Consider the following 68,574-nt stretch of genomic DNA (forward strand, 5'->3'; position numbering starts at 1 on the left):
TATTAAAAGAATTTATGAAATTCGATAATTTAAAGGATTCAATACAATCATGTTTTAGGAAAGGTTGTGAAAGATGTTTTTGCCCCCCAAAATCCAAGCAGTTGTCACAGTGGCACCATATGCACTTACAGTGTTATAAATTTTATGCTTTACTTATTTACGATGATCATCATGTATCTCAACATTATCACATTTACCGTCCATTTTAGGCACTGTACTCCTCCACCAGTAAGGACAATCTATACATTTATTTAGATATCTACACGGTAGAAATCAATGTTTTAGTACTAAAATGATCATCATTTAAATCAACATTATTTCAATTCCCACCAAGTTTAGGCAAACCATTTCAAAGCAAACCATTTGTCCAAGGGCATCCTATATATAGTGTTAGGAATTAATGCAGTGATGAGCATCCAGACTAATTTCGAACCACATGGTTTTTGTATCCAAAACCATGTGGACCCGCCAGACGCCCCCCTTCCCCTCCCCTCCCCCCTCCCCTTCCCCTTCCCCTTACCCCTTACCATAAAAAGCCAATTCTGGCATTGCCCCAACACCCTCCTGCTCCCAGAATCCCCCACAAAGCAAAACATTTGCCCAAGGGCATTACATAGACTTATTTAGAGGTGTACATTGCTATAAATTAATGTTTTACTAATCTACAGGATGGTCATCATGTATATCTTGTAGGGAAATGTGATAATGTTGATATGATGATCATTATAGCAATGTACATCTCTAATTAAATCTATTTAATACAGATGTGACGTCATCCTTTGAAGTTGGCGTACCATTATTTTCAATAATGTACAGGCAACTTGCCAATCGTATATTATCTATACTAGATGAAATATTGGACTCGCGTGACGTATTTCATTGATAGTGTCTGTATTTTAAGTTGTTTAATGGTCTCAAGCTAACTTAATATATTGAAACAATACTCGACTAACGCCTCGTGCAGTATCAATATATTACTTAATTTGTCACTCTGGACCATTAAACCATACATAATGCCCTTGCATTATCCAAGAGCATCCTATATCCAAGAACATGCTGTAAAATGCTCTTGAACATGATCATATTTCCACCCAGAATCAAAATCTACGTTAAAAAAATGCTCAAGAAAAACTTGGTCTCATAAATTCCCCTCTCGGGTGACGATACTCCCCCTTGAGCCACGGGGCTACTTCTGTTCTGCTCTGACTGGGCCAATAAAGACATACGTCATACAGTGTGCTACAGATGGAGGCGCTACAGCCAACTATTATATCTAACTCCAACTGCCAAGGGTTCTTTTACGTGCATGCCAATATGTACAGTGGACCTTGATTTTAACAGTATTATCTGTTGGTTGTTTTCAAAAACCCAGGAAAGGCATATACAAGAATTTTGACACATCCAGCACAGAAAAGAAGATACAACAAATTTGATTAGTTTTTCTCAGTACAATTTTGATTAGTTTTTCTCAGGACTTAATGTGATTAGTTTTTCTCACGACAAATTTTATATTTCTAAGAAGTGAGACTGTCATGATATAGATATGGTACGATATTCATAAGATAGGCCTATTTAATAACATCACTTAAATGGTCTATCAAAAAGCACCGATTTAATAGGGATCAAATTATACATGGTGAAAAAGTGAAATTATGCCTTTAAGTCGATTATTTTTTCCAGTTTACAGAAATAAAGAAAATACACAAAATAGTAATTTAAATATTTAAAATTGACTTTATTTTACACATCTTAAACATAAAGCACTGATTTGCACCCCAAAAAAAGGACTGAGTTCGAAATACGATTTTCAAACACTCTTGAAGTTATAATGAACTATTTGGACTAAAATACATAATCAATACAGTCAATAAAGAATGATGGTGTGACAATGACAAACAAATTCATTGTGTGGCATTAAAAAAAAAAACGAGACACTTTAAGCAGCACTAAATGGGGTAAATGTTATGTTCATGTAAGTCATTATATTTAGCAGCCTTCTCGTAACTGAGTACTGGTTTGTCGAAAAAAATCCAAAAGATATTCCCAACCTAATTTCATTGACTATCACAACATAACCTATTTTACCTTTGTGTTACTCCTGTGTAGTAATAAGATAACCCTTTGAATATGTACGCTTACAGAATCTACATTACATATTGATTAAAACAATTAAAAGTAAACATGGAAGCATAAAAATACAAAATATACCGGTATAATCTTTGTCTAATGAAATGTGATATTGATGTTAAAGTGACGATGACATGCATCATATCAGTTGTGTTTTATCTCTGAGTAAATGTATGAGGCTAGGGATTTTTTCCATAGTAAAATCCTTCAATCTGATTTCGAGACACACACTGCAAATTTTCAGTCAAAAAGTACAGTTGCAATGAATGTTTTGAATGTTTACACTGTACAGCTATATAAATTCTATGTTTTAAATAATAAAATTGTTTTAAATAATAGAAAATGGTCTTGGTCACTTTTAACACAGGTTCTCTCAATATCTATTTAAAATGGCAGTAACTAATATAGAAAATGTAGTAACAAGTGGGGACTTCTATTAAACATTAATCACTAAGCATACTGAACATATTATTGTCAAGGGGTTACACAACTGAGCACTTTAAGGCAACATTTAACACATATAGAATTGCATATGGTGGCATAATAATAAAGACAAACAAAACTAGCAAGAATTACAGAATACATGACCATAACAAATCAGAATATGATGATACATTGTTGATCAGTTTAATGAAAACAGCAATGGGTCATTATCAAAAAATGGAGGAGAAAATTCTCAATACAAGAGTTATCTCCCCTTTTCACATGTTTGCTCTATCCAATTCTTGTATTTTGTTCAAAGGCCTTGACATACAGCTTGACAGTACAAAAAGAGTCTCTGTCAAAGTGACTAAAACTAAAAGGGTGTGAACTAGGTTCTTGTAATAAAAATTTGACCTTACACTCACATTATATCACCAAACAACAGAATGGTTCAATTCACTTAAAGCAAAATGGGTAAAACTCTTATATTTTAAGTCAAAAGATGTCAAGAATGGATTGATGATAATGGCTTAACGAAGACTTGCACAACATTCATTAGATATTTAAAAACAAATGTAACATGGTATAATAGGTTTTTGACAATAATTAACATCAATAAGTAAATTATAATAATGTACAATCTTTAAATATCAACACCTCTATAATCATTTAGCTTGAAAAGGCTATGATTCTATGGGGAGCTATACATGCACAAAGTGATATCTATGTTGAATAAAACACATGTATGCAGTATGAGTCTGCCACTATGGTGTGCTGACAATTGGGTCATCTATATCATACAAGAATTATACTGAATTATGAATAAAACAGAGTATTAAAAATACAGAGACAATGTTATCACAATATTAATCAGCTAAATTAATAATAATTAATAGACATTTGTAAAGCCATTCACAGAATAATACCTAGTTTTGTTGGTACACTTTTGATGTCAAATACAGAAATAGCCTTAAAAATCTTGATTAATTCAAAATATTTGCTGATTTTATGTTAGCATTTTATGTTTTATTTATCATTTCTTTTTCTTATTCTTTATAGGATCAACATTTTGACATATTTTGTAGTCAAAAAGCACCAAGTAAAGCCTGATCAACATGTTCTTATAGTACATAACCATTGTGCAATTCATGACAATAAATTAACATAATAAAATATGGCTACATTAGTACATGATAAAAACATGGATATAATATAAATAATACATCAACAGTGTTTAAAGTATTCAAATAACCGAGATTAAAATATCTGATCTTAATTAATACAAGTGCAAATGAATCTTTTCTTGTGAAACTATCCCGAATAGAAGAATCAAATTTTAATATTCACCTACTAGTTTATGTCATCTACGTCAACTGTTTTTTTCTAATAAAATTATACAAGCTGTGTCTGAGAAATGGATTATATAATTTAAACTGCTGATCTAATTATTTAGTTATTATTTGACTATAACATGATTTTCACAAGAATTTAAGCAGAATAATTTTGCATATTTTAGGTTTAGTCAATAGTCTTTTCTGAGAAACATCAATAGATTTACTTTGAAATAATTAATCTTAACTTATTTACACACTATGATACAATGTACAAATATCTTTATATATTATATATTTATGTATATATGGCATCTAATATATTTCATAGTTTAAACTGAACAATGAACACATTAAAGCATCATTATGCAAACGTCTTTAGTTGGGTTCATGAAACAAAACCGTCTTTCCTTTTATCTGATTTGATGTGTTACTTCCAAAAATAAGAAACTTTAACTTTCCTTTTCAAAATTGTACCTCTATTATCAATGATCTAAACTAATGACACAAAAATGGGAGGCTATCCATTCAAACTAACACATCAGATCTAGTCAAATCAATAATTCGTTCTATCACATAAAATCAGATAGTGTGTTTTTTAAGTGAATAGTGACAAATTAATACGTAAATTTCTCATATAGGAATTCAACAAATTAAATTTGAGCACACAAGTTAAAAAATACTTATTAACGCAAACCTCACAACATAGCCATATGAATATATTCGTATTCTTTTTATTGTCACTTTCATTGTTTATCTTGTGACCTAATCTTTAAAATTCAATGAATTTTATGCATATACATTAATGAATTCAAATGAATCCAATGTTCCCTGACATTTAACAGAATTTTTTATGAAGATGAGGAATCAGCAATTGGAATGTCATCTAATCTACAACTATTAATGGTTCATCAAAGGGATGATAACTTGGGCCAATTTATGGTTAGACATTTAATTCTTATTGGATGAAAAATAGAGTATTTTCAGACCTGAAGAGAAAAAGAGTGTGATTAATTACAGTCTTTTGTTCAATATACATCATTCCCTATTCTATATATATATATATATATATACAACCGCAATATTCACAGTAATTCATTTTCCCTTGAATCTGTTCATCTGGCTTCAAGTATGATCTATATTTACCACTAGTTCAAGTACATAACATATTTTTATGAAAATCTAGACAATAACCAAATAATTGATCTTCCGTTAAGATTCTAAATATGTATTGTTCGATATCACATATTGACCACAAGTTTCATACATTAAATTTTTTTTTTTTTAAATTTTGCCCCAGAAATAGAAAAAATACTTTCAACAATAAAGTGAGAAAGTGACGGCTTAAAATCTAAATGAATTATTGTGCAATGTGTTTGTCACACTTAGCGGACACTGACCTTAAGTATATGTGTACACCAGTTGTTTTACAACTCGTTAATCATGATTGAATAAAATATTAATGATATAAATATACACAACTAATTTCTCTTTCTACACATGACTATGGTAAAATACTAACGAGACTGAGACAAAATGTCAACAAAAAAAGGATATAACTGTACAAATTATATACATCAAATTGTTTAAAATTACAGCATGGTATCGGTATCAAGTATTTAAATAACATCTCTTTTCGTATAAACACAATTTACTTGGCTGAAATTTTTTAACAAGTATCAAAAGCAATGCATACTAAGCAAGCCTCTTTTCTAAATGTTTAATTCTGGATAAATTTCCATTAGAAAAGGAAGTATTTTCTCAATATTGTATTGCAATTAAAATAAATAAAATATCAGCCAAGAAATAAACATGTACAATAGTGCTAAATAGATCAGGAACGTTATATGTCACATAAAAAAATCAAAGTCCATTAATCGATGTGCAATTGTCCAAGGAACAAGCATGTCAATTTTCATGTTGATCATACCTGAATTGGCGGCCCCTTAGGCTATTTTCGAAGATGAGTAGCACTTGAGAAACCAGTTCCTGATTCAATAAACTATCGGAGGCCTGAAAAGGTGGCTGTTTATTTTACATTGATAACAGATTATTATTCAGAACTTTGAAATTCACTAAGCGACCAATGTACATTTTCCTCAATTAATACATAATTCTTATCAAATTATGAGCCATTTATAAAGGCTCTTATAGACTTTGTCTTACCACAATTACTTCAAAAATCAAAACATAATTTGACATAAAAATTACTTCAAAAATAATTTCTATGGCCAATTAGATAGAAAATATTTCACTTAATCATCCTTAGAAATAATTTATCATATTTGCAAAATGTTATTCATCATGAAAAATAAAATAAATTTGACCAGAAAATCACCTCAGAAATAATTTCTGAAGATGGTTAGATGTTTAAGCATCAATAAACATGAAAAACAATTTCAATCCCAGAGATAACTTTACCATTCGTTTATCTCTGGTAAAACTTGCCAGCCATTAATCAGCGTGAAACTTGTTCCTAAACTCTGCCCCCAGTGGCTACTGATTGGCAGGATTTGTTAGAATGATATGCTGCTGCTTTCTCGACAATAAGGCATCGATTCGTTGCATGAGTTACATATTAATGATCCTTGGAACATTTTCCACATCTTGCCATCAAAAGTTCATTCGAAAAAAGCCGATTTGATGATTTACTGGGGACTATTTTTAGTGCACAATGTGAGTGATTCGGCTAAATAAGTGAACTTTCTGAAGAAACGCGAGTTTGAACCGCCATCTTGGATCTTTGTGAAGCGACCGACGGAAGGATACATCACATGACATTCAAAATGGCTGGCAAGTTTTACCAGAGATAAACAAAAAAGGGTGAACTTATCTTTGGGATCGAGATTGCATGAAAAAGGGTGAAATTTTCAAATGAGTATATATGACACTGATATCTATTAAAAAGACTACTTGAACTCTACTATTAAATAGTTAATATGAAATAATGTGACATGAATCGGATTATTTCCATATGCAAAATGATCTGAATAAATGTTTACAACACTCAATTTAGCACTCTCAAATTTTGGAATAAAACATGATCCTTTTTCAATTGTAAAATCATCAAATTGTCAAGAACTGACCAAATATAACAAACTATTTGAAACAAAAAGATTTTTTCTTTAACCAACCGTTTTGGTTTTTGTCTTTGCTTAAAATCAGAAACATTTTTCAAGAAGTTATTGTGAAAATAAAAGTGACACAAAGTCAAAAAAGGTTTCTTTTTTGGATCAAAAAATGTAAAATAAACAAAAATAATGAATGACCAGTCAAGCCTAATTCTTTTTATACATATATATAATTAAATATAAATAAATATTATAGGCCATTTTGCTCAGATATTTTCAGCATTTTATTTATATATTCTCTGGTGGTTTTCAATTTACACATTGATGACACAAAATATAATTAGAAATGCCAAATATATATATATATTTTTTCAAAGAAAATGATGATAACAGTCAAACCTTTACACTGAGCCCTATATCTGCTCTTATTTTATCTAAGCAAACTGGCCCTTCATTTAAAAAAAAAAAAAAAATCTATCATTAAAATATATTTGTTCCTAATTGAGAATTGATTCAGGTAAGAGTTTGATAAATTTGATTCTATTTTAAGTTTATTCCATATATTTGGAGAGAAAATCAAGAAACCGTTTTGCATATTGTTCTGGTTTCACTGTAGATATTTCTGCTCCAGCTCCATGTTTCACTGTTTTTGCAGCCTGTGCTGTTCGTTTCTTCATACCATATTTGGTAAGTATGTCAATCATAGCCATAAAATAAACCTCACGCCTTGGACAACCTTCGTAAAAAAACCAAAAAAACATTCATTATTTAATACTCTAAAATATTAAAGATGCATTATGTTAGATTTAGACAAAAGGCTGGCCGTTCTTTCTATAATAGTTCAAAAATAATAATGAAAAATCAATATGACTGAAGATAGTCTTGCTAAATTTAAAAACTTGCAGGTGTTTTAATCCATTTAAATTTCAGCCATCAAATGTTCTAGCGAAATGATTATTGGCTTGTCATGTGAATAAATGTCTAAATAATAATTTATATAACTCTTGAAGCCAAAATAAAGACCTGCAACAGGCAGATATAGTTCTTACAGGGCTAAAAATATTCTAATATTAACGTTATTTTTCATATTAAAACAACTTTTTGCGGTAGTATTCTCCTTTAAGAATAGTGGTTTTTATCTACAAGACGTGGACATGTAATCATGCAACACAGGTGTTCGATTAACAAGATTTCCGCTGCTCTATCACTATGATGCATTTGGTTAAATCATCCTAGTATTAGCTATAAGCTATCAGTTGAAATCAGAATTCCTATAACATTTTTTCAGCCAATCAGACAGCCTCAACACAATTTTCTTGGCTAAATGGTCATACACGGAAAATACATATAAAAGTACCTTCTTTTAAAAGGCAATAACTCATCTTGATAAGATTCTCGATTATGAATAGACAAAAGTCCCTATCAAAAAAGTTGAAAAACAGTAATCTCCCAACTGTATCAAAGGAGAAATTACAAGACACTGAATAGTCCAAGCTATAAAAAGAACTTACTTTCTGAACTTTTATAAGCATATTTTTCTAACTTTGCATCAAGTTCTCCATTAAAGGGAAGCGGAGTGGTTGGTTGTGGGCTGTCAGGTGGTGTGATTGCCAAACCATAGCCATCGTTAAGGTCGTCTACATCTTCATCTTCTTCTTCTATATCATCCTGATCCACACTTCCTGCAAAATCTTCCTGTTGTATTTGTTTTTCTTGCTGTTCTTGTTCAGCTATGTCAGCATCATGGATGCCCACAATTAAACTATAGTCCATTAAATGAAGATTGGATAAAAACTAAAAATACAAAATGAAAGTTAAAACTGAATCAATAATTTTATAGTAACTTCTAATTAATTTACGACACAAACTAGGTCATTTGGGGACTAACATATGGTTCAATTTTATTTCAATAATTCGCTCGACCTTAGGGGTCTTTAGCAGTGGGAGGAAAACGGAAGAATCCGAGAAAACGCACGAGGTTGGACAGGCGACCCTACTCCTTGTCAAGTACAACCGGGGAAACGAAACCACACCAGTTGACTCAATGACAGACCTTATGATACAACGTGCATGCGCTAACCATTAGGTCATCCAACCCCCCAGAATGATAAATAAGTTTCTTGAGTTATCCAAAGCAGCATGCAATAACATGACAGCGGTTAAATAATAATATATTAAATTGTAGATGATTTATTTCCCGTAATCAATCAATTGTTCATTTTTACATTTTTTTTTTTACTAAAACATTTACTGGAATGACACCTTGGAAATTGAGAAAACCTTTTTCCCAATGAAACAATAAAAGCCATAAATAAATGGGTAATAAAATTGGCGAAAACTCTTTCAAATTCCCACTAGACCATTATCTACTGTTTGCACAAGAGATTGACCTTGCATTCTAATATCTTTGTTGATCTATAAAAGTAAAGATCTATTATGTAAGATTGAGGTATAAGAGTTGGGCGTTCTTGCTATATCAGTTCAAAAATAGATATGATAAATGAATATATTTAAAATTTCCCTCAAATTACTTTATTCTGAGCAAAGTAATCAGTGTTTGAAGATGTAGCGTAGATTGCTGATTATCATAGCACAGGAACTGGACAACCAAGACTAAGTCTAGATTATCCAATTTTCAATTAAATTATTAAATGGTGATTGTGTTTCAATCCATTTAATTCTTGACCATATGAATGATGTTCTAAGAGAGTTGAATATATGCTTGTGATATGAATAAATGTCTAAATAATAGTTTATACAACATTTGAATCCACAATAAAGACCTGCAATAGACATATTAAGTTCTTACATAATGTATCTTTAATGAAATATTTCCAGATGGCATTAATGTTAAGGTAGACACTTATTACAAAAGTTCAAATGTAGTCAATATAAATATCTCTGCTCTAGAATTGCATCTAAAATCAACCTATTTCTTTTGTTAATTTCGCGTTGGATATGCATCAGGTACACATCTATTTCGACACCTATATATAATGATATAATGACATGTCATCAAACACAAAAAACTTCTTTAAAGTTTTGGCCTCATGTCCTATAAATAGCCATCCCAACCAGCAGATACTTTTCCATTTTATAATGTAATACCACATTTAACATATTAAATATCGTGATCCAATAAAAGCCCTTCTGTTGTTTTGCTTGGTGCAGTAATAAGCAACTTTTACCTTTTTAGGCCTATAAGTTAGTTTGAACTTGATTTCAAAATTCATTAACAGTTTTAATTATTGATTGATAATAATTTTCAGTTGTTGGGTAACTTTTTGTGGCTCCATACCCCAGGATTTTTTTTTGTACTAATGCTATCTCAAATATTTCATTAGAATTCTTTGTAATAAGCATCCTGGATTTCAAATAGAATTTTTAAAGATAAGGGAGTTACTGGGTTCGAAAACAGTTGTTCAAATGGTAGGATTCTACCATATTTTAAACAAACATTTAAAAAATACAAACCTCAGAATCTTTTTGTAAAATAGACATAATTTTTTCTTTTGCTTCTGGTCCGACATGGATCTTAAAACCATCATTTACAAAATCATTGTCTTTAAATGTAGGTAATTCTTTTAACTAGAAAAAAAAAGTTTGGGAAGATATATAAATTTGTTCCATTCAGTGTCATACTGTCATACAGTGTGCTACGAGGGAAATATTACCCAGACAGCAGCGTTATGGCCTACTCTTATTTCAAATTCCAACTGTCAAGTGCTCTTTTACGTAAACGCCAATGTGTACACAGGACCTAGGTTTACCATCCCATACAAATGACTAGACACTGTCCCTGCCAGGCCCTCCATTCTGCACCTCTGACATGGGGGAATCATGTCAGAAAATCCAGACAAACTTTCTCAGCCAATAACGGGTGAGAATCGAGACCTCCTGGCTAGCGAGCCATTGTCATATTCACTGAATCAACGAGGTTCCCTTACGATATAATAATTACTTTTTCTACTCTGTATCAACTGTATGTGAATCCACAAAGAAAGTCGTTAAGATTGTTGAAATACTGCTTTTAGATTTCTGGAGCACAAGCTACGGTAATTACTAAATCGATATAACCTACCTTTTCCTTATCATTAGCCTGTCTATCAACAGTTGAACCCTAAAAATAAATATTAAAAGTTTGGGGGACTCTTCAAACATTTCAGATCATAAGGATTACAAATTTTTTGGTGAGGGTTGAAAATCTATCCATTTTCAGATTTCAATAAAATTTATTACCGTATTAAATGATAACAGTAGAATGGAATAGTCTGAAGCATCACAGAATTAATGGTTATAAATTGCTGTAATTTTGAAGAAAAAAAACCCTGTAATTATTTTTAAGGTTGATGGAACTCAACATAAAATCTATATCATAATTTCGGGTCTTACAATAATTTGCCCCGTGTGCCGTGAGAGTTCAATAGAATAGGTTGTTTAAAGAAATTAGGTTACATGATATACCTGACATCACAAAACTATGCAGTACAGGATTTCAAACAGCAAATATGGCTTCTTGACTTACCTTTAAATCATATTTTTTGTGAATAGCTAGTCTGGGACTGAACACATTTCTCATAACCACCATATAGGTCTCCACATCATTTACTGTTAAACGATACATACCAAGATACTGTGGTAGTAATGTATTAGCATTATTCTCTACAACATACTGAAACAGTAAAACATACAAATACATAATATTACCTTTCATTGGGGTGGGGGGGGTAGTATGGCCAATGAACTTGACTGGAATTTATCAAGAATTTTGATTCTTTAATTCAAATTATCATCAATTCTGATATTCTTAAAATAAATGATCTTTTATAGCTTTTTAATATACTAAGAAAACACAGATTGATAAATGATAATGTGCATTAATGAATCATGTTTCACAGACAATGTGGTTACAAATTTTTCCCAGCAGTAACAACACTACGCATGATTTACTAAATACAGGGAATTCATTTCATTTCATTGCAGTGTGAAAGCAATAACTACTAAGTTTCATACTGCATTCTCAAACTAATCTGAAAGACTGGACATTTGAGAACATGCATACATGTACAAAAGCTATATATAAATGTTGTACACATTTTTGTTAAGCTGGGAATCGTCATACGTAGGTTGAGAGTGTAGTTGAATATACAATGTACCAAATGTATGAAGGGTTGCTCGATAAATTTTCAAACATGGATGAAAATCAAGAACATGGGCTAAAAATCATTTTTTAATCATTTGGCCTAGACTTGCATAAATTTAAGTCACCGATGTCCAGAACTTAAGTTGAAATGTGATTCAATATAGTATAAATACATTCCTTTCAATAAAATACAACATCAAAATGTGTTGAATGTTTTATACCCCAGGCCTTTGTGTATGAAATGACTATTTACCTGATGATATTGTTTAAGTATATGATGCATCTGTTCTACTTCTTCACTAACTAGTGTTTTAATAAAATAACTTTTATCTGTTGACACCAACATTCTGGCTCCACTACGGCCAGGAGAATCTACATCAGCAGGTTGTTTAGTTAAAGAATTCTACAAATAGATCATTTTTATTGTTTCCATAAAATTAATATCAATCTAACGTTTTGTGCAAAATATTTAATAAGCCTAATAGGAACATCCAACTTATTGTCGGCTCCTCAGATTTGACTCCCAACATGCCAGGGTGGGCTTTTTCTCGGGTATCTTTAATATGTTTTAATTAAATATTTCATATATTAGGTTACTGATTTCGTTCGTTCATAGGGCTTAATATCTGATTCCACTGAGGGTAATATCACAGACAGGGGCAACATAGTTGTCAGGATATGTAATGAGAAAAGACTTGGTCGGTCTAGGGACATCTAAGACATCTATGCATGAAAGGTCAGTGTTGTATAATTTCATAGATTATTCTATATATCATGGGGGGGGTTGGGTGGCCGAATGGTTAGCACGTGCGTGCTGTATCATAAAGCCTGTCATTGAGTCAACTGGCGTGGTTTCGAATCCCGGTTGTATGTGAAAAGGAGTAGGGTCGCCTGTCCAACTTCGTGGGTTTTCTCCGGGTCCTCCGGTTTACTCCCACTGCTAAAGACCCCTACGCACAAGCGAATTATTAAAATTAAATTAAACCATGTTAGTCCTGAAATGACTTAGTTTGTGTCGAGTTGACGTTAAACCCCATTCCTCTCTCTATATATATATCATGGAACCTGTCTTGATAGAACACTTTCACACTGGATTTCCGAAAAGTTCTTCCTATCTGTTCTCTTTCATTTAAAGTTTTGAACACTGCCTACTGTACAGCTTGAAACCGCCAGAATAAAGAAGCCTAAAACAAACTATATTATTGGTTTAAATTCCAGGACAAAATAAAAGTATATTATCATAACCTAGTGGGAGATGAATGTACTTACCATATATTCCATATCATCAATTCCAAATCTTTCACGTAAATTCTTAAACACCAGAGGACAATATTCTTTCACTTTAAAATGACTTGGCATGCTATCTCTGTTAGAATACAAATTTGACTAACTTTAAGTAAAGACAAAGGGCAGAAAATTTAAATATAAGGTCATACAAAAAAAATATTCTGTTTCTCAGACAATCCTTACCAGACAGATATCTGATGATGGTATTTATTTTTGTGTTTTTATTTTGTCAAAGGATCACCACTGGGCTAAGTATCTGATTCCAAGGCACTACATTTATATCTGACTATATCTGATGTTGTTTATAGGAATATATGAGAATATCATTTATGATTGTCAGTAACATTTATCAGAGAAAGTGATGGAGGATTACCTGAGAACCAAAATATTTTTCTTTTTCATATGACCTAATATTTATATACTAAATACATGTAATATATCTATTTCAGTTAGAAAATAGATATATTTCAAGAAAGCCAAAATTGAGAAAAAAAAGTTGGTGGCTATTGCTCTGATAACTACCATTAACTACTACTAGCTTAATCTTCATTAGCACCGTTACACCAGGCAGTCAACAAAGGTTGTCGCTTATTTTTACTTTTGTCAGTAATGAAACATTTACAATACACTCAAATCGGATTAAAAGTACATGTACTAACAACTCATGCCCGTCTTCATTAGCCCAGTATAGGAGCAGAACCGTAGGACGTTAAACCCCATTTTATTTCATTTCATAAAGTAATTATCAGAAATCATCACAATTAGTACATACAAATCATTTAATATCATGGATTTAGCTGTTCAAGTTATCAAAAATCACTGAAAATCAATATACTTGTTTGTCTCAGGACCTTAACCCTTAACCGGTCATTGTCGACTATAGTCACCACAACGTTATACAGCTAAGTGGTCATGATCGACTAAAGTCGACCACAGCAAGAACCTTTTTGATAAGCCCCATTTGAGTATTTAGTTTCGTATTTAATTGATATGGTCACGCATGCGTGTCAGGCAGGAACTTGTCTTGTCAAGGGCATTGAGAAAAACATGTCTTTGTTCAACATTTTTTGACGAAAAATGCAATTTAACGATGTCGGGAACGTTAAAGACGCTCGAAGTGGTTGAAATACTTATGAAAGATTCCAACTCGGATGATATTGATGACACCGATTCTGAAGACGATATTTCTGATGAAAAGGACTTAAAATGATTGGCAAATTATAGATCAACTTATCCCCTTCAACTTTTTTATTGGTGTCAAGAGTCTATCACTTATAATTATTCGACAGTAGTCGATTGAAATAGGCATACAAAATATTTGACGCCAGCCTTTATTTAGCCTGACCACTTGACGTCATGACGTCAAAATGATGTCGACCGGTTAAGGGTTAAACTCTATGTATAATACATTTAAAGTCAATAGAACGATAATTTTGGCATGTAGCTGCAAGATATTTCGAAGTAATCAAAGGCCATAACTTTGGCAGTAATTATCATAAATCATTGAAAATCATGACCTTAAACCTGGTGTATAAATTTAAAATTAACCAGATGATAACTATGTTAACTTTGGTCTAGAGCATCCAAAAGATTTTTCAAAATGGTCAAGCACCAGGGCCATAACTCAGGTAGTAATTATCGGAAATCCTTGTAATTCAACAAGCTTCTTTGTCTCATGACCGTATACATTGAGTATAAATTTAAAGTCAATTGGATATCAACGTTAGCCCACAGGTCGTCAACAAGATTTTTCAAAATAATTATTCTGGCAGTAATTATCATAAATCATTGAAAATCAATAAGCCTTTTCCTCTCATGAACTTAAACACTGTGTATAAATTAAAGTCAATCGGATATCATCTAGCAATTGTGGACGCAATTATGAAAATGAATATTACTGTATTCTTCGGTACATTAGACGCATAATTTTTACCAATTATTTTAATGTCATTTCAATATAATTGAATTAAAGCTAGATAAGGCTTAATATTGGAAAGAATTATAATGGTAAAGCTGTTCAGTTTTCCACACTTACTGGGCACCTAAATCCTGAGATTATATTTTTCAAATTCCTAAAACACCTGACAACGTCAGTATGCACCTCATATGTGCCTAATGTACCAAAATATACTGTATTATATGACTTTTTAAACAAAGACAGCTCACAATGGCAAGCAAGAAGAACTGCACCACAAAAAAGAATAAATGATAAGAACACAGCCCGATTGTTTGTATATTTTAAATATGTAAGAGCCTTAGGTTTTTGTGGTGTGATATTACAGTGTATACTAATAGTACTACTATACTTACTTGTTAAACATGTGATTGTCAACTCTGATTTTACTGTAAGACTTGAAATCATCGGGCATCAACATTACCTTCTGATTAACATGATCTAATTCGTTGATCTACAAAAAATATAATATATTTATAATATGGATATATATGTATTTTGCCAATAGATGCTTATCTGAGTTCAGACTGTGCCCAAAAACTCTCAAAAGTTATATCTGGGGAAAAGACATTTGTCTAGAAATGCAGTAATTTTACAAATTCTTTTTTCAAACTGAATTTTCCCTTTTTTTCAAATGCACTTTTGGCTCCATTCAAACAACTATCCATCATGCCAGCCAATCCAACAAACTCTACAATTTAAAAACCTTGTGGGTTTTATCCAGGTCCTCCAGTTTCCTTCCACTGCTAAAGACCCCTACGCGCCAGCGAATTATTGAAATAACCTAGTTTGTGTTGAGAGGACGTTAAACTCTCTCTCTCTACAATATAAATGTACATATCCATATGCAATTTTAATTGATTTATTTTTCATTCAAGATACAAATATTGCAGAATTGTACATCACTTTAAACAAATTTAATTCTGTCTCTTTAAAATATCGTTCATAAAAGTAAGACATTCTAAACCCCATTCCATTTCTTAAAAAAAAAATAAAATGTCAGTTTCATTCACAAACATCGTTTTCGTGATTGATCAATACACATATAAAAATTGATTTATTGTAAGTCTAAAATTAGTCACTTCCTGATATAGCTTTGATTTGTGATTGACATTTTATACATACACATCACTTCAAAGCCTTTTAACCTAGATAGTCATAAACTAAATATCATACAGTTACAAAATAATAGGATATGTTGTATAAACCACTATAAAAATACCCTGGAACAAAACATATCAAAAATAATATTTGGTTAATAATTCATTTATAGGGTAAATAACTCAAATGATATTTCTATTTTAGCCCTAAAGCTCTGGTCGACTACTACACGATATAATTTACAGTTAAGTCAACATAATTAACTAATTGGTAACGATTTACAACTGACTTAATAGGCAGACACTCTTCAATCCCCATGGCATTTTCTTGTTATGAGTTACACCGCTTTATTACGGTAGACAAATCAATATACTCCAAAAATTAAATCATATATTGCTTAATTTACTGACCACATCATAGACAATTTAACAAAGAATTAGACATAGCCTATGTACATGAAACCTTTAATCTCTTAGCAGGCAGCGTAATAAAGACATAAATATGTATGTATGCACTTTGAATTATACATAAAATATACAACTTAAAATAATCTTTTTTTCTGTTTTCGATAAAATGTGTATACTAAATATGCACTAAACATGTTATTACCTTGTGTCCTGGAGGTACATTAATCATCACTGTTAGACAAGTTTATTCAAATAATCAATAGCATTTAAGATACAACTCCTAAAGCTGATGACTATTTGTATCAGTGTTTGTACATTATGGGAATATGTGGTGATTGGAGACAACATCAACCTCGAGACGACCAATGCCAATGCTTAGTGGTTGTACATACATTACATAGCTGAGTATATAGGGACTGTGATATCCCAAATTACAGAAATTGGTCTCACATAATGTAATAAGACAGAATAGATAACAATTCACAGCCAAATATTATATATCTCACCTACATGTATGTCCAATGCTATAATTACATATTATCAGATATTATTAACTGATACATTCCAAACAGAGTCCCAAGTGTGCACACATGCAATTTAATCATTTATGGAATGTCATTACATGTATGTATTTTGAAACAAATTTGTTTCTTGTAATATACATGTAAGTAGATTTATGTTATTCAAAAATAGAAAACAGTATACTGTCTGCATGAGTAACAACAAAAAGATACAATTTGATATTTACTGAGTTATTATGTATATCTAATGTTCCTTAAGCCAGGCGCAGACAAGCAACTTTTTCGAGCAACTTTCAGGCAACAGTGAAATCGCTGGTCGTTGAAAGAAAAAATCGCTTGTCTGCGCCAACGGGCAACAATAGTTGCCTGCTGTTGCTCCGAGTTGCTTCTCATTGCCAAATATCAAACATGTTTGATATTCGACAACAGAAAATCGCTCGTCGCCGAGAAATTGTTCATCTGTTGCTTCAAAATTGCTCGTCTGCGGCGGTAGGTGACAACAGGCAACTGGTTAACTGTCCAATCAGCGAGCGCTCTACTGTCATGTGATACGTCAAGATGGAACAGCTAACAACATTAACATGGTCCGTGGAGATGGAAGACATGTTGGTGGAAATGTGGGCTGAGCGGCCAGTCAGCGCACACGGGAGACCTCGAGTTGCCAATTACTCGGAGTTGCCAGTAGTTGCCTATTGCAGCAACAAGCGACGAAAAGTTGACCGTCTGCGCCAAGCTTAATCGGTGTTTAAAATTTGTTAATAAAAGTTTGAAGTCACCAGGACAGATTATTCACAACAACCAGTACACCATGTGTTAAAATCAGTACTATTATTATCTTTTCCATCAACTAGTATTCACAGATCTATGAAAGTCTGTCCTGAACTGAACTACTTGAACAATGTGGGTCTAATCACCTTTATCTTTCAACATGTACATTGTATAACATACAGTGTAAACATAATAATTTATAAAGACATTCGCCCCCACACTTTACAATTATGATAACCTAATTTTAGTACAATAAAGTATAGAGGGCCATAAAAAACCACTTTTAATATTCTGCTCCATTGTGTCAAGTCATATTTTTACATCTTAATGTTGAATGACAAACTAGAAATATAACTGGTCGAGAATGTGGTGTTTAATGTACAATATTCCAGAACGTTTACAAGGCATTCAACTTTCAAACCATACAATTAGACCAAAAAAATTGACCTGTCTTTAACAATAAGCAAATTCAAAAGGCTCTCCTCCATAGCAGGTTACGGAAAACTATTTGGAGAAAATGATATTTTTGTTTCCTCAAATTCAGAAAATGAGTTTTCAGTTCTCGGCTTTTATTATTCATTTCAAGCACTATTTCCTGCACATACTATATCTGCTGGCAATCTTTTGTAAGTGCTCACAGAAACAATTAGACTTAAGTAAAACAAGTGTTGAGATAACATTTGATGTCCAATGTCTTATGGTATATGTACCATATTTCAGTTGTTACTATTAATATCAATTAGGACTTGGTTACCAAAACTATTGACACTCAAAATTACCAGGTGTGATACATGTACTTGAACAAAGAAGACATGTACTAACTGGTCTGGAAATAACAATATGTCAGACACTATTTAACTAGAACCTCTGGTATTTTGAACTATGTGCCAGAAATGTACTAAAAAATACCAATAAAGACACAAATCTGTGCCAGAGGGATTGTGTCTGACAAAGCCTGAATTTGTGCCTGACAATGTCTGTGACAGACAGGTGCCTTATTTCCTGGCTTGTGCAAAATGGGATGGTTATTAATATTATACAACACCTACATGTACTGTCTGAAAAAACATAAATTTTTAACAGATTTCTTCGGTTATGAACAAACAAAGATTTTAACAACCATCTTTTGCAATCAAGACCCTAAACATGTTTTCGAGTGTATCGTCAATTTGATATCATTCTTTCAATCCAATAATAACCGTTCCATAACATCTATTGTGTGGCAGCCCTGAAAGTGAAATTTGGGTATGTAATCCTAAAAAACCTGCAAGACCTCTTCAAGATTTGAAAGTTTTGACCGTACTGTGATATGGTGCAATATTTGATTGTTTATAATATAATGTAAATATATTCCTTATCATCAACTATCTTTTAATTTATTGTAAATAATACTTAATATAACACACCATAACCCCATAATTGTAAATATCCTGTATAATCATACATTCAATCTATCGTGTTATATATCATATTAAAGATATTCATGGCTAAAATTTAAGGGACGTATAACGAATGTAATTGTTTTTGTGCCACATTGTTTAAAAAAAAATTATCCATCTGACTCTCTGATCAAAAATATGATTTAAAAAAAATATTTCAATATTTAAAGCTATAAACTTTGCAGAGATTTTACTAGAATGTAAAAGGTGGTAACGAAATAAAGGAATACAGGCAGTTGTGTGTGTGAAGGCCCAAACCCAATACCGAACTGATAAATTGAGTATAAAATTTATAACTACCATGAGTAGATTTAATTGAAATTAATGAAGATGTCTGACATAGAAGATTTAATAATGAATATTGGAAGCTCTGCTTATTAATAAAGTCATTCACATGGTCATAGTGCATTAATATTATATACATGAGCCATGTAAGCTTTAATAAATGTCATTTTGCACTTTAAAACGTATCAAATGTCTACATCAAGTTAGTAAAGTGAAAACAAAACACCTTACATGTATGTACATGTATCTAGAGAAATCAGATATTACATCTTCAACTTGATGAAATCGAATACTTTTATGTCAAATTGACATGACTCAATTTTGCAAGTGAAAACAAGTAAACTGATTTATCAAGAGGCAATTTGTGTGACTGTACTTTGAAACAATCCATACAGTATGATGGAGTGGTTTATTTTTCATATTCAATGGGGTGGAGCTAGATAGGATTTTTTTGTTACACATAGATTTGTCTATAATGCCTTTTACTTTCCGCACAAATAATTAGACTAATAGCGTCTTGTTCTATGATGATATTTATTTACTTTTTATTTGGGGGTCTTACGGAAATACGTACTTCTCAATTCGGGTGTAATATTACTATAATCAGATTATTTGCAATCTAGGAGGTTAATATAGTTCGAACAATGATGAAGTTTCTATGCGGAATACAGAATCTAAAACTCTACTGGACATCACCCATACATGTATTTACCACAAATGTGGCATAGTGTCAGACATTAAAAGAATATTCCATCTACTTTGGCTGGCGTTTAGTAATTGAACATATTAACACCAGGTACATGTACAATTTTATAGATACACAATTACTGAGTCTAATACTACATGTACATTGTAAGCGACTTTCGACGAGGAGACTTGATAAAGGCGAGAGGATCCTTGTCGAAACGTCGCCGAGTGTGAAACACAGTTATTGTGTATCCATAAAATTGTACATGTACCTTGTGTTAATGTTCCATCTGTATTGCTGATTTCTATCAAATTCCTTGATCACTTTCAGTTTACCCTACTCTGTACATGTATGCTTACCCAAGGACAATATGTAAACCTACATGTACATGTACTACAAATAGTGTCAAAAGTTGACTATTTTGTACACCTTGCATGTACTAGAAAATTAGAAACTTTAATGAAAGGTACCAGTGTGAAGATGGTAACAGTATTAACAGGGAGTTGCCAATGGTGGCTATGTTAAATCTATAGGATTACATAGAGCATGTCATTAACTTAACAATCACCATAGAATGAGTCATGACAGAATTCAATAGATAGCTTTTATCTTGTTAAGTATACCGGGTACTAACAACAGAGTATAGTTCAACAGGTAAATAATCTATTTCAATACCACTGCTGCATGTAAGAAAATGTATGTTGTAGATCTTCATATTACATCAAGCTACATGTATATATTTTCAGATTGAACATAAAACAAATCAAAGACTATTAGTTTGACATTTGACATATGTATAGCCCACATACGCTCCCTAGAGCAAGTTTACATGCATTATTGAAAAGATGTACTGTGCACTTTCAGCATTTACTCAAACACTGAATCAGAATCCAATTATCCATTTTAAAGTAGCTACATGTACATGTAAGTTTCTAACTCAATATCATCCAAAGTCTTTGACATTGAAAACACAAATTATTTGTCAATTTTAAATCAACATTGATGTTGTGATTTTACCGGGAAAAGATGGGTTTCAAGGCTTTCCCGTGAAAGAATCGCGATCGCACTCCTGGACGCACCTGGATGTAAGTCGAGGTGCACTTTTTACAGCTCACCTCAATGTCTAAATTGACTCCACCCAAAGAAAATAATCAGGAAAAATATACTGGTGTAACAAAAATACCGTCAATATCGACAATCAACTTGCTTATCGGCTACAATAACAGTCATACCGTAATCTGAGTAATGAGCACATTTAACAGTAATTTTGATAATTCGGTAAAAACACAAAACAAGCTTGCTGGTTATTCATTACAGGTCCAATAAGTTTCCTTTGTAATAATAAGCCACGTGGCAAATGATGACATCTCGCTCGGCATGGATTGTGAATCTTGGGATTAGTGCCTCGTCTTCGACACTCGATCCGTACGAATTCCAGGTACATGTACATGTAGATATTAAAATAATAATTGGATAATACATTTTATGGTTTCACTGGCCTGTTGTTCGTTAAATTTAAATAGTCATTGAATAATCCCTGATAGAACACTGATGATATCTGTTTATCTATCAAATAAACGAAGACGGTAATTTATTCAGGAATGTTACTGACTTGAACTTCAAGTCACATCTTAGCCTATTCAGAATACGACATTCTCCATAAATAACCAAAAATTATTTTTTATTGAAATCTGGTTATATCAAACGCAAGAGCTAAATCTGTCTATTGCAGGTCTTTCTTTAGGCCTGAAATGTTATCTAAATTATTAATTAGACATTAATTAACTTATCCAGACCATAATCAACTCTAGATGGCATCGCTAGCCTGCGATATTAAGTGGATTGTGAGCCGATTTACTGCATAACTTTCCTTCTCGATTAAACGATTAAATGGATAACCGAGACTATGCTGTTTATCGTACTGACTTTAGTAATGATGGCCGAGGCTAGGCAGAAATTTCATTCGCTTAGTTCTCGGTTCATAGTGGATCAATTTGAATGAAATTTTCAGCAAATTGCCTTTACGTTATCTAGTTTTTAATTATCATAGTGAGAACTGCCAACTCGTTATCGAATCTCCCATAATGTATCTTTAAAGTTAATGTAAGCTTCCAATTACCCTATTTCCTACCGGGATCTTATTTGACCCAATTCTGGTCGGTTGGTTTAAAAATGGATTAAAATCCCTGTTCTTATCACAAATGCTAAAAAAGCTCTCCTCAAGAGATTCAAGAGCGCTTTCTCAGGAGAGCGAGTTACCCTTCTTTCAATTTCAAGAGAGCTATTTTTGACTCCCCTGGAATTTATTCATGTGAAGGTCCGGGTTTCTGATAAATATTTACGACAAAATAAACATTTACCATTGATACACAAATCGTGTACTATAATCAGTGACCGCCCTAGACATTCGCCAATTCGCCAATGGCGACAATTATTTTTATTGGCGAATAAAGTGGTGATACTGGCAAAAAATTTGGCGAATGAATTTTAGAGAGTGTTATTTCGTAAATCTGCTAATATTAAACTTTAAATCGTCTCGTTCAACGCTTCTTTCGATCGACTCGATGGAGTGTCTATTGTTAGTACATTAATTACTCTAGTCTCAATCTTACAAGTCGCAAATCAGTCAATGTTACGCATTAAAAAACGACCGAAAGATCGAGTCTCGAGACTATAAAAAACCAATAAGCCCCTTTTGTGTGGCACTGCGTTGTTTACATTCGCTTTACTATAAGTTTTCTTTACTTACGCAGCAAATAAATGAAACGCACAATAATGACAACTAATACTAGTAAACCCAAAATAAGGATATATTCCTTTTTCCTTCCTACGACTACTGTTAGTCCAGAATCTACTTCCGTGAGTGAGAGTGTCATCTCGGACGCAAGTCCTTCGTTGGCTTCATCAACATGTGGACAAAAATTAGACCTTTAACCGAGACCGTCGAGCTAACCCTCAATGACCTCATGTTTATAAAAATGGATGGACCGGAAAGCATAAATTTTGAATTTGTCAGAGCATTTGATCAGTGGTGTCTTAAAAAGAATCGTCGTGTCTTTTCTGTTATGACGATGGAGTAAATTAAATCATGTGACTGTGAAGTACGTCCTATAAACATTTTTTTGTTATCTGCATTCATTCTCTCAATAATGTGAACTTTTGCATGGACAAGGAGAAAAAATAATATTCTTGTGTACATATATAAGTACATATCAAACATTTATTTTCATTTTTAATTAACAAAAATATGAATAAAAATGATATAAAATATTTGGCTAAAACTTTCTGAATTGGCTAATAAAATTTTGATTTGGCTAAAAATTTGGCTAAAGGTTTTAAGAGTCTAGGGCGGTCAGTGGTATAATGTACATGTATTTCAGATCCATTTGTTAAAAGGGACTCAAAGAACGAGGCTAGACATATTCCACAAGTCATTCATTCAACTTTCTGAATTGGCTAATAAAATTTTGATTTGGCTAAAAATTTGGCTAAAGGTTTTAAGAGTCTAGGGCGGTCAGTGGTATAATGTACATGTATTTCAGATCCATTTGTTAAAAGGGACTCAAAGAACGAGGCTAGACATATTCCACAAGTCATTCAAATGCGGAGGCCATATTCTTATATAGAGGGCATGCGCAAAAAATACTATCGGTGTAGAGAGACAGAAATGGGGTTTAACGTCCACTCGACACAAACTAGGTCATTTCGGGACTAACATATGGTTTAATTTTATTTCAATAATTCGCTTGCGCATAGGGGTCTTTAGCAGTGGGAGGTAACTGAAGGACCAGGAGAAAACCCACGAGGTTGAACAGGCGACCCTATTCCTTGTCACGTACAACCGGGGATTCGAGACCATGCCAGTCGACTCAATGACAGACTTTATGATACAGCGCGCGCACACTAACCATTCAGCCATCCAACCCCCCTATCGGTGTAGATATCACCTCGGTAGAAGCGGACGTTAAACAAAGCTATTTCACACACTGGAATAACCAGATGCTAGAGATTGCCATTCTATTGAGACTTCTGGCATACATGTATTTTGCCACATACATTTGTACATGTAACTGATTAGAAATTACAGTAAAAACAGAAATGATTGAATGTAAATTAGTTTATATAGGTTAATATTACATTATTATATGCGGTGCAACCCATTTGTGTGAATTTCTAGGTCCCAAATATTAGCAATTTAGCTCCTTTAAGCTTGGTGCAAACAGGACATTTGCTGATTTTGAAAAATTGAAATGAAAAACTACAATCTACTAATACCGGTAATTGGTTTCCAGTCATAAATACATACATCTGTACATACAACATGAGGAAACAAATTCTTTTTGAAACAATATAAAATAGTGACATGATGTAATCCTGTGAACACACAAAACTGGGAGGGAATGACACTGACTTTTGCTCTCAAGTTTTTTTTATTAGAGTATTTAGAGCCATCATGATATATTCAAGCAGAAGTACCTAAACATTGAAGCAAGTTTGGTGAGAATTTTGGTTCTATCAAACAAAAGGTGGTATGACTCCGACCACCGTTTCATATCAGAAAAGGTAGATACATGTAATTACATGTAAGTATAATGTATGTATACTATTCACATAATCAGTCATATTTAGGCTTTGCATTGCAGTAAACAAAAAGCGTCCTAAGACAAAACAAAGTTGTAAAAACATATGTTTTATATAAATGTATATACCTGTAAAATAAATAAACTATTCAAAATAAACTGTGCTTTGTGTTAAACTCTGAATTTATCGAAATCATTGCAATATATTTCAGAATTGAAATACTTTTTGTCAATTAAGACAATTATCACAGTCCTACACAAATTATAAAACATGGGCATTGTAAACCGGACCATTCTACATTGCACATGTATGTAATATTTTACAAGTTTCTTCCAATTTATTTTAATCTATAATTACTACTTCAAATTTGACATGCTAGTCTAAATTAAAGGGAAATTATGGAGGATTACATGTAGATAATGAACTGGCAGTTCTCACTGTAATAGTTAAAAACTAGACAATGTAACGGGAATATGCTGAAAATTTCAGTCAAATTGCTCCACTCTGAACTGAGATATTAGCGAATGAATTTTAGGTCTAGCCTCGATCACCATTACTAAAGTCGGTACGATACAAAAAACAGTCTTGATTATCCATTTTTGCATTTAATCATCGAAGAGCGTTGAGCAGGAGATCAGATTCAAATCCAGTGAAAACCGAACATAAGATGACATCAAGTGTTGATTAAGGTCTTTTCATGTTAATAAATCTATAATTAATAGTTTATATAGCATTTCAGAACTAAAGAAAGACCTGCAAAAGTCAGATTTAGCTCTTGCATAATATATGTTTAGCAATCAATCATCTATTCAATTTGTGTCAGTCACTAAAAAAAATCACAGCAGTTGAAGAATGGCTGCGATATTAGTATAATATAAAATATAGGCTTGATTGAATAACAGTTGATCGCATGGAGAATCAAATCAAAAATGTGTGGAGATCAGTCAGTAGTCAAGACTCAGATACCGTACTAAGAAGATACATGTACTTCTACATGTAGGTTATTACTCCGACTAGTTTGACCAGACTTGCAGGGAACGATAATGAAAGCCTGATAAGGAGCATTACTAAGAGCCTGATACATGTAAGGAGCGTGGAGGATAGAGCGCTTTTACTTGAGAGCCGTTAGGAACCTTGAGAGCCCTGTTAGGAGCGTGATCCGAGAGCCCAACAAGTGTTGGACGGAGGTGGTATACACGTACAGAATAATAAACTGCTTTTTTGGCTACTCCCACACCTCTACATACATACTAGTAGTGAACCCGCAACAGAACTATTGGATAGAGCCGGACTCACTCTACCACAGTAATCAGCTCTATCCTCATCCGAGGTGTTGTGTAAAGGTTGATAATGTGTGACGTAGATAATTAAGAATAACTATATGTTGTGGAACACCAAAACTACACCTTTTAAACATTCTTCTTCAAGCAACGCTATTTTATTCAGTTACTTAATATAAGAATGAACAAATGATGCAGCACATGCATTTGGTGTCATTTTGCTATACAAATAAAATACGACGCATAGAATCATTGACGATTGTATCATGTAAACAGCCTTCAGATATGTTGCATCCAACGGTTGTATGAAAGGCTTTAAGGCAATAATACGTGGTTGGTATTCTAACAACAGGTAGGCTACCGTACCAACCAAATGTTTGGTGCTACACATGTACAATGTAGTACATAAATTGTCTTTTATTTTAATTTACTATGTTCAGAAGAAAGTGGATGGTAAGCTAAATAGAGAGTTTGGTAATATCATCTGATCTCTAGTTTACAATTAGGCCTAGCACAGGATAAATTGTGTTTTGTAATTTTGACAATAGATTGCAGGGTATACTTACAATCACAGAAACAGTCAATCGTCTGCATCAGCTTCAATTATGTAGCCTAGTCAAGTCACTAAGACATAAACAGATTTTGACAAACGGTGGATTTTTCCTCCACATTTCAAAGTTTTGTGATCAAAGTCAACGTCTGACAATCTAAATTTTTAAAATTTTACCAATAAATGAAGCGAAACAATAATGTACTATCCCATCATATACTCACCGTGTGATTTATCCCCCACATAAACACACTGAGCAGCGGTTCATTAGCTCGGAAAAGCTTCAATTTTGGAGCCACTGCTTTGACTTTGAGCTTCTTCCTCTTTGTAGTCGACATCATTACATATATTGCACTATTCAGATATAAAAGCTATAACTCTAAGCTGAAAGGAAATGTTAGTTGTCACAAAAAACATTGAAATGTCTCATGATTTACTCCACTTGTTTTGGAAAAGCCATAAGCCCTTCCTCCAAATATGGCGTCTATAACAAATTTATCCCACAATGCAGCTCATTTTCCACCTATTACCACGGGAGACAACTCTTTTTAAAAGGCAACTTCGACGCCTTTGATGGTATATTTAGTAATTGAACATATTAACACGAGGTACAATTTTATGTATACACTGAGTTTAATACTAAGTGACGTTTCGACGAGGATACTCTGTATATATTTTCTTACTATTCACATACCTGTATCGCTTGCTTGATAAAGACGAGTGTCCTCGTCGAAACGTCGCTAATTAGTATTAAACCCAGTAATTGTGTACCGTATCCATAAAATTGTAGGCCTACCTTGTGTTAACATCGACACCCTTTAATATTCACTATGATTTATACAAAGATAAGCGTGTCTATTATTTGCTGAATTTTGATGCTATATGATTAGATTATCTGTCAAGCCCTGGATTAATCATTGATAAAAAAAAGCACGTGCTTTAAGTGTCTGAAGAAGCGCCGTCATGTGTAAGCGAGAGTCGTGGGTGGGGTGATATCTTCCACGATAAGACCTTAAACAATCAACCCTGCCATTTATAGTGTAAATGTTAGAATCAATTTATAATTTTTAGCTATCGATTTTTTCACAAAGGGAAACACAAAGCATGTTTATAAATAGGGCTTTATAGGCATAGACGTGTAAAAATCACCACTTGGATCTTCCATATTTTATTTTCAAGACATTGTAAAATTCTGATGAACAATAAAACCATTACATATTTGATTCAACTTTGACCGTAATGAAAATGCAATTGCCGCAACTCAATTTTTGGCGGCCTTTCGCCATAGACGTATATAAATAGGCGAGATATTTCTATATTTGTACGCTTTCGCCTTTAGCGGTATCTGTTGCCTATCCACCCCTATAATTTGAGACCTACTTGAAAAACACTCAAGGGGTAATCTAAATCGCTGGGCTTAACTAAGGGAGCGCTTGTTATTTCTTGATTTGGGAACATTGAGGGGTATAAACGTACAACAGACTGTGCGCCATTAAACGACGGAAAAAGAAGTTGGCAGAAGATAATCCAAGAATTTACTTAGGCTTCAATATGTAAGTAATGACAAACACATTCCGAAATTGGTCCCTCCCTCAATCAAGTTACATGACAAACATGGCTTCTAAAATAGAGTTTTTATTTCTTTGAGTATTTCCCCGCGAATACAATGTTTTGAGGGGGATTTGAATCAAATCTTTGATAGATTAGTTTGAATATGTTTTTAGAACAAATATGTCATCAAATCATGCACCCAATTTTTACGCGGAAAGGCATCTTTAAATTTAGTTAAAGATGCATAACGTAAGAGCTAAATCTGCCCAATGTTGGCCGTTATTTTGGCTTCAAATATTATATAAACTATTATTTAGAAATTTATTAACATGACAAGCCCATAGTCAACTCTAAAGACCATCAGATTGTAGATATTTCAATGAATTAGATAAATTGGATAATCGAGACATTCTCTTTTGTACTGTACCGTGGCTACGATAATAAACAATCTATGCTTCATCTCTTAACATTTATAACTTCGCTCTAAATAAAGTAATTCGAATGAAATTTTCAATATTCATTTTACATTATCTATTTTTGAACTATTACAACAAGAACGACCACCTCTTTATCGAAATCTTCCATAATGCACTTAAAGGCTCAATACCATTCTTGTTGTAACTGAATAATATGTCCCAATTTTTATTCTGGTCAACAAATTGTACTATTTTAGAATATTTCATTTAATTCATGATACAAATTTCATCTTAACACACCTTATTTAACAATTTTGAAAAATTCAACATAATGGTTTGAAACGTCTAACGTAAACCTTTTCAAATGAAACTTCGATTTAAAAATATTTTCGAACCCTCTGGACAAGTAAAATAGGATGTAATGGATAATTTACACAACAGGTAGGACACTTAAGCATCTAGTACTTAGATAGAGATATTATTTATTTTCTGGAGCTTTCAAGCCAGCAAGAGTGTTATTGTCCCTTTAATGTTCCACCATTAACACAATGCATCTATGCAGTATTACTTGATATTTTTGTCTTTCTTGCTCGCTTTTTGTCTATTTTTCTTCAAAATGGTTCGGAGCAGTAGTAATCAAATCCTTTGTTTGAACTTTCCACACTTGCTTGACAATCTGTGGATTCGCGTGTAGCCCAAAGCGTATCTGTTACAGAAATGGAATGAAATTGGATGGGACTCTATCTGCACCAATCGGGATAAACAAGCCATGTGCCGGTCATGTAGTATGCTGTTGGGAAAATTGTTCTGACAGCATCGTTTCGACCTATTCTTTTTTGATTTTCATCTCTTAAGGGCTCTTATACGTGTACACCAACATGTGCAAGGGATCTCGAATTTTGGTCCTATCCGAACGACTAGACGCTGGTCATGAGAACTTTTTCACAGAACAAAACTGGTGAATTTTGTATGGAAATCTCTTAAACATACTTTCTTTTCCCAAGCAAAGAAATACAAGAGTTATTACTCTTATACGTGTACACCAACAAGAAATACAAGAGTTATTACTAGCCTTGACAATGAAACCTGTCTGCAATTCATGGAAACGCCAAATAGGACGGCGTTTCAAAGGAGCCCATTTTGAGTGCACCCTAGTGATGTAAATCTAATGGCACCAATGGGGCTAGTCTTCGTCGAATTCCAACTGTACACGGAACCTTGGTTGTTCGTACCATACGAAGGATTGGAAGCTGTACCTTGCCAGGCCCCCCGCCCTTCACTACTGATGAGGAAATCCCAGACCAAAACGGAGACAACTTACAAGTGAGCGAGTTTCTTTAATTCACTGTGTTACATGGCTCACCGTTGTGATGGCTTTATTCGTACATATTTATAGAAATATATATACAAGGACCTAATCAGATAGGGGTGGCAACCACGACAACCCAGGCCGCTGTCATTACTGACTTTCAAATTTGACAAAAATACTTATTAAACAGGAATAAAAACAACTCATTTTTGACAACAGCTTCACAGTGTATGCTGATGGAGTGTTTTAAGTTTTTTAAATGGAGTTATTTCCCTTCCCACACAGGCAAATACTTATAACTTCGTATACAGGTAGTAGCATATTGCCCCCACTCACGAATTTTGAGGCGATTGATAGATTTGATGCCAGTTATGGGTTCTTTACAAAAGAATCCCAAAAGTGGAAATGTTGGTAGTTTTTGTTTTCAAGATTATTTAAAAGCTGAAATTGAAACTGGCACACGTAATGGTCGAAGAACTGAACTACACAACACGTAAATTGTCTAAATTATAAGGGGCGGATACAAGATTAGTAAAATTTACACGACAGGGTTTTCAAAATTTGTGTCAATTAGGAGACCTTTCACCAGGACACGTGGAATTTATATAGAGGACGGGGAGAGGGACCAAGGGCGGGTGGGGTTGGTGTGCTGCGCAATAGACGGCCACATTTCAATCGGGGCGTGTAAAATAAATAAACTAACAGGTTTCCAGACTGGTCAAATACGATGGTCCCTATCTTCATGCGGATGCGAATGAAAGAACTAAGGTAAACAACCGGAATCGGTGACCTAGATAAATGAGTCACGTAGGAGATTGGCTGAGCTGCTTCCAACCATAGAAACAAGCAGCGAGTACCCGAGTATACATGTCAACGTTCTGTACTATTGCAATAATAAAATAAAACCAAGTACGAACAATCCAAACCATAAGACAGAATTTTAAGTCCTAAAAAACGTTATAGGCAAAATAGTGTATTCAAGCAAAATAGTGTAATCAGCAAATGGACTGCTCCTCGTGTACAAAATTCACGACAAACAGTGGTAACAGGTGTCCGGAAGAGAAAGATATGTTAGCCATCATCACATTCCACAAGGCAATGCCAGGGTTACCCAAACTCACAGGGATAATTACATAAAACAGGACTTGCTTTTCGTTCAACAAAATCTTTTTATTTTAGCACGTTCAACAAAATCTTTTTATTTTAGCACGTTCAACAAAATCTTTTTATTTTAGCCAGTATCACATGTAATGATGTATTAAAATATTGCACCCTGAGATTTCTAGTATTCTTCACCTTCCTCCTCGTCTTCAGCATCTGCAGAATCAATACCAACCTCTTCGTAATCTTTCTCCAGAGCAGCCAAATCTTCCCTAGCCTCAGAGAATTCACCCTCTTCCATACCTTCACCAACATACCAGTGAACGAAAGCTCTCTTGGCGTACATCAGATCAAATTTATGATCCAGACGAGCCCAGGCCTCGGCAATAGCGGTGGTGTTACTCAACATACAAACAGCTCTCTGTACCTTAGCTAAATCACCTCCTGGTACAACAGTTGGTGGTTGGTAGTTGATACCGACTTTGAAACCAGTTGGACACCAATCAACAAATTGGATGCTTCTCTTGGTCTTGATGGTCGCAATGGCAGCATTGACATCCTTTGGAACAACATCTCCTCGGTACAACATACAACAGGCCATGTACTTTCCGTGACGAGGATCACATTTGACCATCTGGTTGGCTGGTTCAAAACAGGCATTGGTGATTTCAGCTACTGAGAGTTGTTCATGGTAGGCTTTCTCAGCTGAGATGACTGGAGCATAGGTAGCAAGAGGGAAATGGATACGTGGGTAGGGTACCAAGTTAGTCTGGAACTCAGTCAAGTCGACGTTTAGGGCACCATCGAATCGAAGAGAGGCAGTGATAGAGCTGACAATCTGCCCAATAAGTCGGTTCAGGTTTGTATAACTTGGCCTATCAATATCTAAGTTACGACGACAGATATCATAGATAGCCTCATTATCAACCATAAAAGCGCAATCGGAATGTTCCAGGGTGGTGTGGGTGGTGAGGATAGAGTTGTAGGGTTCAACCACGGCAGTGGAAATTTGAGGAGCTGGATAAACAGCAAATTCTAATTTGGATTTTTTGCCATAATCAACGCTTAATCGTTCCATAAGGAGAGATGAGAATCCGGAACCGGTCCCTCCACCAAAACTGTGGAAGATGAGGAAGCCCTGGAGACCTGTACATTGATCAGCATTTTTCCGGATTCTATCTAGTACTACGTCGACGATTTCTTTACCAATAGTGTAATGACCCCTAGCATAGTTATTGGCGGCATCTTCTTTACCAGTGATGAGTTGTTCAGGATGGAAGAGTTGACGGTATGTACCAGTTCGTACCTCATCTGGAATATAATATATAACCAATAAAGAAACTATAAGACAAAAATAGTGACTGTAGAGGGGGGAACAAATAACTGCCCTACACATATTGCTTTACAGTTTAAGGAAACGAACAGAATGATTCTCGGTGAACAATCTTAAAAGATTAAGTCAACAGGCAACGAAACACCCGTGCATACGCTAAGTTTTCCCAGCAGCTCAAGGCCTTTCGAAGTTTCATTTTTCATGGGTAATGGGATCATTTAAAAGACACTTAACCTGATCCGAAATAACTAAAATTTGACCAACTCCTAGTTCCTTATTGAGCTAATATAAACAGAACGTGTACCGGTAATAAGAGGTTAGCTGTTCCGAGTTATTGGACATCAATAGGCGTCTTTGCCCCATGAACATAAACCCTACCAAGCACTGTCAATTGATATTAAATTAAGCCACTTGAGCCCGTCAAAGTTTTTTCTAAGTGATCAAGGGCCATAACTGACAGTAAATACTGGAAAGCCTTCAGTTTCCATAAGCACCAGTCAGTTCCCAAGTTCAATACAGCGACGGTTTAGATATGGAATTCGTATTAGAAAAAGATGACGCATCCTTTTTATTTTTCATTTTGCGGGAATCACCGAAGTGTGACAATTATAATGCTATATACAATTTTTAACATACATACCGACTACAGTGGGTTCCAAATCGACAAAAACAGCTCTTGGTACATGTTTACCAGCTCCGGTCTCAGCAAAGAAGGTATTGAAGGAATCATCTCCACCTCCAATAGTCTTATCTGATGGCATCTGACCATCGGGTTGGATACCATGTTCTAAACAGTACAATTCCCAACAGGCGTTGCCCATCTGAACACCAGCCTGGCCGACATGGATAGAGATACATTCACGCTGAAAAATACAAATTAGCAAATAAGAAACATGACTCAACTCAATGTTAGTAGCCTCCTTAACTATATTCTAGCACTTAAGATTGACTGATTGTCACTACGATATGTTAATTTCCCACACGAAAACAAATATAGTTCAGGGTTATAGTTCAGAGCGATTGTATTTGATCGTACAGTGAATGAAATAAATTGTAAAAATATATTAATAAAAGCTCAGATGTAGATAATAAACCTGGATGTGAAGATTATCATCCCCGTAAAACGAACACACGTGTTCATTATGGCATGCATCTGGCCTTTAAACAGGAAATAACTTAACATGTTTATTTGTACATGTCAGAATTATAACAATGAGCACTGGGAGCTACCGACAGAAAAGTGGCCATAAGGTCAGTTTAAATTCATATTTTTATATCCGACTAATTGTAGTATTTAGTAATGATGGAAAACTATAAAGATGATCTAATCTTGTTCGGTTACAATTGGAATTAAATATTTAGAATTTAAAAATAAGCGGTAGTAAATACAAATAGTGTATGGTATTTGAAAATCCCGGGGTTTCTTTTAATTATTCAAATTACTGACTGATGGTATGACTAGTTTGTGCAGCTTAACCCGTGTTTTTAAAGACAAGACTGGTTGCTGCAATTCTAGTGTACAACACTCGTTCTTCTCCAACGACAAGAAGGTGTGTAGTTATTTTGAGACTGGGCGATGGACAAAAAGATGAAAGGGCTGTTTATTTTATGATTAGTTATTTATGTCTGGAAAAACAAGATTTATGAGTGATAGGGTAGATAAATGTCAGTATAATGTCATGACTAATCATTTAACCATAGTCACCCGCACTAAGAGTATTCTGACGTAGATGTAGAAGATAGTATATACAACAGCTCAATGACTACCTCTAATGTCCTTGTTGTTTTCCTACTTGGCTGCTAAATAATCAAGCTACATTGTTATGATCGACAACTTGTAAATGTTCCCCAAAACGAAACGGCATTTTTGTAATTCAGATCACTTTTTAATGTACTTCTGTTCCCTTTAACAGGACCTAAGGAAATTGGAGAAAATACCGAATTCGATAGTTTAACTTTGACGAAATTGGACTTGAAGCACGTTAAGGAATTAAGAAACGGTCTATTATATTTATTTAGTCATACCAATAATCCCCGACCTTTTTTTATGAGTTCACGTGAAGATTTGTCAGTGCTTAGGCCACAAGGGGTGGTTAAAATCAATCAAGGAGACGTCATAAATCAACGTCATTATATATATAGTAAAGCTTTCAATCCGATCTTACATTAATAAGCTTGAGGGTTGTTGGATGAATTAGGATTGTTTGGTTTGAACGAAATTAAAGACTCCTAAATATGCGCTATAAATGACTCAACAGGGTGTGGAAACGAAGACCTGTACATCTCGCAAAACCTTCAATACTAGATTCCGGTTAAGCTTTGTGTCCATTATGACGTCCTGAAAAACTTATTACTCGTATTCGTTTAGAAACCTGTAAATAGTCACGATAATAAGGCAAACTTAATTAAAACATGGCCGATGGCATGTTCGTATGCGATATGTGAATGGCGTCTGTGTATAGTTAGTTTAGTACCAACAGGTGGTACGAGTAAAGAATGCGTATACAGTATAGATCGTGGTGGTTATATTAGTTTTATCAGCAGCAAGCGGGTTATTTGACTGACTGTGGTATTTAGGTTAGTGACATACAGTATATGCTATTGTACAGATGTATGTACTTGTATAGGGTAGATATATGGTAGAGTTATTTGGCTTTGAAATGGGACTTTTTGACATAATGCTAAGAATTAACAAGTTTCAACCAGATCCAGGAGACTCTACAATGCATTATTGTCCAGGAGTCAAAGCTGACCAATTTTTTGTTTTAACACTTATACAACCGAGGTATCTAATATGACCATTGATTAGGGTGGTGTACAGATTTTTAAGTCTAGTCTCGCAAGCTAAAGTCTTCAAATTAAAATTTTGAATACGCTTTAAACGGTTGAGAAATAGTTTAAGCCAACCAAACAAGCCTTCGCATTCTTGAAGTACACACGGCAAAATTTATTTAAATTGGGATTTTCGTCTAAACGTCTTAGAAGACGGTGAACTAGAGTGTCGTTTAAAATCCACATTTTAACCGGTTGGTTCTGGATCGTAATTTAAATATTGACTTTAACTGCACAACGAGGAAAGTCGTGTCTGGGGTAGTTTAACCTTTGGTATATATATTAGGGAAGGAAGTGAAAATAGACCGGCTTTACAATATGAATCACGTTGCCACGCTCTAATACTGTATCAGGAAATCTACAATATCAGGACTGACATTACCAGAATAACAACCTATTGATGTGATACGTTATAACATTAAACAAGTTCAACTTAACTTCACACCCTCATCTACTACTTAAGTCTTGTGTCTTATTTAAGGTTCAAACACACATTCAAACAAGACCATGTCTGGCTACAATTTAAAGCCACCACGACTAATTAAAAGGCCCCACGGTCCACACTCACATAATCAAGTAATGTTATTTATTATGGTTACCACGAAACCCTATTGAACACCGGGGCCATCTGGTCTTAACACAACCCATAATTGAGACACAGAAGACCAACTTGTCAGCGATATTAATTATGGAATTAACAATTCAATGGAGTTATTGATGGTGATAGTAAGCAGTTTATATACCAAATTGAAATATTTAACCCAAAGTTATCTTGTGTCATCAATAGGAAAGGAGCCAATTTGTCCGGGAGAGTAGGATGTCAATAAGATGTTTGGAGAGTTGCCAAAATTCCTATTGCCAACGTTTAACATAATGAACGATATTACTATTATTATTATTATAGCGCGAATATTATATAATTCATGAGAATATTTTCAAACGGACGATTAAACTTATAATTAGGACTATTTAGCATTTTTTATAACCCAATAACAATTTAGTAAGGATAACAATGACGTTTTAAAAGTTGTTAGTCACACACTCCACGTCAGCTTTTCATCGCGCGCGCTTTGCCAGTCCGCCATTTTTAAAGAACAACCACTTGTTAATTAAGGTCACATGTCAACATTTTCAGAAGACGAATAACTTTCAGGAATAACGACAATCCTCGATTTAAATTGACCCAAACGGTCTGTATATCAACATTTGGTGTAGACTAAATTCTAAAATCGAGCTAAAGTACAACTGACATTCCACCACGGTTTAAAAGAATGATGGCGCAACCACGTGACTAACCGGTTAGATAACAGGTGGTTGAAACAATGAATTATACTATCATCATTTTTTTATTTTAAAACACGGAGGACGAAAATGAAGAAGTCGATATGAAAAGATGAAGTTCATATTACCATCTTGAAGATGTGACATAATTGAGGGTTTTATGACAAACCATGTTGCTGAAGATGGAGGACACGCCCTTTGAAGATGAGCTATTTTGTCGCATACGCAGTCTAAACGTTTACAAATAACATAATATAAAACAAGTTGTTAGGATTTATAAATAATGAAATGAAAAACTTACCATGATTGATGAATTTACGTTTTTAGCAGACGAATATTCGAGGAAAGTATAAAGAGCTTTGCACGAATCTCACACAGACGATAATGTGTCCAGTGAGCCTCTCGCAGCAGTAAATGGCGGTAGATGTTCAACACAGTCGGTATATTATGTTGACCTTGTGACGTGTTACCAAGGCAATGCTTTTATTGGTGGAAAAATATAACAATCATCAAATCATCGTGAAGAGAACACGAGCAGTCCAGTAGTTAGCTGACAGCTATGGATATCTGATCATTATTTGTTTAACTCGCGCATGTTTCAAGCAAGTGGTCGCCGATATACTAGCTATTTTAAGAGCGAACCTAATGGGGGTGGGGGAGACCATGGGATCAGAGCACGGGGTCAGAGCACTTCCGACTCCAAGTATTCCTTTCTACCCACGTATGTAAATAAACTAAACTAAACGGAAACAAAATAATGAATTTATTTGACTAATTAGAATGGTCAGTGGAAATTGGAAACTGGAACTATTGACGACTATAACTTTGTAGCTACTTTTGTATTGGAGACTATTTTATTTATCCATTTTTGAAATCTCTTCCTTGATTATAGGCTATAATCTGACAAGAACACTTTGAGGAATTAAATTTTTACAGATGCTCATTCTGCGAAGTAAGCTCTCTAAAGTCATGGATACGAATTCTGACACCGATGGACTAGTTAAGGTAACGTGAACCATAAAGTATTTTGGGGGGTGGGGTAAGGGTTTTGAACATTTTCAATGTGCAGTAAAGCCCAATCTGATTAAAATACAGGTCCTATTTCGTTTCGTTTTTTATAGGTAAAGTTTTTGTTTTACTTGTCTTTACAACACTAGGATCTGGAAGAGTTGTTATATAACAGGCGTTCTAGTTGATGTGAGGAATTAGCCAATGAAACGGTCTGTTACAGCGAGTTCTTGGCGTGCTCTGCACGGACCTGTGCGTAAACCCCCAGAAACGTCAACGCTTAATGTCTGACGTCATAGGTCAAAAGCCGCTCGTATGACCACTGACGCGACCTCCCAGTCTGCATGTAGTGTAGGCCATCGAATAGTATAAAAAAAACGAAACGAAATATAGATCTGTATTTTAATCTGATTGAGTAAAACCTGGCATCAATCGTGAAATATAGCAACGTCACCAATTTTGACAGAGCCCCTTTAAGCAGTATTATAATGTTGAAATGAAATGGAATGGGGTTTAATGACCTACTTTTCTCCACCAACCGGGGCTAATGAAGATTACATATGTCATTCAGTGTGCTACGAGGTAAATTTCTTTTTACGTGCACCCAGCGTGCTCGCGAGACCTAGGTTTACGCCCCATCCGAACGACTAGAAGCTGTTCCTATCCCCCCCCCCCCACACACACACACAAACATACATGCACACACAAACATCACCACTGACTGAAATTTCCGAGGAAGTAAATTGGCCAACACCTGGATCGCGCCTTGCTCACTGAACCACCGTGAGCTGGGGAAAACCACAAGATAGGACCGTACACATAATTTTCAGGATGCGCGTTAGGCCGAGGGAGTGGACGGGGGCATGAAATTATCAAACAATAATTTTATCTCTGATACTATATTGTGTACATAGATGTAATTAACAACGCTATTTTAATTCTGGGGAATCAAGGATGCGACCTAAAAGAATATGTCCGCCAAAATAGTCTGACACTATAAATCCTGTTATTAAATCAAACGTTGTGTGAAATACAGGTGATGTTAGTGGCAGACAAATCCTGATAGCAGCCATTCTTACACGGTATATTTAATCATCTTTCTGCCTTCGAATAGTGTTTTCTTTGAAACATTATCGCCTGATATTATGGATTTTAAAAGCATTACAAACATCCTTGTGGTTTCCAATATACCAATACGAAAACAAAATTCCCATTGGATGTGGATGGGGCAGCGTAGCGAGTGTCAAAACTGGTTTCCGGCGAAATATTTAAACTAAGGAACAAAAATCCCCCCTTCACTTCTCCGGTTCCAACGGCCCTGCAATATCAGGAAACACCATTTTTATTTGTAGATCTCGAAGTTAGCTATGTGTCATATCTGGGTCCATAACTGTCTTGTTAAAAATCTTTCGTGGAATCTAACTTTATAACAACAAAGACCCCAGTATGTCGCAAGTATCTGATCAAACTCATGATTAAGAATGACGACTTATTTATTAATTACGTCTAATGTATAGTGCAACGGGAAGTCCTCAATGGATGCATTCTTCCACCATAAATCCAAACCGGACAGAAAATCAAAATTCGAATCCTCAATTCAAGACCCCAAAAATTAACATCGGCATCCACAGGGAGATTAAAAGAGGGCGAGGTGACAAGTGGGGCAAATATTGGGTTGAGGGATCTAATTTAGATTTGGAAATATGAAGATTGTCATCAAATCCCAACGAAATCTTCAGAATTAACACAGTGCAATGGGGTTCGTAAATTGATCGACTTTTGGCTCAAGGTTTCTCATATACATGTAGTCTATTACTTTTGACCGTCTTTAAAAGGGACTGGGTTGGAATCCTACCTTGATTGAAGCTTGAAACTTCTATTCCAATACAGTGGCGGCGCCAGCCGTTGGTGATTGGAGGGGCAAAGCTGGGGCAAAGTCCAAGGTTAAGGGGGCAAAGGCACGAGCTTTGAAAAACAGGTTGCCGGAAATGCAGCCTGGCAGTATTTCAGGCAGTGATCGATGAGGTAAAGTGTCAAACGAACGGACTTGCGAATCACGACGAAGCCCACTCACGAGCGTCAAAGTAGGGAGTTATCCCCCAGAAAATTAAAAAAAATAGACTGCCGGAAATGCTGTCTTACAGTATTCTGTCAGGCACCGATCATCGAGATATATAGATCTGCCCAGATACCGTTCGTCGCCTGATCACTAGTTTATATCCGACTAGAGAACAAAATGTCAAACGAACGGACTTGGGGACCTCGCCAAGAAAATTTTGAAAAATAGACTGTCGGAAATGCTCTACAACATGCAAGTTTATGACTGAGTGGGGATGTGGGATTTATTTACCGTAGAAGGTATTGATTACCGAAACGTATCACAAATACTTTTTTTTATTTTCTAAAATTATTGTGGGGGCAAACAGAGGGCAGACCAGATTAATGGAGGGCAAATGCCCCCCCCCCCCTGGCGCCGCCACTGTTCCAATACCAAACAAAATGTTCCATATTTCTATTTTATTTACTAGTAACTTATTTTAGTCGACCAGAAGATATCTCCGAATGCACCAAATTGAATCTATTTTTCTAAAGTGTTTATACCAACCCCCCCACCCCCAAATCTTAAGCCGACCATGGACTATTTTGAGACAAATTGTGGATGTTTTTATTAACCATGTCCATGCATACAATGCTAATAGAATAACATTGCCCGCACACCGATCTTTCCACCTACTTTCCTTCAAATCTAATCTGCCAGTATTCTTTATCTTACACACCAATGTATGGGTGGACCTCGGATTTGTCATTTACGGTTGGAAGATTATAGCTAACCTGAGAAAGGTCAAATCTGACTTAAGCCCGAGTTTGCATACGCCAGATAACCATAACATTGTAAAGTTTGGATTTTCGCAATGTTGATTACCAAAATGAATGGGATTCCATCGCTTATTTGGAAAAATACAGTTTTAATAAACACAGAAAAGAGGCCAATTAATATCAATAAAAATTGTTTAATTATGTACATAGACTGAAGATAGGGTGTATGCTTTCAACAGAACGTGATAGACAAGGTAAGAAGAGTAGAAACAAAATACTATTCAAGTCAAACTGTTTAATAATGCACAACTTGTAATACTCATAACTAGATTCTAAAGTCTTAAAACCGGATTATCTGGAATCTAATATTCATCCCCTTCCCCTTCGTCTGCTTCCTCATCAGCTCCATCAATACCAACTTCTTCATAATCCTTCTCCAGGGCAGCCAAATCTTCTCTAGCCTCAGAGAACTCACCTTCTTCCATACCTTCACCAACATACCAGTGAACGAAAGCTCTCTTTGCGTACATCAGATCAAATTTATGATCCAGACGTGCCCAGGCCTCGGCAATAGCGGTGGTGTTACTCAACATACAAACAGCTCTCTGCACCTTGGCTAAATCACCTCCTGGTACAACAGTTGGTGGTTGGTAGTTGATACCGACTTTGAAACCTGTTGGACACCAGTCTACGAACTGGATGGTTCTCTTGGTCTTGATGGTAGCGATTGCAGCATTGACATCCTTTGGGACAACATCTCCTCGGTACAACATACAACAGGCCATGTATTTTCCGTGACGAGGATCACATTTTACCATCTGGTTTGCTGGTTCAAAACAAGCGTTGGTGATCTCCATTACAGATAATTGTTCATGGTAGGCTTTCTCGGCTGAGATGACTGGAGCATAGGTCGCCAGGGGGAAATGGATACGTGGGTAGGGTACCAAGTTAGTCTGGAACTCAGTTAAGTCGACGTTGAGGGCACCATCGAATCGGAGAGAGGCAGTGATGGAGCTGACAATCTGTCCAATAAGTCGGTTCAAGTTGGTGTAGGTTGGGCGCTCAATATCCATGTTACGACGACAGATGTCATAAATTGCTTCATTATCAACCATAAAAGCACAATCGGAATGTTCCAGGGTGGTGTGGGTGGTGAGGATAGAGTTGTAGGGTTCAACCACAGCAGTGGAAATCTGTGGTGCTGGGTAGACCGCAAACTCTAGTTTAGATTTCTTCCCATAATCAACACTCAATCTTTCCATAAGGAGAGATGAGAATCCAGAACCGGTTCCTCCACCAAAACTGTGGAATATAAGGAAGCCCTGAAGACCTGTACATTGATCAGCCGTTTTCCTGATTCTATCAAGAACCAAGTCGACAATTTCTTTACCAATAGTGTAATGACCCCTGGCGTAGTTATTAGCGGCATCTTCTTTACCAGTGATGAGCTGTTCAGGATGGAAGAGTTGACGGTATGTACCAGTTCTTACCTCGTCTGCAACATAAATTAAAGAGGCATTATGTAAGATTTAGATAAAAAGCTGACCGTTCTCGCTATAATATTTCAAAAATAGATGATGCAAAATGAAGATATTGAACATTTCATTCAAATTACTTTATTTTAATGGTTGTAGTTTTGACAAAATGTGTACATTGATTGTAACCATCGCACTGGTCATTCGTGTCTTAGCTTCGCCTCTCCATTACGAGAATCCAGTACCTTCCCTCGCAATTCCCGGTGTTTTTTTAGGAAGCGCCAAAAGAGTAAATTAAGAAAACGTGGCACATTCTTCGTTGTTAAAGAAACAGTCGATATTTTATTTTCTGTTATCCCGCTTCTTCTCCAGTGGGGATCATATTAAATCGGTGATATGAGAATCACGTGCAGACATGGTTAAGCTGAGTTTTATGCTCGATATATGCTCGAACAGTGCCAGGAAGGAACACCTTACCGTAAAAATCTTATAAAAGAAAACTCACCAACTACAGTTGGTTCTAAATCAACAAAGACGGCTCTTGGTACATGTTTACCAGCACCAGTCTCACTGAAGAAAGTATTGAAGGAATCATCTCCACCTCCAATAGTTTTATCTGATGGCATCTGACCATCGGGTTGGATACCATGTTCTAAACAGTACAATTCCCAACAGGCATTGCCCATCTGTACACCAGCCTGGCCGACATGGATAGAGATACATTCACGCTGAAAATAGAAGGAAAATAACATGAAACTAGTATTTTGGCATCAGAGGGACAACATTTTAAAGCTTTTACGGTAAATCACATACGTGTTGGAAACTAGTTTGTTTGCAGGAGACACATTTTAGAGCGAAAGATTATAATGTTTGAAACATCCGAATAATATATAGGTTTTTACATAGATGTACTGTTACGTTTCTATAACTAATGCACTGATATCGATTATTCTTGAACACTTGTCTGGGTCAAAGCTAACGATAGTCCAGTTTTCCTGTTAACACGCCGAAAGATAGTTTAGAAAATCTCTAAACAAGAAGCCAACGGGCAACAATCGGGCATCGATTAAACGTACTAATGGTAAAATTATAAATGCCAATGCACGATTGGAACATTATGTAAGATGTAACATTTAGAATTTTCGAAAAAACTTTTAATAAATAGTAAATTTCAACCACTTTTAGCCGGCATACATACGAAACCACCTCTCCTGTCAATTTGTAGCATGCATATTTGAAGGAAACTGAATAACTGTCGATAAAATGTGTTTAAAATAAGATTCGTTTACCTCAGAAAAGGCAAACTTAGAAATTTTCTCCTAATCTACATGTTTTGGGGTTTTTTTTAGAATGAATGTCTCTACAAGAGATAATTAGTGGTAAATCTGGCTAATTAGCATGATTTGTGGAAATTACTCGATAACAACAGCTAATGGGAGCTTAATTTATGGTACAATTAGGTATCATTAGCTGAATTAATCATATTTTGGTAACACACAGACATAATGTATCCGTACTATAAATTACAATAATATGTACGAGTTTTGTCATTAACTACATATTCAATCTATCATATCCAAACCTAGGCGTCAAATGAAAATGTCCATGTAACTATGTTTGGAGTTTGAGTTGATTTAAATTTCCATATATTTTCTTTCGGATTTGATATATTTTGATTGCTCATATGAATAGATGCATTGCTTTGAATATATTGGGAACTAGTCGGTTTGAGTGCTATACAGATTTCGCTTTACACTCCGTATGTTTTTATCAGTACGCACAGAATCTGCGCAAGGGTGGGCACACACACACACACACACATCTCGTATGACGGGGGATTTGAGTCAAAAGTCAGTGCTATGTTGTTAGTGCTATTACATGTCCAATGTTGCAAATGTTGAATGTAATGTGTAAATTGGACTAAGTCAAAAGTAAATAATCCTGTAATACTGACAAATACATCGTGTAAAATGACATCTACTTTTTGTCATTAAACATTTCACAAGCCGAAGTCCATCTACCCAGAACTTTAAACACTGAACTCTGACATCTTCGCATTTAACACTCGCCCTATGTATTGTACCCTTCGACATATGTCTTGTGTATCGTAACACAGAACAAGTAATGAAATTAGCCAGTATGCAAATTAGTTCACACGGTACCTATTTTTAATCACGCGAGATCTAAGCTGTATGACTGTATCTTTTTGGTGCTGTCATCTTTTGCATTATAATGCTATCCTGTTTATAAATTATATATAATACCCATCCATGGGCCATTGTTCATTCTTCTCCTTTTATTTGTTGAGCTATTATATTTTAAATTATGTATACTTCTCATGGAGGGCAGGGTGGTTGTCGTGGCAACTTTCTATGTCCATATTGCTCATGGACTGTCGCACACGTTCACACAAAACCCTGGCGACTTCAGAGTAAAATTCTTCGTAGGAAAGTCTATGAATTCTACGAACAATCTCTTGTGTTATATGTGGAAGCCGAGATATTTTATTTTTCTTTCTTTATTTAGGAAATCAACACCCGGTTGCAGGTCTCATGCCGGGGGAAATTCCCTGCTTGAAAATTATGTTTTCTTCACGCGAGATGTCACGTGATTAAAAATAGGTACCGTCTGAACATATTTGCATACTGGCTAATTTCATGTCGTGAGTTCTGTGTTACGATGTAAAAGTGAAATGTTGAACGGTACAATATATAGTGCGCGTGTCATATGAGAAGATGTGAGAGTTCAGTGTTTAAATATCTGGGTAGATGGAGTTAGGCGTGTTGTGGAAATTTTGAAATGTCTAATGTGAAATGTTTAATGACAAAACGTAGATGTCAATTTACACGATGTATTTGTCAGTATTACAATATTTTGTTAAATTTAACGTCCTCCAATTTACACATTACATTCAACATTTGCAACATTGTAGATGTAAAAGCACTAACAACATATGTAGCACTATCGTCGTTGCGACATTGTTTTTAAATTTATAGACAAGGAATAGAGAAATAAAATGGCTTTATATTTCATTAATTAATATCTTTGGCAAGATGGTAGGTTCCCACATATGTAGAATTGCACTAAGTCAACTTAGTCTGTAATTAACATATTGTTATATAAAAAAGAGCTCTTTAACCAAAATATGTCAATTATTTACCACCAGAATTACACGTGAGTGGAATTATTTTAATTGCATCATTTGATTTAAAGTAACCAATCATTTTGTTAATTACACAAGTTCAGGGCCATGATCACGCTTTATAGTGCATGATATTTATATACCTTTAAAAGAAACCGTGGAACCCTGTAAGTCAGACTTGCATTAGATTCCAGAGATCGAGGGTACATCTGAGTTCCTAGACAGCCGAGAGGCTGGATAGGGTGGAGAAGTGGTTTTAGCTATATAGTATTGTAATTTGTGCTATGCTTGTATACCTGTATTCAGTTATATGCTATATAAAATGTAGAAGCAAACTGTCGCATTGTTATTCCTGGTAAGACAACGTCTTAAGAAACTGTAAGAAGTAAATACACAACGTGAAGCAGAAGTAAAGACAGCTAGAGACAAATTCTAGACGATTACAAGGCTACAGAAATATGTAGTAAGAAAAGATGCATGGGTCGTACGTAGGATGTGGCGATCGGTTCCCTTAAATCTGCTCTCCACGTCAGACAGAAGGCTCATGGTGCTACATATAGCACTGACTTTTGACTCAAATCCCCCGTCATAATCTCGGACCATCGCTTTCTTTCGAGTTACTATTTTTCTAGCGTGATTTTTTCCCTTTTTCTGTAACTGTACCTAGACGTGTATCTAGGAAAGGCTTCTTAGATCTTTATGAATGTCGATTAACATCAAGTATAACACGATTCATTTGATTACTGTAACAATAATATTCGCTCATTTTTCAAACCTACGCAATAACTGCTATGTTTATATATTGGTATGTTATGTTCAGTTTTAATGAAATCAGAAAATATTCGTAAGTATCACGTGAAATGTTAATCCTCCGAGGAATAGAAGAACATTCTTGTGAATAGCTCGTGATGTATGGGCACTCGGCTCGCTAGCTAACAGACAATCAGGAATAATATTCAAATAACCAAATCACATATTGGATATTACTTTGAATGATGACATAAACAATACTGTCATTATTACAGCACGAATTGAAATGAAATGGGGTTTAACGTCATACTGTTCTGCTCCTACTGAGATAATGAAGAAGGGATATTACAACATGAATTGACATACAATATAATTGGGGTTAACGTCCTACTTTTCTGAGCCAGGCAGTATGCTATGGAGGAAATTCTGCCACCCACTCTTTAATCACATTCCAAATGTTAAGGTTATTTTTTTCTCGAATGCTAGCTTTAACGTCGGTTTTTGTCCCACCCTAATGAAACACGGATTGAATCCCTTTAGTCGAGTGGTCCAATTCCGGTATGTGGCAATGACTAGGGGTTCCCGCTTAAACTAGTTGCCGCTCTCTCTCTCGGGAGAATAATTTCTTCTGAATGCTGAAGTATAAAGCTGTAGTCGTTCCTGTCAATGGACATCTTATATAACCACAACGTTACAGGTTTATGTCACACTTCTAGAAAGACGGATTCCTGTCAATTGGGTAAATGAATAGTTTTATTGTGGATAATTTGGGAATTTGGTGACTAGTTCAGGGAGCGGTAAATGCCATTTTCGATAGATTTTAAACAGAATAATTATCTCCCATAATGTAAGTAACCACGAGCCCCCCCCCCCCCCCCCGCCTAACTACACAACTCACACCCACTAGCCACAGCCACTATGTGTCACAGCCATGTTTGTATTATACATTCCCAAAGCCCCTTATGAATGCATGAATATCATGTTGTATAATGAGGAAATATATCTCGTAAAAGATTCTAGAACAAATATGTACACTAATGTACACAGAACGTGGCCAGATGAGTCATGCCAGATTATCGATCCAATGACCACGTTTAGTCAAAAATAGCAACATCATAATTCCAACATTCTATCAGCCCGCTTGTTAGGCTACTGGTTTTAAGAGGTAGAAATGGGGCTTAACATCCACTAGACACAAACTAGGTCTCTTCGGGACTAACATGTTACAATTTCATTAGCGTGGAGAGGCGGGGGGGGGGGGCGAAGTTAGGCAGGCGACACTAATCCTTGTTATTTGGGCTCGAAACCACACAACTAGGCTCAAGGATGTGTTATAGTATAGTTAAAATATGACACATTAGTCACCGGGAAAAAGAAATGATTAATTGATTTTATGATTTCATAAGTAAGTATGATTCATCTATAGATAGGTGACAGATGTGATGATAAATTATAATAACCACAGATGTTGTCATTTATGGATCTACAGACTATTGTTGGTTTTATAGCCAAACATATATAATCCACTCAGTTTTATAGCATATTTTTATTCATTGAAAATCGATAATAAATGCAAATTTTTACAGATCTGCGAGTGGTTTGCGGACACGGAGTTTTAAATTGGTGCATTAGATATGTTTAATTTAATTTGACTATTTTGTCGTATATTGAATAATTAATTGTTTTCCCGATAGAGCCTACCCGTCAATATCCCGGGCTCTAAACGGTCAAACAAGTTGTTCGTAAATGAAGTTTTCAATATCTAGTACTGGCCTATCTTAAAGGGACAATAACACTCTTGCTGGCTTGAAAGATCCAGAAAATAAATAATATCTCTATCTAAGTACTAGATGTTTAAGTGTCCTACCTGTTGTGTAAATTATCCATTACATCCTATTTTACTTGTGCAGAGGGTTCGAAAATATTTTTAAATCGAAGTTTCATTTGAAAAGGTTTACGTTAGACGTTTCAAACCATTATGTTGAATTTTTCAAAAATTTTAAATAAGGTGTGTTAAGATGAAATTTGTATCATCAATTAATTGAAATATTCTAAAATAGTACAATTTGTTGACCAGAATAAAGATTGGGACATATTATTCAGTTACAACAAGAGTGGTATAATTGAGCCTTTAAAATGGTATCTTTAAAGATCATGCAATGTTTTAGACAATACAGTAAAGTAGCTTCTTGAACTTCCCAGCATCATTTTAATCAGTTTGTATCATTATTATTAACCAGCTGCTGCTCACGACCAAAGAAATATTTTTTATAACATTTTATGGGATATAATAAACTCGCGAACCTTTAAGCTGAACACAATCAGGGCGGGGGTCTTATTATCTTCCGTTTTAAATTTAAAAATAACATGTTATGTTCTGTCTAATTGTATACAACGAAACACGAATTTAAAGTTCGTTCAATCAAAAGTGGAGTGGTGTGTGATGCATGTCAGATGTCAAAATGTCGCACCCATAACAAAAAATATCGTTAGAATTGATCGATTTGATGTTTTTTGGCGTTGTTTTCTAAATAAAAAATATACTGTTGATTGTGTCTTAAACAGTGGGAAAATTACATCAGTGATAATATCAGATGTCAACATGACGCACCCCAAAATATAATCATAATTTATGTTAAAATTGATCGATTTGAATGATTTGGGCCCTAATTTAAAGAAATTTATTTATTTTCATCATTTTTATTATAGTTGGTGCCGGTGGTGTTTTATCCATTTCTTCACATTCAAGATAACTTCTGTTGAACTTGTTAAATTTGTACCGTTAACTTGGTAAACGCAGTTGGATTTTCACTATAAAAAAATCTGTTAATATGATTTACATGAGATAAAAAGATAAAAACAGTCTTTTCCGGTGCCGTTATTATACGTATTTTTAAGATACGGTGGTTGGCCTACTTTCTGCGACTTGCTCAGTTTTATTTATTAGACCTTTTACGCGCCAATTCTATTCTGCGATCTATGCATGATATTCTATGTTTTCGTGATAATGGAACAAACTTCAATTTTCTGGTAATTATCATAGGGCGTTATCTGTTCTTGAAATTTTAAAGGGCTGATTTTGACCAAAATTAACGCCCACTTGCTGAGAGAATATGTAATAAAGTTTGTTCAGTACATTCAGCATGAGTACATATATGTATATACTTATATAGTAATAAAATGTTACTAGGTAAATGGCAATATGAATAACCAACCACCAACCACAATTTTACTTGGACTTAAAAACCCATAAATTTGTAGGAGCAACGAACAATTACTGTGGAATAAACAACACCGGCAAGCAAGCAAGGTGGCTCATGGGTCAGGATGTCCCGGGTTCTAACCCGTGAAGTACCTATATACATGGTTTCCCCTTTCACATTTTCATTAGCCCAGTTGCTGTAGAAAAGTAGTAAGTTAAACCCAATATTATTAGATTTTTAAATTCGTATAACACTTACATATTTAGAAAACTGAATGAGATTCTAGTCGTGTGCGGAATTTATCATAATATATCAAAAGGAGACAAAATGAGAGCTAGAACTGATCGATATCACACCATTTCAAATAAATCGACGGAATTAATTATTCATTCTTCATTAGCTAACTGTGAGTAATTGAAGATTCGTTCTCATTTTTATCCAGATTCCTGGAATTCCACAGCTTACATTTAAAATATTTTTTGAAAAACGAAAGAAAGAGAATCTCCGAAGAGATATTTCACCATCGAGTGAGAATTATTTAGCCAAGTGATAGGTTCAATAAATTAGAACTAAATGACAAAATCGAACGTTTAATATATAATAAAGAAATGAATATTTTAACAATTAAATTTCAAATATTTGCACAGAAATAAAATCGAGACATACTTAAAACATCGAACAGTATAAATATTAATGTAGCTCTTCAGTGGTTAAAACCAGCAAAGACAATCGAACAATAAAAAGAACCGCGAACATATACAGCAAACAAAAACCAGCCGACCGTTTTGCCCGGTATCTTAATGTGAATACAACAAGAGACATTTAAACGTCACTTTAAAAGTAAAACACCTGTTGTGCAAATTTGAATTTTAAACTAAAACGAAAGAATTTATAGACGAAATGAAACTATTCTAGAACAAAAGGAAAAGACAAACTCACCATTTTAGATGATTATGTTTGTAGAAGAATTGTATTGAAATTGGTATTGATGAAAAGTTGTTGAATTCGACCACCTCAGTACGACCGTTGATGCGTCGCGTGAGCTGTACAGAAGACTAATGATGAAAATAGGTCATAACCTAGCCTTTTTGTCGTTTGCCGCGAGATGATTTGGTGGTTGTCATGGAAACGTTCAATCTATTGGACGGAGTGGGATAACGATTATCGATGTCTGACAACTACCCCGTGTGGAAAAACGACATCATGGGATACGCGGAAGGGTGTGTCCGAGATGAAACAAAACATGGATAGTGTGATGCATACAAGCATGACACATCTATAAGTATAAGGTCTATAATAAAATGTGGAAAATGTCCATAGCTGTATCGGTTTAATTATAATTGCCTTTAACTAAACAAGCAAACAGAATTGGAGCTGTACCGGTTTTATAATTGCCTTTAACTAAACAAGCAAACAGAATTGGAGTTTAAAAGGGCAGTGGGGGTGTCAATTTTGCAGATATTTTACTACTGATTTCAGCAAAAACCGTAATAGCGAACCCAATGGAACCCATTGCAAATGTTCAGCGGTACCACGGGTATCATGAATAGACAATGCCAGACAATTTCAGTGGTGAGTTGCGCCCCCACCCCCTAAAAAAAGAATAAAACCCATTAATAAGAACGAGTCCTCCAACGACAAGCTAGATAATCTCAGAAGCGAACCCCGCAATGAAACCCACTACAAAGTAGTCAGCACCACCGAGGTATCATGAATAATGAATGCCAGATATTTTCAGCGCTGGGTACATTCATTATTTGCCAACAAAAAGGCCCCGCGCACGCCCTCGAAAGTAATCTGGATGAGCTCAGAACCCATTAAAATCCACTGGGAAAATGAGCACCACCTCAGATATCAGGAATGAACAATGCCAGACGTGTTCAGTGGTTACCCCCACTCCAGACACCCTAAAACAGCCTTTTGACACTATAATATCGTCCTTCTATTGGATTATTGTTTTCCGGAGATTAGGAAAAGACAATAATTCAATGGAAGAAAAGATGTCTGTGGCTGAGGTCAAATTTTAATTAAAATTAGACAACATGGAAACAACCAAGCAAACATATTTCTGATGCATCACTTAAAACATAAGCTTTATTTCAAAGCAAGGATGCCCTGCAGATGCAAATTGCATTGCAAGGCGTTTCAATAAAGTAACCCTTTGTAATATCCTTTTGCTCCATTAGTAAGTGCAGGAGGACCGCACTATATGGTAAACCGAACCCACAAGACACATATAGACATTGCAAGAAATAAACAAATATCAGGTTAGTTCAGCACTGAAATTGTCTGGCATCCCAAAAGGGGGGGGGGGGGTGTGCGTGTGTGCGAGGGGGGGCTGGTTTGGTGATTATGCCGGGGTTAATCCATTCCTGATACTTGGTGTGATGTTCAACATTTTATAATGGGATTTATTGTGTTCGTTACTGAACTGTTCTAGCATTAGGCTACCCATTGATGATTCCTCTGATGGCTTGCGTTGGGTTCTCTCCTGAACTCATCCTGCTTACTTTCTGTGCATCAATATTATAAGGCCTTGAGTGGGTATATAGGCTACCCCACCACTAAATGTTTGAGAGAGAGAGAGAGAGAGAGAGGGAGGGGGGGAGAAATGGGGTTTAACGTCCACTCGACACAAACTAGCTCATTTCGGGACTAACATGGTTTAATTTTATTTTAACAATTCGCTTTCTGATACAACGCACACGTGCTAACCATTCGGCCATCCACCACCACCCCCACCACTAAAAGTTTGAAGGGATTTCGGGGACTTTGTTTCAAAAGATTCGCTTCCCGGCTGATCCTGTTCATCGTAGACTATCCACCTTCTCGCGGGCTTAAGGTTTTCGTCAATGGGGATGTCACTGCCCGCTGAATATATATAGGAAGGGTTCGTGTCCTCTCGTGACCTCAATGCTTCATTCCAAATTTGAAAAAAAAAATCCGTTAAATAAAAAAAATTGATGTTTAAAAACTAACCAGGGTCACTCAAACTGTCACGCTTTGATCAGATAGGCCTAAGTAGGGAGTAAGCCCCATCCCTAACACAACCTCAACCCCAACCTTTTATGGTCTTCGTTGGTCCGCTTGGTGCAGAAAAGTAGGATGTTTTAAACCTTATATAATTCACGGAGTTAAATCCCATGCATTTCATTTCAAACTGTCATCACTGTCACGTGTTATTCCCAGCATCCAATCGAATACAGTGGTTGTAACGATTATGACGATGGGGTATATAAACGCTGGTCGCGTGCTAACTTCATACAAGCCATATATATCTCACGGAAGCTACATCACACAGCTCAAGTGAGATTTCTACCTACTAACAATTTTGTTTAATTTTGTTAATTCAACTAAATACTTCCAAAATGGTAAGTAAAATAATTTTTCGTTATTTGGTCAAATATTTTCTTTTACTTTATAGATTACTGGCGAAAGTTAGGGAGATGACATAGTTCTATCTTACTGCGTAAATAACCATACAAGTTGACCGGCGCAATCCGGTTAAGGTTGCTGCTTTTATCCGCCCATTGGCTCAGTGAGGTAGACGTGGATGGCTCGCTAGCCTGGAGTCGCTCCCGTTGTTGGCTGAGAAAGTTCTTCGGGATTTTCTGGTGTCATTCCCCATGTCAGTGATGATGGACGGAGGACCTTATAAGGACAGCTGTCTGGTCGTTCAGGTGGGACGAAAAACCGGTCCCGTGTACAATTAGCGTGCACATAAAAGATCCCTTGGCAGTTGGAATTCGATATAAGAACTTGGCCATAGTGCCACTGTCTGGGCAAAATTCCCCTTATCATATCACTTTAATTCAGTTTGGAGGATAAAACAGTACAGTAGGACATTAAACCCCAATGCCATTCCATTTTACAGCCCACATTGAAATGTTGTCGAAAACTGTCGCGCCTCATCAAAATATGCTGGTGGGTGCTCTAGATTAATCCAAGTACTGTAAAATGATCCGCTTTAATATTTTGATTTTGTAACATCTATCATCTTAAGTCATTTATCTGTACTGCACACATTTAACTTACATATCCAGTCCATTTAGTTTACACAAAACCAGTTTTATATGTGGTGGTAAATTGTCATTGTCGTCGCCCTTGTCATTCGTTCCGTCGATGCTCTAGTCAGTCCGTCGACTTTATTCATACACAGTGTTTAAGGTCATGAGACAAAGAAGCCTCTAGCTAGAGGCTAAAGTTAATATCCAACTGACTTTAAATTCATACATTGTTTCAGGTCATGAGGCGAAGGACGCCTTTTGATTTTCAACGATTTATGATAATTACTGAGCTATAGCCCTTGATCACTTTGAAATATCTTGTGGACGCTCTAGAGGCAAAAGTTAATATCCGGTGGACTTTATATTTATACTAATAATACACAGTGTTTAATTAAGGTCATGAGACGAAGAGGCCTAAAGATTTTCAACAATTTCTGATGAATACTGCCGGAGTTATAGCCCTTGATAATAACTGTTTTGTATACTAAACGTCAGCATAGGTCAGAACTAGACGCCAAATGGCAAATGGGTTGTTCCTCGAAATCAGATTTTAGTGTGTTGTAAATCATAATGTTTTCATTTACATGTATGACAAAAGAAAAAAAATATTCGACAACCCTTGTTGACTTCTTGGGCAACTTGGCCGCTGTGGGCATTTTCGTTGCCTGGCAACCTATCTTTACAATCCATTTTACGAGATTTCACAAGTTTGAAGCAAAGACAAAGTAATGAACAGTAAATAACCTATTTACTAGATCTACTATCTAGGTCAAATTCAAATTTTGAGCATGATTCCACACGAAAAACGAAATTTATTTCTTTTTCTTTTATTTTTAACTTTAATTCATTTATCTTATTTTGCTCATCTAAGTCACCCTAAAAAATGTATGTTTTGATTCTTTTTCTCATAATGTCATAATATACAGAGGTCAAACCATCCCAACATTGTAAATGTTTAATTGCACAGCTTTTGTTTGTCAGTGAGCTTCATTGTTCAGTAACAGTAATGGATAATTGAAAAAGCAAGGAGGGGCAAAGGAAATTTACCAAATGATAACTTGCACTTCTTAAGTAGGCTACTGGTAATAATTACTGGACTGCAGTGGCTGAAATGCGTGATTTTTTTTTTCTGCTGACCGTGTATTCATTTTCCATCTACAAAAAATGTAAATTGAAAATCATGTAGCCTATCCAGAGTGGAAGATTCCGCTTTCATGGTTTTCTGAATGTCGGGAGCCCCGTTTCCTCAATTTTAAGCTCATTTATTAAAGAGGTAATTTTTTTCAGTGGGTGTGGTATTTGAGAGAAATTTTTGTATGCCGGAGGAGAGTACTAGCTCCAGTTTCTGAAGGCTTTAAGTAGTGATCGGTGTCTTGTACGAGGTAGGGTATGCATACTCTTTGCTAAATTCAAGTGATGGTGAGATAAAGTAAGCTTATAAGTGGATGATTTTTAAGTTTGAAAAATTATGTTTTATTTCAAGAGCTACCATACAGTAGACTTGTTATTGATATTTTTCAGTGACAGCCAGTTTAATAAGTTGGGAAGTGTGTTTTTATATGTTAATTTGTATTTTTCAGCGTGAATGTATCTCTGTCCATGTCGGCCAGGCGGGTGTGCAGATGGGAAATGCCTGTTGGGAATTGTACTGTTTAGAACATGGTATCCAACCCGACGGTCAGATGCCATCAGATAAAACTATTGGCGGTGGAGATGATTCCTTCAACACTTTCTTCAGTGAGACTGGTGGGGGTAAACACGTACCAAGATCAGTCTTTATTGATTTAGAACCAACTGTAATTGGTGAGTTTAATATATTATAATTTCCTACTTGTAAATCTACAAAAGAAAATATTTTTACAATGTTAAAGATATATTCCTTTTGCCATGATTGGGTCAACTATTCTAACCACTAAATTATTTATCTGAAAGTATGATACAGTAAACCTCGCATAAGTCAGATTCGTACAAGTCAGATCTTCGCTCAACTCGGATAAAATCATTTGGACCCTTTGATCCTCCACGTTTCTAGACGCCCACATTGAAATGTGGTCGTATATTGTCGTCGGTCTGGCGTCCACCTCTAGAGGCTCAAGTTAATATCCGATTGACTTTAAATTTATATACAGTGTTTAAGGTCATGAGATGAAGAAGCCTATTGATTTTCAGCGATTTCTGATAATTACTGCCAGAGTTATGGCCCTTGATCACTTCAAAAAATCTTGTGGACACTCTAGAGGGTAAAATTAATATCCGATTGACTTTAAATTTATACAGTGTTTAAGGTCATGAGACGAAGAATCCTATTGATTTTCAGTCATTTCCCATAATTACAGCTAGAGTTATGGCCCTTGATCACTTTGAAAAATCTTGAGGACGCTCTAGAGACTAAAGTTAATATCCAATTGATTTTAAATTTATACACAGTGTTTAAGGTCTTGAGACGAACAATTATATTGATTTTAAATGAATCTTTATGATTTTAAAAGTTTCGTATGTTAAACGTTAGCATGGGGCAGAACTTTATAAAAACCAAACAAATTCTAATGCTTTTCTGATATTTACTTAATGAGTTGTTACTCTTAATCAGATTTTAATGTATTATAAATGTTTCATTACCAAAAAAAGTAAAAATATTTGACAACTCTTGTTGACTGCCCGGACGATATAGCTGCTGTGGGCGTATGTTTCGTTGCCTGGCAACCTACCTTTCTTATTAAATTTCTACGCGTAAGTCGGATCTTTGCTTAACTCGGATCAAAATGTTTGGTCCATTTGATTTTAAAATGAGTGTGGTTTAAAATATTTTCCTAGTGCAAATTTTGAAAAAAGGTTTAGCATGGTCAAATTTGATTAACCTTCTACACCTTCACTCTGCAGATTCAAAATGATTAAATTTTGAAGTAAGGTTGCTAGAAACTAATGTAAACTTAAAATGGCAATAAACTTGTGTTTTATTAGTACCACTAAGTATCATTTATATTTATTTCTTCCAGATGAAGTAAGAACTGGTACATATCGTCGACTCTTCCATCCGGAACAGCTCATCACAGGTAAAGAAGATGCTGCCAATAACTACGCCAGGGGTCATTACACTATTGGTAAAGAAATTGTGGACTTAGTTCTTGACAGAATCAGGAAAATGGCTGATCAGTGTACAGGTCTTCAGGGCTTCCTTATCTTCCACAGTTTTGGTGGAGGAACCGGTTCCGGATTTACTTCCCTTCTTATGGAAAGATTGAGCATTGATTATGGGAAAAAATCCAAATTAGAATTTGCTGTCTATCCAGCTCCCCAGATTTCCACTGCTGTGGTTGAACCCTACAACTCTATCCTCACCACCCACACCACCCTTGAACATTCCGACTGCGCTTTCATGGTTGATAATGAGGCTATCTTTGATATCTGTTTACGTAACTTAGATATTCAACGTCCAACTTATACCAACTTAAACCGTCTTATTGGACAGGTTGTCAGCTCCATCACTGCCTCTCTCCGCTTTGATGGTGCCCTTAACGTCGACTTGACTGAGTTCCAGACTAACTTGGTACCTTACCCACGTATCCATTTCCCTCTCACTACTTATTCTCCTATCATCTCTGCCGAGAAAGCTTACCATGAACGAAGTTCGGTATCTGAAATCACCAATGCCTGTTTTGAACCAGCAAACCAGATGGTAAAATGTGATCCTCGTCACGGAAAGTACATGGCCTGCTGTTTGCTGTACCGAGGAGATGTTGTGCCAAAAGATGTTAATTCAGCCATCGCTACTATCAAGACCAAGAGAACCATTCAATTCGTGGACTGGTGTCCAACTGGTTTTAAAGTCGGTATCAACTACCAACCACCAACTGTTGTACCAGGAGGTGATTTAGCCAAGGTGCAGAGAGCTGTTTGTATGTTGAGTAACACCACCGCTATTGCTGAGGCCTGGGCTCGTCTGGATCATAAATTTGATCTGATGTACGCAAAGAGAGCTTTCGTTCACTGGTATGTTGGTGAAGGTATGGAAGAGGGTGAGTTTTCTGAGGCTAGAGAAGATTTGGCTGCTCTTGAGAAAGATTATGAAGAAGTTGGTGCAGACTCTATTCAAGGTGAAGAAGAAGAAGATGAATATTGAATTTCAGAAAATTAAATTTATTAAATGGCAATATATTATAGATCTTTTTGAAAAATGATTGTTTTCCTTTTTTATTTTAGTAGCCTTAATTTTTTGCACTTAAATGTAAAAAACTGTTGCTGGATGGGTCCATAATGAATTGATCAATCCTAATTTTTATGTTAGACTTGAAATTCTGCTATATTCCTGCTGGCCAGGAGTTTTGTATTGTCTCGCTATGAATTTAGCAATTGTTAGTCCAGAAATGATCATGGTTTGATGTCTTGACCGATTGTCTATGGGATAAAAATAGTGTATTTCTATCAATTCTGCCTTTTCCATGACAATTTTGGTTGGCCTTTGAGGGGGGTTGGATGGCTGAATGGTTAGCACGCGCTCGCTGTATCATGGTCTGTCATTGAGTCAACTGGCGGGGTTTTGATTCCCCGGTTGTACGTGACAAGGAGTAGGGTCGCCTGTCCAACCTCGTGGGTTTTCTCCAGGTCCTCCGGTTTCCTCCCACTGCTAAAGACCCGTAAGCGCAAGCGAATTATTGATATACAATTGAACCATGTGTTAGTCCCGAAATGACCTAGTTTGTGTCGAGTGGACGTTAAACTCCATTTCTCTCTCTCTCTGGTTGGCCTTTGAATCTGAAACCAAAGATTAGTTAAAATTTACATTTTCTGCTTGATTTGTGGGACTATTCTTAATTTTGAAGCTGGCAGTAAAACGACATGAATTAGGAAATCTGGCCCAGAAAGATAAAAGATGTTTAACCACCTTCAACATTATTAAATTGATATCATCGCAAAGAAATGGCATAGAAAGTCGATGAGGAGATAATTATTAGGTTAAAAGAGTTATCCCCCATTAAACATACACGGCCGTCCCAAAGGATTTGATTTTGCTAATTGATATTTTACTTCTTTGAAAAAGCTTTGGCCATATTACAGGGGCATTGTGTAAGATTTAGATAAAAGCTGGACGTTCTCGCAATAATATTTCAAAAATAGATAATGCTAAATGAATATTGAAAATTTGATTCAAACTATTTTATTTTGAGCGAAGTTGTCTTGTCAATGGTTGAAGTTTTAACAAGTTGTGTGCATTGATCGTAACGACCGTACTGGTCATTGAGTCTTGGCATCGCTTCCCACTTGTTAAATTAAATGGCCAAACCGTTTTAATCTACTTAAAATAGGTGGCATTGAGAGTAAGTTGATTGTGGGCTTGCCATGGTTATAAATGTCTAATTAATAATTTATATAACATCGAAGGCCTAAAGAAAGACCTGCAATAGGAAGATTTAGCAGTTATATAATGGCTGTTTAATATTCTCGTTTAACTGTGTTTTAACATATCAAATTCAACCAATTGCAAGGAGGCCATTATACTGCCTGTTTTTTATGGGTTGTTTTTTTTTCATAAATAACTTGCATGTAAAGAAAATGACTGTATTTTAAAACTTCCGTGAAGGACATAAAGATTTTAAAGTACATCCCATGGTTAAAGGAACAAAATTGGTCAATTTCTATTGGCAGCCCCACAGAAAGCTTTATTTTGGTCCTGTCTAACCAATCACCGTTTCTTTATTGAAGAATATTAGGCTAGCCGTTGCCTATGTTGTGGGTCATATAGGGTTTAATATCAGATTCCACCGATTGTGATAGCGCAAATAAGTCTTATTTTTATACGCCCACATTGAAATGTATTGTCATCAGTCCGTCGAGGGGGTGTCCACAATTGCTCGAAATTAATAAAGTGTTTAAGGTCATGAGACTAAAGTTGATATCCCACTGACTTTAAATTTATACACTACATTTAATGTCATGATGAGACAAAGCAATATTTTCAGTGGTTTCCAAAGATTATCACAGTTAAAGCTCCTGGTCAGTTTTTCCAAAAGTTGTAAATGTAATAGTCTTAATATCATATAAGGCGGACCCTCTGGTGGCTAATGGTATTTTCCGATTGATTTGTAATTAAATAAAATAGGTTTAGGCTATGTGATGAAGCCAATTGATTTTCATCGAATTATGATAACTCGATTCATCATCTGGTTAGGTAGGCCCATGTGGGTAATACAATAAATGTTAATAGGCCTACCGCAGAAAGAACTACAACAGGGGAATCAAAACCACGCCAGTTTACTCAATGACAGACTTTATGATACAGCGCGCACACACTAACCATTCAGCCATCCAACCCCCCAAATGATGAATGAAATGATAGGGAGGAAACATTCTAAACAGGGTATTCCCGAAACTACATCTTTATGTTGTTCTATTCCAGCTACTTCGCATGACTTACGGGGTTATGTCGCTCTCGTGTCGCACGTCAACTATGTGACGTAATGATAATGACTAAAACATATTCAAACTAATTTATTAAAAGTTTGCTTCAAATCCCCCGCAAAACAATTTAATCGGAAGGAACTGCTTTAACTTGTATTTGTGGTTAATTGAATCGTAAATAAATTCTTGGATATCCTTTGTCAACTTTTTTCTCCACCGTTGTTTCGCCGAGTCTACTCCATACAAAATTTTTCGCATCCGCTAGCTATATTATATTCGATCAACAAATAGCAAATGCCATATATATATAATACGTCATGCGTACCGACACATCGTGACACTGCATTTTCGCGCGGCGGGGGGGGGGGGGTTGAACCCAGTATATATATTTTCAGTTCTCTACCTTTTCTACGAAATTTGCCAAACTATACCTTATCAATATTTTCGGGGAAATGCTTCTTTAATACAAGGCATCTATCTATATGTATATTTCTAATAGTAAGATGACCCAACTTATCCACACTACAGAAACCCGACAACCTGTGGACAATACAAAAACATAGATAGAGATAAATAAACAACACATATCAAATCAGATAATGGATCAGGAGACATGTCATATCTTGTTATATAATACAAGTATACACTTTCATATCACTATAAATAAGTATAAATAAACCTTACATGTTAAATTAGTTATCCATGACCATAATTGGTGAGAAATGAATAAGTATATCAAGGAGACCTTACGAACGAAATGTAAAAAAAGACATTCGAAAGGGAAAAAGTAATGGCCAAGGAGAGACAACGATCGAAAGGAACCACACAAAATCCACTACACAGCCGTAACACAGGGACACCGGGAAGATCGGACGCCCTCTCTAAAAATGAAGTTAAAAAACTGAAGGAATATTTACAGAAATTGTCGAGAACTAAAAAAGGGAGTTTCCCTATGTCTAACACGCAATTAGGAGAGACAATCAAAATATATCTTAACAGTAAAGATATTAAAGTGCCAAGTTTCAAGGACAACAAGCCAGGGTTGCGTTGGGTCCAAAAACATCTTGGCAATGAACCAGGTTTCCTTAAAACTAGACCTTACAAACGAGCAACCCGACAGTTCAGGAATAATGTAAAAGAGGACATTCAAAAGGGAAAAAGTCAGAGATCCGTGTCCAGTGAGAGAAAACGACCGAGAGGAACCATACAAAATTCACTACACAACCGTAACACAGGAAAACCAGGAAAACCGAACGCCCTCTCTGAAAAACAATTTACAGAACTAAAGATATATTTACAGAAATTATTGGAAAATGACGAGGAGAGTTTCCCTATGTCTAACTCACAATTGGGAGAGACTATTCAAAAATATCTTAACAGGAAACATATTAAAGTGCCACGATTCAAGAACAACAAGCCGGGGGTGTACTGGATCACAAAATATCTTAGCAATGAACCAGGTCTGCTTGAAACTAGGGCCCAGGTAAGTTTAGATTACTAATTAACAATTGAGCTGTCTGTGCCGTTTCATTTATTTGCTTAACATATAATACGGTTCATTATACAGTTCATAATACAGTAATACAACGCCCATGCTCTTTCGTCGCTAGAATAATCTGCTACAAATGTCTCCTTTAATGATGAAGTTTATTTGTTTGACACAAAAGGTTGGAATTGGGGAGTGTCACATATCTTAAATGTAAATACATCTATTATTTTTATAACTTGACAACGCTTATATTGGCCCGTGTTTAGACGTGTAGACATACCGGATACCATAAATGCGTGATTCTACATGTTCAACCTATAAAAAGAATTCGTCTATGGTAGATAAAAATGACATTAAATGTACAAATATTAATGTTTCGTGATACTTCAACACAGAGAGAGGGGGGTGGGCTAATGTTCACTGACACAAACTAGGTCACTTCGACACTAACATATGGTTTTAATTTATTTCAATAATTCGCTTGCGCCAAGGGGTCTTTAGCAATGGGAGGACCCGGAGATAACAACGAGGTTGGACAAGCGACCCTATACTCCTTGTTACGTACAACCGGGGACTCGGAACCACGGCAGTTCACTCAATGACAGACCTTATGATGCAATGCGCACTCGCTAACCATTCGGCCTACCACCCACCCACCCCCACCCTCCTTCAACATAAAATCTAGGATCGAAAATAATGGATATCACATTGTTTGTTTTCAGATTTCACAGAAAATATAAAGACCTTGTAATCGACGATTATCTACTAACATGTTATGGAGTTAGACATATAGGACCTGCTAATCTCGCTGAACGAAATCACAGCTATCTCCGTAAACTCCCCCCACCACAGCAAAGATGTACTTAGCTCTTCCGAGCGCATGATGTCTGAGTGCATAGGCGTATAATAATTACCAGATTGTGTCAAAGAATATAACATAAGTATGTGTTATAGTGTAGTACCATGGGTCTTCTGTCAGACTTGGAGAGCGGACGCGGGAAAACCGGTCGCCACATCCTACGTATGACCCATGCATCTTTTCTTACTACATATCTTAGTAGCATTGTGATCGTCTAGAATTTGTCTCTAGCTGTCTTTGCTTCCCCTTCACGTTGTGTATTTACTTCTTACTGTTTTCTTAGTTCAGACGTTTGTCTTACCAGGAATAACAATGCAACAGTTCGTTTTTACATTTTATATATCATAGCCGGATACATGGATACAAGCATAGTATAGATTACAATACTAAAGTCATTCTCAAACACTAGCCAGTCAGACTCGCTGGGCGAGTTTGCTGATAGAAACTGTTACATCTTTTCCCTTCAAGAATCTGTCTGTTGTCTGGCGAATTCTCACAAGTATGATAGTTTTGTAGCTTTGGGTTTTGGACCTTCAATTATCTAATTGGTCAAATATGATGTAAACAATCAAAGAGATTGGTCAATTTAGGCTAATGACGTCGAAACCCACGAAAAATGGAAATATACCGAAGAAGCTTCCCACAAGATATATGTTATCAACCTAGAATTGAATGTTTAGCATATTATGACTCTTTATTTCATTCATTCACTAAGTTGATTTAAGTACACATATATGTGAATCTAATAACTTGCCAAAGATATTAATTAATACAATATAATGCCATCATTAATTTCAAGAGCACAAATTGTACAAAAGTGTTACATTCGTCCCTTTCTTCAAGACGTTTTGCTCGGTATTAGGTAAAATATCCCTTGAATCCTTTACAATAACTATACCAACATCTAAATATTCATAAATGTAGCAGAAATCTCGAAAATCGATATATATCTCACCTTCATTATGCGAAATGAAAAGCTAGGAGACTAAATTTCCATGACTAAACACTATAATTATTTATTCAACATGCACATATATATGATTACTATATGATTAACATACAAGAGTACATATGATCACAATATGCGTCAATCTGTTCCAAGAATTTAAGGGCCAATCCCGATAATATTTTGGAGAATAAAACTGCTTAATTTTGTGTTAAAACCCTTTAATATCCCTAAGGGCCGAGCAACTAATTCAATCAGTCTTCATCTGGAAATAGAGACCGGTGTCCCAAGCTGTATTATGCGGTGTCTGGATAAAACCAGACTTTTATTTTATAAAAACAATGTGTTGGCGGAATTTACCTCTCGTTATCCAGTCCGGCACATGGGTCATTCACTGTATAGACCTCTAAAGGAACGGCGATATATTATCAGGTCACCCAACGAAAAAATTGACCAGAAATCTTAAAAGGGTTACGTGTCCAGATAAGCATTTTTGACGTTCACGTTCAAACAACTCAATATTTTGAGCTGAAATTTTGAGGCAGGGTAAATACACCATTCCTCTATATTTTGGCACTTAAAATTCATACAAACTCGGACTTTTGTTTTTGAGACTCTGTTCAAATCGGGATAGTCCCTTTAAGTATCAATGAAAACACAAATAAACAAAAATCCAAAATCGCATGCAAAAGCTCTCTAAAAGTTCATCACTGTACTTCAAAGTCCTATGAAAATTCACTAAGCCTAAACACATAAAAAAAATTGCCTTTTTTAAAATCTTCATGTGTCCTAATTTCAAAACACTATAACACATCACTTCTAATTTATAAAGTTCATGTTTCACTTTAAATTCTGTCTCAGGAAATCTCAATTTGGTAAACTGGTAAACCATTTCTTCTTCTTGGATTTCCATTGGTCTGTTTCAGCTACCATAGTGTCAAGTTGTAAACTTTTTTCTTTTTTTTTCTTCTAAGTATCATTGGTTTGAGACAAAATACAAATTTTATCTGTCAATCAAACATGTCATTGTCATCAGATCAAGAACTAACTATATGCCTAATTGTATTATTAACTCTTACTTTTAATTAAAATTAAACTTTATTTAATTATTAATAAACTTTGATGTGTCTCTTTAATTATAAATCTTCAAACTAACTTTGACCCCCTGACCTTATCTCAGTAATGGACAATTTTATCATTTCTGTTTATGTTTTAGAATTCCGCCAAAACAATTATATTATTATTTTATATTTCACCTTCACAGTTATGTGACCCTTTTGACCTAATCATTTAGTCAACTTCTGTTTTGACTACCAGTGTTACATTATCGAGAATGTCAATCAAATATGGCCAGTATATGAATGACATTACATTTTATCCTACAGTAGGATGCTAAACCCCATTTCATCGAACAATAATAATAATAATAATTTAATTTATCTATAACTATGTCCCAAGTGAATGAGTGCACTTTCATCCACGGGAAAATTAGTCTATAGTTATATAAACATGACAACCAGAATAAACATAGCTTTTAATTACACATACAGTTAACTATATCCTATATATTAATGCATCACGTGACTTTCACACACGTCAAATTTAGAACCGTTTGTTTATAATAACCAGACATAAAAGTACAATGTGATATCATGTCAAATTACAGATTCCTAATCACCCCTCGTGAACAATTTAAAGCAAAATTTAATTAATGTATTCTGTGATACATTGCATTCTGTACATGTCTAGCCTCCAGAAGTTCCACCGGGTCTATGTTACGAATAGTGTTCGTTACCTAATTTTACCAATAGGCCTACCGTGAAAGATTTGAGTAAAGAGTGAGTTTACACTCTCTTTAATTAACAATCTGATTAATATACGGATCTATATTTCGTTTCGTTATTTTATACTTTCGATGAAGATTTGACCAGTTGTTAGGGTGTGCCATGCATCCAAAATTTTCCCTACTGAAAGTTGAACTCGACACGGCGAATGCGCATGCTTCAGTAGCTTGCCTCGATGTGATGTCTGGCTAGACACGCGCTGCGATAACACTCAGCACAAGAGTCTATGAGTCTATAAATAGCCATCGCACATGAAATTTTCTACACATCTATCAACTATTACAGCCGTAAAAAATCTATTGTTGACGATTCTGAATAGCAGTAATATTTAGCTTTTTGGTTATTACAGCAGCTTTAGAAATTACGTCCGTTTTATTTTTTAAATTGCTTTATCATTAACTAATGTTAGGAGCGCCATCTTTTGGTTTAGTACAAATAATATCTCTGAAACACTCGGGTTAGGCAAGAACATGATACTAGCAGTAGTTTCATTTTACTTTTAAAGTTGCCTAACGTGCGTGCGTTGATCATATTATTGGTATAGTTGCATTTCACAAGGATATATAGTTTGGAATTGGCTTCAATCCGTTGCGAAGAATATTACATGCACTGAAAAAAAACTTGTGTTGGATCTCAACACAAGTGCTTGTGTGAAAATTATTCTACACAAGTTATGTGTTGTTTTGCATTGCATTAACACAAACTTGTGTTCTTTTTAATGCATTAACACAAATCTTGTGTTTTTTCCATATAATTAACACAAGTAATGTGTACCGTCAACAAATATTTTTTTTTTTTAAATTTGAACTCCATACAAAGTCTTAATCCAGGGGTCCACAAGTAAGAGAAAAGTATTTTTTACTCAGACAATATAGCCAGACAGACTTGAATGCTAATTGGTGTTAAGATGTCTGTAGTTAAAATAAAGTTGGGCCCAATAAACTGGTAGATCAAAGGCCTGTTGAGCGCTCATGCCCGGTGTGATTTTAACAATTGACTCCAAATGCGTTGACAAGAAAATAAGTGAATGTGATTGGTTGATAAAATCAACGTACTATAGGCTACATTTTGTCTGCGATATCATCTCGGTGGAAGCGGACATTAAATGAAGTGATTTCACACAATTAATTTAACATTTAACAACGTGCTGAAATGATTTTGGAGCAGTGATATGTTTGACAAATGTAAGTTAATGGTCAGATAGAATACAAGACCGCAGGTTTGTGAATATTTATATAAAAAAAATAATACCATGTATGTAATTTAGCATCGATATTGTTTCTCTGTATAATATTAGTATTTCGTTTCCTTAAAAAAAACTCCAACAATTTAAACCGGAAGTTCATGTTTATAATATGGCGCGGTCAGGAAAAAAATTTCGGCGTGTTATTATCAAATCTGTTCAATTTTTCTGAAATCATGCTTAATTAACATTAAGTGTTCGGCGCTACGATGTTGTTCAAATACTTACATTACAGAATCACATTATGATTAATGCAGAAACGGCTCGACTTGAACCAGCAGGTAAGAATCTGTTTTGAAATTATATTTTGGGAGGTTGGATTGGCGTTGGAGACCCGATTGGCGGCCATTTTGATTCTTGTTTCATGATTTTTTTTATATTATAACAATTTTGCCAAGAGTAGACATAAACGCGGGCACAGACTAGAAAAAAATCTTTTTACACTTTTGTGTTAGTTGAATTGTAATCTAATTTATGTTTAAAAAAAACAACCTTAAATCTAATAAGCAGACGGAAGATATGGACGAACAACAAGAAGAAGTTATGGAGGTCCCAACAACTGAACCTATGGAAGTAGAAGAATCGTTTACAGCCGAAACCCGATACGATGTGCCAGTTCCGGTCATGGAGTCCTCCATCTCAGACGATGCCGACGTTAGTGTCTTCTGCGACGAAGAACCCGTAGTGGTGTATACGCAGGTAGAAGCTGGTACCTCCCGTGGCAAGTCCAAGTTGTTTGACAACCAAGGGTTTAGTTATACAATTAAGGTAGGGTGATTTATTTTACCTACCTTGTATAGAAATGTATTTCAGCTACAAAATGTAAAGATAATTAACTCTAGTTAACCTAGTTAACTCTATAATAATAAATGAATTTAATATATTTTAGACAGAGAAGAAAACTACGATTTGGAGGTGTTCCAAAAGAAGCGGACCAACACGATGTCCGGCAACAGTAATCCAAGATGGTGATACATACCAACCAGGCTTAAAGAACCATCTTCACCCAGCAGAACCCGGTATACAGACGGCTACCAAGATAAAAGTTACAGTAGGTTTAAAAATTATATATCAATTAAATTAAAAATTTATATATGTGTGTAAATAAATAAAATATAAATAAACCAATAATATATTTGTAGTTTAATATGTTTTATCTTATCATTACAGGCAAAGCATGAAGCCAAAGGAAATGTTTTTACCAAGTCATGTTCCTCAATAGCGGAGAGAGTTTTATCCAGTGTCGGTTCTGCAGAAGAACCCATTCATAGCAGACCACCCATGGCAGCACTTGTAAGGTCGCTACAAAGAACCCGACAGACTCTGCGACCAAAAGATCCCACTGACGTGTCGTCAAGCGTAAGTACTCATGCAATTAAATACCCATGTATATAAGAATTTATTAACATGTAATTAAATGTACAATTTTATTTATTTATTAACATGTAATTAAATGTGGTTTTTTATTTATTTTTTGTTTTAGCTTGACGAAGATTTCATCGATCATAGTGCACCGGGATTTTATCAAAAAAGAGTAAAAGTTGGGGAAAGGCGCCATCACATTTTTTGTACTGATAGACAGATGCAGCTACTCGCACGCGCAAAAACTTGGTATATGGATGCAACTTTTCGGGTGGTGAACAAGCCATGGTCTCAGCTGTTTTCCATCCACGCCTTCATTAAGACTGGAGAGACCACCCGACAGTTACCATTGGTGTTTTGTGTAATGTCGGGTAAAAGCCAAGACGACTATTATAAGTTAAATAGCACTTACTGATTGAATTACTATTAATAGTAAAAAAGGACTATTATTTGGGACCTTGAAATTGTCACAAATGGGTCGCACTAACAGCGACATTTGTTTAAGGCATATTTGTTTCATCGGTGACACGTCTGGTGTCATGTGAATGCAACGACAACAGCCTGGTTGATTGATTTGTTGATTGGAGTTCAGATGTCTACATTAAAATCGACCACTTTCAGGTTGCCGTATTCACGGCCAGGCAAGACCGACTTGAAATTTCTAGAAATTTTTCTGGGGGAGACAGGCCCCAACAAATCCCCAGACGGTGCGTTTCACGACTTTGGCGCAAGACGGTGACCTTGAAGAGACGTGGAAAACCATTTAATAGACATAGTAAAAGTCATATCTTACGAGATTATCGCTGGTCTTGTCAGAAAATGCTATTTTATATATGACCAGTTTGTGTTTGAAAAATTTAAAAAGAAATTATTTATTCTCCCACCATTAAAGCACACTAATTACGAAATATCGCTCTCAGAAACTTCATGGTTTCTTTTGCAATTTGTTTGGGGTAAGACGTTATATAAATAATATCAATCTGTCCACCACAAAAATTTAACAGATACAAATGCATGTTATTCCACAGGTAGACAGACAGGGCCTCCTTTGAAGGGACTCAGTGAAGGGAACGCGGTTGGTTTAGAGTTTGTCTGACCCCTTTGAATATTTGCGTCTCATCTCCAATGAAAACAATCATGTTGCTCTCATGCTGTTCTCAACCAGAATCAAACATATATCGTACCCGAGATTTGTTAGCATGTTCCACACAACCCAACATTTATCGGCACCGGGATTAAGGGTGTATATCTTTG

The 68,574-nt window shown here is 35.3% G+C and overlaps 5 protein-coding genes across 7 annotated transcripts in view; 2 read left to right on the forward strand and 3 right to left on the reverse strand.

Annotated features, from left to right (window-relative positions):
• Positions 1–1,714: 1,714 nt before the first annotated feature.
• Positions 1,715–27,436, reverse strand: LOC126832010 (phosphatidylinositol 5-phosphate 4-kinase type-2 alpha). Its single transcript, XM_050562695.2, has 9 exons — positions 27,181–27,436; positions 15,693–15,790; positions 13,365–13,461; positions 12,349–12,498; positions 11,478–11,624; positions 11,034–11,072; positions 10,427–10,540; positions 8,464–8,746; positions 1,715–7,688 (listed from the first exon to the last, which is right to left on the reverse strand). Exons 1-9 carry the CDS (start codon positions 27,295–27,297, stop codon positions 7,504–7,506), a joined length of 1,230 nt encoding a protein of 409 aa, XP_050418652.1. The 5' UTR covers positions 27,298–27,436; the 3' UTR covers positions 1,715–7,503.
• A 3,945-nt stretch (positions 27,437–31,381) lies between these two features.
• LOC126832005 (tubulin alpha-1 chain) lies at positions 31,382–37,239 on the reverse strand. Its single transcript, XM_050562688.2, has 3 exons — positions 37,081–37,239; positions 33,307–33,529; positions 31,382–32,644 (listed from the first exon to the last, which is right to left on the reverse strand). The coding sequence occupies exons 1-3, from the start codon at positions 37,081–37,083 to the stop codon at positions 31,515–31,517; spliced, it is 1,356 nt and encodes a 451-aa protein (XP_050418645.1). The 5' UTR covers positions 37,084–37,239; the 3' UTR covers positions 31,382–31,514.
• A 3,539-nt stretch (positions 37,240–40,778) lies between these two features.
• Positions 40,779–50,263, reverse strand: LOC130010289 (tubulin alpha-1 chain-like). Its single transcript, XM_050562687.2, has 3 exons — positions 50,114–50,263; positions 42,585–42,807; positions 40,779–42,099 (listed from the first exon to the last, which is right to left on the reverse strand). Exons 1-3 carry the CDS (start codon positions 50,114–50,116, stop codon positions 40,967–40,969), a joined length of 1,359 nt encoding a protein of 452 aa, XP_050418644.1. The 5' UTR covers positions 50,117–50,263; the 3' UTR covers positions 40,779–40,966.
• A 2,123-nt stretch (positions 50,264–52,386) lies between these two features.
• Positions 52,387–57,356, forward strand: LOC126832004 (tubulin alpha-1D chain). Of its 2 annotated transcripts, XM_050562686.2 has the most exons (4): positions 52,406–52,545; positions 54,469–54,563; positions 54,762–54,984; positions 56,178–57,356. In XM_050562686.2, exons 3-4 carry the CDS (start codon positions 54,804–54,806, stop codon positions 57,299–57,301), a joined length of 1,305 nt encoding a protein of 434 aa, XP_050418643.1. In that variant the 5' UTR covers positions 52,406–52,545; positions 54,469–54,563; positions 54,762–54,803; the 3' UTR covers positions 57,302–57,356. The 2 variants fall into 2 exon arrangements, with proteins under 2 accessions (XP_050418642.1, XP_050418643.1); XM_050562685.2 differs by lacking the exon at positions 54,469–54,563 and having other exon boundaries at positions 52,387–52,545.
• A 2,688-nt stretch (positions 57,357–60,044) lies between these two features.
• LOC126832014 (uncharacterized) overlaps positions 60,045–68,574 on the forward strand; it is a 9,132-nt gene continuing 602 nt past the window's right edge. The window contains exons 1-6 of one of the 2 annotated variants that reach the window (XM_056103217.1): positions 60,045–61,060; positions 61,789–66,239; positions 66,469–66,726; positions 66,848–67,009; positions 67,129–67,317; positions 67,442–68,574. The exon at positions 67,442–68,574 is cut by the window's right edge and continues 602 nt beyond it. In XM_056103217.1, coding sequence (XP_055959192.1) covers positions 66,210–66,239; positions 66,469–66,726; positions 66,848–67,009; positions 67,129–67,317; positions 67,442–67,735 — 933 coding nt within the window. In that variant the 5' untranslated portion in view covers positions 60,045–61,060; positions 61,789–66,209 and the 3' untranslated portion in view covers positions 67,736–68,574. Of the gene's footprint in view, positions 61,061–61,788; positions 66,727–66,847; positions 67,010–67,128; positions 67,318–67,441 lie in introns of both variants that reach the window. The other variant, XM_056103216.1, reaches the window with a different exon arrangement.

This window comes from Patella vulgata, chromosome 9, assembly GCF_932274485.2.
Source record: "Patella vulgata chromosome 9, xgPatVulg1.2, whole genome shotgun sequence".
In the NCBI taxonomy this organism is placed as follows: Eukaryota; Metazoa; Mollusca; class Gastropoda; family Patellidae; genus Patella; species Patella vulgata.

What these genes read in the sequence shown, in the direction of transcription:
- LOC126832010 (XM_050562695.2), bottom strand. Translation starts at nt 27,297, where the DNA reads ATGATGTCGACTACAAAGAGGAAGAAGCTCAAAGTCAAAGCAGTGGCT. An exon ending in TGTGGGGGATAAATCACACG is followed by an intron (nt 15,791 to 27,180) that starts GTGAGTATATGA and finishes TATTTTTTGTAG; the next exon opens with ATCAACGAATTAGATCATGT. An exon ending in TTTTACAAAAAGATTCTGAG is followed by an intron (nt 8,747 to 10,426) that starts GTTTGTATTTTT and finishes TTGTATTTTTAG; the next exon opens with TTTTTATCCAATCTTCATTT.
- LOC126832005 (XM_050562688.2), bottom strand. An exon ending in TTTGGAACCCACTGTAGTCG is followed by an intron (nt 32,645 to 33,306) that starts GTATGTATGTTA and finishes ATTATATTCCAG; the next exon opens with ATGAGGTACGAACTGGTACA.
- LOC130010289 (XM_050562687.2), bottom strand. An exon ending in TTTAGAACCAACTGTAGTTG is followed by an intron (nt 42,100 to 42,584) that starts GTGAGTTTTCTT and finishes TTTATGTTGCAG; the next exon opens with ACGAGGTAAGAACTGGTACA.
- LOC126832004 (XM_050562685.2), top strand. An exon ending in TTTAGAACCAACTGTAATTG is followed by an intron (nt 54,985 to 56,177) that starts GTGAGTTTAATA and finishes TATTTCTTCCAG; the next exon opens with ATGAAGTAAGAACTGGTACA.